At 47.4% G+C, this 58,925-nt stretch overlaps 1 protein-coding gene across 2 annotated transcripts; it reads right to left on the reverse strand.

Annotated features, from left to right (window-relative positions):
- Positions 1-983: 983 nt before the first annotated feature.
- MAGI3 (membrane associated guanylate kinase, WW and PDZ domain containing 3) lies at positions 984-50,072 on the reverse strand (the record flags this gene model as incomplete). 2 transcript variants are annotated; one of them, XM_079546342.1, is made up of 21 exons in its annotated part: positions 984-2,038; positions 3,719-3,857; positions 5,722-5,865; positions 6,345-6,477; positions 6,579-6,681; positions 9,879-10,064; positions 10,751-10,936; positions 12,005-12,197; positions 14,714-14,805; positions 15,747-15,900; positions 17,242-17,273; positions 18,167-18,775; positions 19,491-19,679; positions 20,232-20,326; positions 21,119-21,176; positions 22,608-22,687; positions 23,552-23,726; positions 25,030-25,239; positions 25,984-26,103; positions 28,066-28,182; positions 49,751-50,072. In XM_079546342.1, the coding sequence occupies 21 exons, from the start codon at positions 50,070-50,072 to the stop codon at positions 984-986; spliced, it is 4,392 nt and encodes a 1,463-aa protein (XP_079402468.1). The 2 variants fall into 2 exon arrangements, with proteins under 2 accessions (XP_079402468.1, XP_079402469.1); XM_079546343.1 differs by lacking the exon at positions 984-2,038 and adding an exon at positions 2,539-2,588 and having other exon boundaries at positions 10,751-10,933.
- Positions 50,073-58,925: the final 8,853 nt, after the last annotated feature.

The raw sequence follows: 58,925 nt of genomic DNA on the forward strand, positions 1-58,925 counted from the left end.
ACACAGGCAGGAACTTCATGTAAGAAGTTAATGCGGTGGTTGGTTCTGTCCTATGGATCAATTCTGAGCTCTACAGAGGGAGAGCAAATCCAATTATCAAGCAGCAATAAATAATAAAAGATGAGACTTTTCAGTGTACAGCACCAGAATGAAGCTGAAAACAAACGCAGACTCCATGTTTGTGTTGACAATCCAAGGAGGACATCGTGCCACAGGTGAAGCAAAGGAATGATGCTATTCAACAGGAACCAGGACTTTCTCTTCCTGGACTGATGTTTGCCAGCAGTTACTGTAAGCATCCTCACGAATTGAGAGAAGAAAGCAATTTTGTTGTGTTCATAAAAAGCAAAATTACAAAACATCGATTATGTCAAATATAATTTTTATCTACATGGTTTTATATCAGGTATAAAAACTTTACGAAAAAGCTCAATTGAACAGCATCAGTGGCTCATTGCTGCTCTGGAATCGATAGAACCGACTCACCCATCTCCTTCCTCACTGAACCAGGAGGAAGATGAGCATCTCCTTATGTAAACATGCAACATGCTCTGGAGAAAACACCCATTTCCAACAAAACCTGGACTTTTCCGTGACTGGAATACACAAAAGAATCAGACTGACTGGATACAGTAGATAACTTGGCACAAGAACAAGAAGTGAGTCGTGATCACATTGGCAATATAGGCATTAAATAATTTTGTTCAGAAACTCACGATACGAGCTGAGGAAGCCACAGCAGTGCAACGTTGAGAGCAGCAGAACACCGCCTTCGAAAGGACGAGGGGCAGCAGCGCGGGGCAGCTCATGGCAGCGATCCGAACGGCCCTTCATGCAGCTTGGATCATTTCAGAACGAATCAAATGCTTTCCGGCCTCGAACCAGTTTTGGAAAAGTACGACAACTTTGTGAAAAGAAACAACGCTTCTGAATGATCGTTATTAGAAACTTGAGTAATTTGTTCTAATACGAAAAAGCATCGGTCAGACCCGTTTCTCAGCCTCACACACAGTTTTGGTGACTTTGCACGTGCTTGGAACCCTCCAAGGTCCCGGAGTTATTGGTGTTTTCCTGACTGGAGAACTGCTTTCAGATTTGGGAATTCCATCATCTTTGGTTTCATCAGGCAGCTCCACGTGTCCGTCTCCACGTTGGCTGTTCAGAACTTGGGTCTCCTGTGCTTCCAGCCTTCTCAGTTTCTCCACGGAGAGCAGCGGAATATCAGAAAGACTTGAAGTTTTGAATCTGCTGGAGCCTGGTTCTCCCGAGTTTGACTTCCTTGTTTTTCCATCTTCAGCTCTGCTTCTCCTGGAGTCGCTGAACGGAAATCTGCCCTCGTCCAGCGTCGCGTATTTTCTCTCTGAAAACCACAATTCCTTCTTTCCAGAAACCTTCTGCTTGGTGTCTTTCCTCAATACTCCTGTTTTACCATTTCCACCTCTCAGCTGCTCAGCAGTCATCTTATCATCAGCACTTCTGTCGTGATGCTCCTGCAGCCTGCCTCCCACTTCCGCGCATCCCTTACTGAGGTGCTTCTGAGGGCTGGCAGACATGCCTTGATCTCCACTGGAAAACTGCTTTCTGTTCATTCCTGTTCCTGTGGGTTTACGTGGGAGATTGCTGTGGGTTTTATCAGCATCACTCTTTCTAGGGCTGTGCAATCCTTTGAGATGGTGTCCTTCGGCTGCCCCGAACTTTTCTGGGCTCGCAGATCTGTCTCTTCTGGTCCCTAATTCCAAAGTACCTTTTGTGACTTCAAACCCAGTACTGGAGGGAAGATCCCATCTCTTCTTTGTTCTCTGGGGAGAAGACGGAGGCTTCATCTCAAACTGGCTTTCAGTTAAAGTGCTTATCTTTTCAGGCACAGTGTTCTTTGCTTGTTCCAGTTTCTCAGACAGCTGAACTTTCCTTAAAGCTTCTCCTGGTACTGGTAAATTACACACTTCAGATGGGGAAGCAGAATGTGAAGATGAGGATAACGGTGACTGTTCTTCATATATTACATTTGACAAAGATGGAATGTAACTATCCCAATCACCTGGAAGTGAACAGGGAGAGATTTCACTAAGTCATTAGCGAAGAAACAAGATCACTAAACATTCTATAAGCATTCACACTATTGGGGTGCCACGCTGTTATGTGAAATCTTCCACTTTACAAAGATCACGTAGTGCCTTAATTTAAAGTCTTATTTAGTCAGCGCTTCATATTTCACTGTTCTACAGCCTACAGCAATCATAAGGAAATGATTTTGGAAGAAGCTTCTGCTCAGAATGCTGGCGTGATCTCTGCAGGACTGACGTGGTCTCAGATCAGCACATTTTAGAGCCAGTGCAGCCAAATTGCAAAATTAGTTCCTGACCTACATTGTTAAAGGAAAATCAAACGAACTGAAACTTTTTTCTAAAAGAAAACTGAAAACAACGAGAAGTGAAGGTTATTCATAGCTTTGCACTTTAATAATAGAAAGAGATGAAACACAAGACATGCAGATTTACCAAGTCTTTAAGGAAAACCCAAGAAAAGCACTGAAAGCCCTTAATGCTGCTCAGGTTTCACGTAGGGACACAAACTGGAAGGAGCCAAACCTGAAGGAGGAAGAGAAAAAGCCCAGAACTACATACCAAAATCACAGAGTACAGCAAGCAAGATCTCAATCAGAAATGTATGATTAACAGCAGGACGAGAGGCAGCAAAACCTTACAGCTGCTGATCTTATCTACGTAGCTTGACCTTATCTCAGGCCCTGCTGTTGGCAGAGAGCTGGACCAGATGGCCTCTGGAGGTCCCTTCTGCCATTTCTATGATTCTGGGTCAGATTTAGGAAATTTCTATGAACAAGAGGGCCAGGAGTGGTTCCAGATAGCTGCTGTGCTGTCCTCTTGGTGCACAATAAACACTGTTTATCACTGCTGAAATGATACCAAGCACAAATGGCTGGTCGTAAGGAGAGAGCTGGAGGTGACCTCACAATGGCTCCTCTCTTCTTTGAAATCAACTTTAAATGCTGATTTTAAAGAGAACCAACAGAAGCTCATCTGAACACAGAGGACTCTGCTCAACTTTCACCATTAACGACAAAGTAATTCAGTGTGAAACACAAACTGAGCCAGACAGAAATCGAGCAGGATGGCACAGAGCAGATCTCGTAGTTCACAGATGGGCTGTTTCTGTGCCATGCACAAATGCACTCTGATTTCACCGTGACGTTCAGTTTGGAACATTAAGATGTTAAGAATCATCTTTGAGCTCTCTGTTGGAAAGAAATGAAGAAACTTCTGAGCAGATTTTATGCCTAGAGCAGACGCCAGTTGCTGCCTGTAAGTGACTGCACACAGCAAACTATTGGGTAGCTCAAGCTGTGGGTTTTAAAACTTTGAAAGGCTGAAGTCATGGTTAGTTACCATTACTGAAAAGCTCTGCATCAGAACAAGTGAGCTTACAATTTAGGAAATTTACCAGCAGAGTCTTGGTATCAGCATCAAGAGTTGAAGAATTAAAACGTGTACTCAGAGCAGAACACAGAGCGTGCTTTGCTTTAAAATACTGGTAGGGCCTAATCTTTCTGATCCATAATTTTAGTTTATATCCTAAATCAGACTCAAAATCATCAGTTCAGAATGAACTGGTATTGATTTCAGTGACCAAGCACGAGGTATCCTTATTAAGTAGACTGCACCCCACTGCCACAAGATGACACTGCACTGCACTGACGTACTGTGGTCTGGTATCAAGCCGGTCCCTGGTCTCAGCAGCAGCAGAACTTTGTTCCCTCCAGCCTGAATCAGCTCAATGGCTCGTGTGTGAGTGATTCCCTGGGTGGGTTCTCCATTAATTTCAACTATTTGGTCACCGACCTGATAAGAAAATAGCAGCCAGGTTAGTTTGTATGAATTGCAGCCGCTGTAAAATAAGTTTTTGTTTAGAAACAAACAAAAACACAGAGCCAGATGTGTCCGTGTTTCCTCTCGTGTTAAATCCACCCAGCAATAAACAACAGCATCCCAGGAGCGCCAGGCAATTCGGTACAGTACAGCATCGTGGTGGTTCAGAGTTCTGTGTGCACATCTACTGAGCAAGCTCGACAGAAGCTCTCAGCTTACTATAAACACAAATTCCATCCATGGGAAGACAGCACTTCCACGTTCCTCTGCAGATTTTCATTCCAGATCACCCTAAAGAGGAGCTTACTGATAAACCATGTAGCTTACCAATAAACCTGGCAATGTGCATCTGCCCACTCTGTAACAACACTCATTTCTCTATGCTTCATAAAGAGTGCAGAGCAAATGTCATATAAAGGAATGGATTTGTTTTTCCAAGTAGGAGAGCTCAGCATTACGTAGTTATCAGCAGTAAGGTCTCTGAGGCCAATGACAACTGCCTTGGGCACTGGGCAGCTACCTGCAAGGCATGCAGTTTGCAAACCGACAGAAGGGGACTCAAACAGAACCTCTTCTGCGTCATGAAACCTGTTTTGCAATTCGCAGCTCAGCCAATGGATGTCACCAGTGCCCGCATTTGGCAGCTTAAAGAGACTGCCTGGGCTTTGTCAAACAAATTGCCCGTGCCAAAGAAGGTCACCAGCTGGTTTCTCATCTGACAGGACAGGACGCTCCGCACCATGCTACGTGCCTTGCATCATGCTCAGCTGCCATTAACTGGGTGAGAAATTCCTCTTCTTTGTTTCAGAGTGCAGCCAGCGGAATGACAGCATTTCACAGCTGGGGAGGGACGAAGTGAGTGACAGGGAAACAGAACATTTTCACCCTGAGTTCTGGCTCTGAACCACTCCTCCCAGTGCCCGACCTGCAGAGGGGCACAACTGCACCGACCCTCAGCAGCCACAATCACAACTGGGCAACAGAAGCACTCACAGAGCTGGGCTGTGACCCTGCATGCTGCCACAACACGGAGCAGTGCTGCACGTAGCACAATTCACCTCAGGTCACACTGAAATGAATGAAGGTGATGATGTGAATGTGGGAAATGGTTCTTTTTCCAGCGCTGCCTTGCTGTGCCATTCCCTCCATCCCACCCAGCCATGCTGTGGCACAGATGATCTGTGTGAAGTGGAGCACAGTCAGAGCATGTCTGAAAACAGAGCCTGATTGCTGCTGCTGGACTCTCCAACCACAGCAACAGGAGGCTTACAGGTGAATGAGGCTGGAATTTAGAGAACTGTGCACGTTTGAGGACATTTATCACTATTAAGGATTCTTACTACAGTACTTGGGAGTGAATTAGTTACAAAGACATAAGAACTAGCTTATTAATCTTTGGAAAGAAATAGCCTTTTATCTTCAAACGCCACACAGAACCACAATAGCACAATATACACACAACAATTCTTTATGAATTCACTGACTTGATGAGTCTTCCTTCAGTTTTCTGCTCCCCCGTGCAATTTCTCGTCTGGGCTTCTCAAGTATCCTACATAGCCCTGGAACATTTATGTTACTACAACTCAAGCACATGGACAGACAGATGATTCATTCTAGATGGCCCAAGTTTTTCCGTTTATTTCCCCCTTCAAAAGCCCAGCACCACAGCATTTGCTAACACTGCACACTAAGAGCTGAAAGGACAGCTGCCCAGATGCTCCTCTGCCTGCTGGCATCCTGAACTCCTGGAATGAAGCTGTCTGTTACCACTGCAGGCTGCTGCAGTTTGTCAACAGGACAACTGTGCTAACAAATGGATGAGAGAAGACAAACTCACATGTACTCTCCCATCTTTGACAGCTGGTCCATCTTCAGCAAGCCGAAGGATGAATAAACCCATGTTGTATTCCTTTCCTCCTCGAAGACTGAACCCAAAGCCACGAGGGCCTCTTTCCAATTCTACTGGAAAACAGCCAGAATTCTGTGCAAAAAGTGAGAGCAGAATGGAGAGCTGAGGACCTGCAGGCAGGTTTGTATCTTCGCTTCTCTAGGAAAACATTTCATGCACTTCTTCACCTTGAGATGCGCGCAGCACAAATTAAACTGCATTAATCACAACTCATGTACAATTAGGTGTAAAGGTTTCCTTCTAAGTCTACGCATAAATAATATTTTTCCTTCTCAGTTTTAGACAGCCATAACATTTATTCAAGAAACTTTTCCAGGGGGTCAGAAGAAGCCTTCTTAAGGATTTTGTTTTTTCAGTTACGATAAGCAGATGAATACGAATAATTAGCAAAAACACCCCGTGAAATGCTGAAGTGCATTTTTCATAAGCAACGTTTCTACTCACGTCAGACAAGGAAATGCTTTGTTACTCTGATTTTGAATACTCTGTGACAACTTCACTGTAGCATCCTGATGACCCAGCATGTATTCTGCACGGCTCTGCCTGCTCACCTGCGCCTGCGAATGACGGCTGCCAACACCTGAAGCGCCGCCAGCCTCAGGTTGTGCCAAGTGCTTGTGCTCAGGCCATGAAAGCCTGTAACTATTTGAAACTTCTTTTCCAGCTTCACCTTCTGTAGCTCCCCTACAGAGAGGCAAAAGGAAGCCAATGTTACCCTCGCTTTTAGCGATTCCAAGCTTGTCTGGTTGTGCTCAGTTCCTTTTCCCAAGCCCAAGGCTCTGTACCTGTCTGTGCTGGCAGCACTGCTCTGTGCTGCTCCCAGAGGTCGGTGCTGAGGAGCTGGGCTCTGCTTGGCAGAGTTTGTTCCTGATGGAGGACCACGGTGTTCTAATAAATGCAAACAAAACCAGCAGTCAGAGAAAAGTCCTCGATGTAAAGCTAGGCACACACATCGAGAGCCCACAGCGACCAGGAGCACTGAGTCTGCTGCCTGGGACAAGATGGTCACTTTGGCACTGAAATTTTGGGGAAGACAATTGCAGCTTTCAGAGGATGAGCAGGAAGGCAATTTGTGTAACAGGCAATGTGCTGCTCGGAGCAATTCCACTTGCAGAGCGTCTCACACTGAGCTGAGCTCACAATACTTACAAAGTGAAGAGGATTTTGCTATCTTGAGTGCTGTAATCCAATGAACTGCCATTGGTTCCACAGAATAAATCACGAAAGAATTTCATTCTTACTTTGCTTTTTCCAGGAAAAAAAAAAAAAAAAAGTGATTTTTACTGAAGCAGACACAGACTGCTTTTAGACTGTCTGCAAGTTGATAAAGACCAGAAGGCATTACAGCCAATCACGTCCATAAAGCTGGTTCAGATATTCAATCTAACAGTATTTGTAAGCAATGAGGAATAAGGGACATTTGAGAACATTTCCCTTTTTAAAGGTAGGAGGAGAATGGAGATCCAGAGGGATGGTTATGATTAATGTAATCCTTAATTATAGAGGCAAAGTGACAACTCCTTCCAGGGGCAGAGAACAGGTCATGGAACGCTCTGGATCACTGCTGTGCATCAACAAGGATGTGAGTGTTCTGCCTTCTCCAGAAGCTAAGCAAAAACTGAAGTGTAAGGACACATTCATAACAAATCCTTTAAAATAATGTAAGATTATTTTCTCTTCCACAACGAGCAGTGATTGTACACTTTGCAGTAAATGAAAAAAACATGTTTCAGAATACAGAATGTCTGTGTCACTTAAAAGAGTAATGAACCATAGCCTATGTAAAAAGCTGCCTCCTAGCTAGAACCTTAAATGGCAAGTTGTGGCCCAAGATGAACTTCTATACTAAATTATAAACTAATCAACTCCTTTTCCTCATCATGTTTAAAAAAAAAGAATCCCAGACAGCCAAACTGCAGCTGCTCCGATGCTCTGTTAGGTGCACCTCGTTACTGCATTTCTGAGCTAAAAACAAACCAACCCAAATCCCAGCAAAATATACGAAGCACCCAAGCATTTTTCAGGAAAGGAAGGCATAATGTGTATTATTAGGCTGAATTTCTCAGTGATGCTGGACCCAGAAGTCGTTGGCAGGACTGCTTGGTGTTATTGCTGTGACGTGCCTTAAAGAGGCTTTTCTCTAGAGACAAAATGTCAACTTTTACTCCTGGTTTATACTCAGAATTTTAATTTAGAAGCACAGGCAAGAGCAATGCCATCTGTTTGTACAAATTCTCCAGTCCTTTTTCTGCGCTCCCTCTTGTGCTTCTTGCTAATACATGACAGAAGCTGACAGGCTCCTGCTTTTGTGAAAAATGTTAAAGAATGTCTTCTGGAGCATGAAGTGCAATTCGTTTATCCATGTAAAAAGCAAAGACCACACATCTGTGAAAGCCAGGAGGGAGAGAGAAGTGGTACATGGTAATATTTTCATTGCCAGTCTCAGAGGACAGCAGTAAAGATGATGCACTGAGGAACATTAAGCTCTACCAGGGGCTTCTGTTTTGTGATGCTGAACAGCCTCTGGCAAAATGGGTGCTTTTCTCTTTGCAGCTGCATGTTGTCTTTGTCCTTTGCTTTGTGAACAATCCCTGCAAAGCTCAGGCACCCCAATAGTGGGAAATGACTGAAGCTTCAACTGATTTACAAAGGAATTCTGCTGTGAGGTTATGCTGTGAGCTACCTGCAATTCTCCAAGTACATGAGTGAGAATTTTAGAACAGGGATTTATTCCCATTTCTGAGGAACAGCTTCTGCTTCTCTTTCACTGCTAGAAACTCCTTACACCTGAATTCTGACAGCTTCAGCTCCTCTAAGTTCACGTTTTCTGACCCGTCTTCTCAGTCTTATTTTATCTCCAAATCTGTAATTGAGCAAAGAGGAAAAGCTACGTTCTTATACAGCATCCAGGTGAGGTCCTGCATAAATAAGGGACAGAAAGGTTATGTTCAGAAAGTCCATTCTGAAGGCAGAGTTGACTGAGAGGCCAAGAGAAGCAGATCTGATGCAGCCAACTCAAACTTCACTTGCATTACAAACACTGCCCTGCACAGCTGCTTTGAGGTACGTGCCTTCAAACTGCAATGAATTAGATTTGGTGGAAATGAAAATCTTAATAGAAGAACAACAATTTGTACAAGTCTCTCTGCTTCAAGAATTAACAAGAAGGGAAATGAAGCCTCTGAAATTCTGCATTAGAATTTCTGCATTAGATAGCATGTTAAATATTTGCAATGAATGTGAAATTAGAGAATATTCAGTTGGAGAATATTCTTTATTTACATTCTGGCTTTAGGTATTTATTATTTAAAGGACCAGAAAAGCCAACTTTCTGGCAAAATAATGATAGCAAGTTTCATTAAACCCACAAGCAGCAAACCAGAAAAATGCAGCACTAAGCAGGATTGGTACACAGCTTTTCTCCCCCAATGACTGGATTTTACGTATTGATAGTGAACTGACTGTGCAGGAACAATACCTGCATGCAATATTGCATGGGAGCTTCCATTAAGAATATGGGCTATGGGATGGGACTTTGCAGCCACGAAGATTCATCTTGCTGCTGAGATGATACATTTGTGTGTGAAGAATTTGCTAGCAGCCTGGGAAGCCAGCAGGAATGAGGCTATTTCAGGGTGTTTTCTATTGCATCCTATGGATGCAGCACTACTTGATGTGAGTATTTCAACACGGCAGGAAGAACAGACTCAGAGTGCCTAAGTGGAAAGGATCTGGGCAGCACATCTTCCCTCCCAGCGCAGTCCTGCAGCCTGGCAGCCCCCCAGGAGGGACAGCTTCTCTTCAGTGGAAGAACACGGGGGATGGACAGGACACACTGCCAGCAGTCTCCCTCTCACATGAGAAACCATGAGAATCTGCCTTACCACAAATCACGTTGTTACTTGTTCTATCTCATTTTCCAACATAACCACCTCAACCCGCATTCAGTTCTTCTGGAAGAAATGGATCTCCTTCCCAGACACCCTAAAACACTCCCTCGCAAGCGAACTGACCTCGAAAGCTACAGACAACAGATGTGGCACACGTAGCAGCCACGTCCACCTCAGCAGGCCGCGCACCCTCACCTTCCTCAGCAACGACGGTCAGAGTCACCACGTGGCCGGCATCCTTGATCAGCTGCACGATGCTGTCGTGGGAGAGCTCCACGATGGACTGCCCGTTCACTGCTGAGATGCGGTCTCCCACCTTCAGCTTCCCGCACTGATCTGCTGGGCTCCCATCTATCACGCGCCCGATCTTGTGGGGAATCACTGCGGAGTCAGAACAGGCCCATCAGCTTTTCCAGAGCACGGTTAATATTCCTGTGAGACGAGCACTGAGCAGACCCAGAGCTCCCAGATCAGCCCAGAGTCGTTCCTGCTCCGAACGCTGGCGGTGCAGTGAAAAAGCTGTGGATGACAAAGGAGGCCTCACCCAGCAGAGCGAGTGCAGAGCAAGGGGGCTGCTGTACAGCTGTTATCCCAGCACTGCTCTCCCCAGCGAGCTTTTTTGAGGGGTCAGGGAGGTGAGGAACGTCGTGCACGTGTCAGGATTATCAGCTGACTTTTCAGAACCACGCCAGCAAAGCTGAAACACGCAGTCAGCAGCCACCCAAGATTAAAAAGCCATCAAGGACAGTTTTAATGAGCCCATGCAGAAGTTACTGTGAAGCAACAGACATTGATGCCTTCTAGCATTTACCATGAGTTTAAATTTTAATTACACTTCCCTTAATAGACTACTTTTAAAGTATTACATAAACCTAAGAGCCAACTGTGAAGAGAAAAGCACTGCAGGGTTGCAGACTCAATTGCTGATTGCTTGTTTTAGAATATCTCAGCTTCAGAACAACACAGTGGGTTCACATAAAGCTGTGGCATAGAGAACTTCTGCACAGCAGAAACTCCAGCACCAGTCAGGCCAGGCAGTGACCAAACCACCAGATTACAGCACTCACCGCCAGGAGGAGGTTTGTTTTTGGAGGTGAGAATGACAAAGCCAAATCCTTCATTCTCCTTCCGCTGCAGGCAGACATCATAGACCTCTGGGGACTGCTGGGTTGCAAACTCTGCCCGATTCAGGCGGGGAGAGCTGTTCTGCATCACAACAGCCTGCGAATCCTCCTCCTCTGCTTGTTTTTCTCCTTAAAAATAACAGACAACAAGTAAGGCAAAAACAATGCCACTGCTCTATCAGGTAAATACAACAAAGCTGTGTATCTCACTATCAGTTCCAGCAAGTGGAAACACTGCCTGCCTGGGAACGTAAGAAGCAAGCTAATAAACAATGTGATCTACAGAAAAAAGAAATCAGATACTGGATGAAGCAGACAGAGGCCCAGAGCCCTACACAGGTGTGCACGAATACGCAAGGCACTGCAGCCTGATTCCCCAAAGCAGAACAGACTTGGCAGCGTGCACAACAAAACTTTGTCAGAATGATGTGATGCCTTTTTTTTGTGGCTGAATACATCACGGTTTTTCTGCAAGCTACATGTACAAGATCTACAGCACAGATCCAGCTACAAAAGAGAATTATTGCAATCTTAAACGAGGAACAACTCTGAGACTTGGTTTTAAAATACTTTTTCCTTTTAGTAGTGCACACTCAGAATTAATGGGTGAGCAGAGCACTGCAGAAGCAGCACTGAGAGCTGATCAGAACAGGGCACCACCTCAGGATTCCTGAGCTCCTTTCCAGCTCTGTCATTCACATGATCAAGCAGCAATGAGTCAAGGATGAACACCTTCTGTACACTGCAGATCTGGACACCGATCCCAAAGTGCAGAATCACAAGATGCTGCACTGAATCATCTCTGCTCTGAACACATCTTCGCTGCACATAGATGTCAACGGTCGTCAGAATACAGCATGAAGTACAAACATGAGTTGTGCTATTACTCAATTTACATAGCACTAATGTCTGCTCTAACGAGCATTTGGAAAAGGGATGAAGAAAACACCACTGCTATCTTAATCTTCAGTCTTACCTGTGTGAGCAGTGCAAGCCAGCAAGCACCAAGGCATCAACTCCTAAGTTCTGCTTTTCTCCACTTGCTCAGAATTACAGCTGACACTCCTGAACCTCAGGCTGCTCAATTCTAGCACGGTAACTGATGTTTCAGAACAGCTTTAGCTGACCTGACTGCAACAACACACATGTTCCACGAGTCAGATCTATCCCTGCACAACACTCTGGACAGATACATACCACCAAAGAAAATCTTCCTCCGGACAGTGAGCAGCACCTGACCGTTCCGTGCAGCACTGGTCATTAAGTCCAGAACTTGTTTGTGTGACTTCCCCTTAACAGGGACTCCATCGATGCACATCAGTTCATCAGCAGCTCGAAGCCTGCCGTCCTTTTCTGCCGCTCCCAATGGGATTATGGCTCCAATGTAAATCTATCAGTAGGGCACAGTCAGCGGGTTAGAATGGCAGAACACAAAGCCATCAGCACACACAGGGGTTGGGACCCAGGTGAATCCAGGCAGATAAAAGCTTTTGGGAAAATACTTGAACAGATCACTTGATTTCTAGCATTTAAGCATTTCTAGCATCTAACATTTCTAGCAGAAGCACAGCCAGCGAGTGGACTCCTCACAGACTGACTGAACGGACACCAGCTGGGGCTCTACACATCAATAAATACAAAAAGTTCTGGGGGATTTTTAATCCTCATTTCACTACACAGCTTTTGGTGAGTAAATGCTGACTTCAAACAGCTGCGCTCCTCTTATCACATTTGTCTGTCGCCACCTCATAAAGTGTTACTAAACATAACAGATAAGAAAAACACAGTGTTTATACACTAGAATGACATTCAGGTTAAATGAAAGGTTAAGAATAATCACTGTCAGTAGTTGTCTGAGGTCAAGCAATGGAGAGCAGATCACCTGCACACAGCACTCGTGACATCAGCTTGACACCAACTGCTATGGTTGTTATGGAAACCAAACATGATAAATGCTATACAGTGCAACAGAAGTGTGACTGTTTGGTTTTGCTATAAAGAGAAGCTGCTCTTCCTTTTTGTTAAAGGTGCGTTAGAAAAAAAGCAGACCAGCACTGGATCACAGCTGTGCATGGAGAAAAAAACCCAACAAACTTATTCCTTCAACTACAATCAGAAAGCAGTCTCTGGTTATCTACTCCAAAGGTTTTTGCTCCTAACTTGACAGCTGAACATGCTATCAGTCTCACTACTACTTTCAGAGAAGAGCATTTTCCTTTCAGGCAATGGAGGAGATTCTCCCAAAGTGAGACAGAACAAGGCAGTCTGTCTCCAACCCTGCCATTCCTTGAGGACTGCCCCTCATCCAAGCCAAACTGTGCAACAGCTCTTCTGTAGGCTGAAGCCAGGAAACACTGCTACACTGACAGCTTAAAGCCTTACCTGCACCCTCATCAGTGACCAGGAGACAGCAAACCAGGCTCTCACCACCACACTTCTCCCTGTGCAAACACTGCAGCTGCATTTTGATGCCGCTCAGGAAGCAAAATAACACCTACATCCATCTGCAGGAGGAAGCCAGTCTAACAGCTTCAAAGCTTTAATGCAAATCCTAAAGCAGCATATTTTGTGTTTTTGAATATGAGAGGGAAAAACCCAAGGCAAAAACACAAGAGTAAACTGGAAAAACTGTGCTTGTATCCTCAAGATGAAAATCCACCAGAAACCACAGACTGACAAAACAGCATTTGATTCTGAAAACGTGCAGGGAGGGTGGAAGGGGAAGGGGATCCAACACCTCCCAGAGCTGCCTTGTCTCATCAGGCTGCAGTCAGAAGAACAGCCTGGCAGTTTCTGCAGGGTAAGCAGCTCCCTTCTGCTCATCTGCTCCCCAGGAAGCTCCAACATGTGCAGCAAAAACTGAACACTGCCAGTGCACGTGGTGCCAGCAGCATGGGATGCTGATGCTCAGCCCTATAAAGGCTTCCTGAGATGCAACAACTGTTACCAAAATGCACCACAATTACAGGCTTGACAGTAAATTCCTGCTGCCAAAGAAAGGCTCTGGGTAAAAAAGGAACAAGAGCCTTGCAGATTAAAACTTGAAGCATTCAAGGTCAGGTTGGACAGGGCTCTGAGCAACCTCAGTGAGCTTTAGGTGTCCCTGTTTGTTAAAGAAGAGTTGGAATGGATTACCTTTAAAGGTCCCTTTCAACTCAAACGATTCTATGAAGAGCAAAGAGAAGAAAGGTAACCAACCATATTCTTCCCTTTGTTTGTCTCGAACAAGTCAGGCAGAACTGTTTCCCTGCAGCCTCCAGTTTAAGTCACCCAAGAGCCTGCAACCACTATAGCTCCTCAGTTGGAGCCCTGCACAGCCACCTGCTCCCAGGGATTGAGCTGCAGCCCTCAGGCCATGCTCAGCACCTCCATGGTTAAGTTCTTTACAGTGAGAGCAGTGAAGTGCTCAACAGGCTGCCCAGAGAGGCTGTGATGCCCCGTCCATCCCTGGAGGTGGTCAAGGCCAGGTTGGATGGGGCCCTGGGCAGCCTGGGCTGGTATGAAATGGGGAGGTTGGTGCCCTGCGTGTGGCAGGGGGTTGGAGCTTCGTGATCCTTGAGGTCCCTTCCAAGCCGGGCCATTCTGTGATCCTGTGATCAGGGAACACAATGTTCAGCTTTAAGCAGAACTGGATTACATCTCGCAGCTTTAACTGGATTACTCAAGAGCATTTCACTGACTGAAGACGAAATGATTCTCCTTTCTTAGGAGCCTGAGCTGAACCACTTCTTCTTAAAGCCAGAATCAATCTGGTAATCTGAATCGATCCTCGACCTTTAAAAGTCAGTTTTTCCATCACTGAATTCCCTCCCTAGAAGCAGAGAGAAATGAGGAGGACAGAGCAGTAGCCATCCCAACAGCAGCACAGTGAGATAACAGTAAGCAGCTGTAAGAAGTGTCACCTACAGGCTGATCCGGTCCGTCCCCTCCAAGCACGCGGAATCCGAAGCCCGACTCTTGTTTTCGTAGGAAAACATCCAAATCCCTCGTGTTTGGAGCTGAGACAAAACATTGCAGAACACGTGATGAGCTACCTTTGGTTATTGGAAGGTTGTTCCTTTGTTGTGCATTCTGGTTCTTTTTATAGACAGAACACAGTAACCGGAAATACAGCAAACAATTCTAACAGTTAATGAAGTTCTTCTTCCAAAATGAATTAAAAAACAAACAAATAATATAGAAAAAAGATTAAAAAGGAAAGGACAGGTTGATGAGTGCCAAAGGAAAAATCACAGCTGCATTCGTACAGTGTGCCAGGATGAAATTCACTCTGCAGCACAACTCAGGACCATCTATAAATGCTGAAATGGTTTGAGTCACTGAGCATCCTGAGCTGGAAGGGATCACCAAGTCCAGCTCTGCACTTTGCTTTGGTCCTTTGGTCTGATGTTACTCTTTGCTCAGCTTATTTATGAACAGCATTTAAAAAGAATTGTCTGCATAGTTGTTTTGTATGTGAGTGGGCCCATTGAAATAAGCCTATCTGTAACAAAGCTCAGAACACAAAAGGTTTTTGGAGAAAACACCTCAAGGATTTACTCATTATTTTGTGGAATTCCCTTGAATAAAGATTGCTAAAATAAACCACATCCCCTAGATGATCAGGGGGAGCAGGAAGTCACATCTGCTTTGCCTGGCCCATGGAGTGACCAATTTGTTCAGAAATTCCTGGAGAGCAAATACAATGTTAGAACATCATACCACTTGTATGACTGATTACATTATTGACACGACAGTTGAAACACACAGCTTATGCACATATCTACCTTGAACGGGCTCTACAGTTTTCTGATTTGTGTGAATTATGCACTTTTGAAACGTTTGTATCCATACAGGGTTAACAAACTCAGTGGGTGAAGTCACACTGCTTTTACCACAAGCATGCCAAGAAAAGGCTCTGTTATACTGAGCATTTCCCAGCTGGGGTTGATATACTCACGTTTGTCCTCATACATAGTCTTGGACTTCAAGTAGACTTCTGAAGGGTCCAGTTTAGGAGAGCCTGATCTTACAGCAGTGGGAGGGAAAGGCATAGGCTGTGGGATGGCATCGCTGAGCGCTTCCAAGCTCCCTGAACTCTCCTGCTTGTCCTTCTGGAACAGAATCCCACCCCACAAAGCCCACATTAAGCCAAAAGCCTGAAGGAGTTCATGCATGCAAAGATGATAAGCATTGCAGAGAGGTGAAATGAATTGGGAGTAAGTCAGCAGGCTTTGTATTCTTCTCTTCTCCTGTGACAACTGCAACACTGCCATTCCAAGAAGAAAGGCCACCAAATATCCTTGTGTTCTGCCATCTTAATTTCCAGTGAACAAAAAGTCTAAATAATTCTTCTGGGCCATAAACCCAACCTGGAAACCTGGAACGTGGTGCTCTGCACGTGTCTGTGCACGTTGAGTAACAGCACAATATTCTGAGCTGTGCCCTTTTAGGAGGGTAGAAGAAAACTCCCCCAAGCAGCTCAGAGCTTTCACACTTGCATGTCCATGAACACAAGAACTTGCCCTTTTTAACTGAACTCTTTTGCCACGTTGCTTAATGCCACTGAACATTGAGTGCTCCGTGGAAAAGCTGCTCTGCCCGTGTGTGGAACGCTGCTCCCGGAGCCCTGGGTATTTTTAGTATGGCTGCAGAGCGTGCTGACATAGGAGCCATGCAGGCACAGCCCACGTCCTCCAGCTGCACCAATCTGTGCAGCAATTTCTTTACTGCAGGCAGCTGCATGCTTGTGAGAAACCGAATCTGCACATCTCAGCGAGTGCTTTGCATCATCCCGCTGCTCTGATACAGCTTTCATACTTGAAGAGCAGGACAATGTTGGAAAAAGGAACTGCATTTACATCCTGCTGATGGGCTTCTTCCCAAAATGAAATAATTTGCTGGGTACAATACGTTTTTCAGCGTGCAGCTCTGCTCTTGGAGACGCTCTTGGTGGCTATCAGTGAGCCTATGTCATAAGAGAAGTGCTCATGACAAAAACATTTCACAATCTGAGGGTATTTTCACCAATCCTAATGATTCTTTGCTGAGACAAAATATATTACAGACACCCCAGTGGAGGGAACTTCCAGAAACCACGAGCATCAAACTAGAAATGTAAAACTGCAGTGCGTTAAGAAGGGAGCAGTAACCATTTTGTTATTTTATGTGAGGATCGAGGAACACTGAAGTATCTGACATTTCTTTTAGAAATCCTATTTCACTTTAATACAGATCATGCAAAAAAACAAAAATACATATATATACACTGTATTATTCTTGAAATTTCAGGAGTAAGAAATAAGAAATCCATTCTACCCAAACTCAAAATACTCAACGGGTTTTGTAGAAGAACTTCAGTTTTAAGTAGACCATGTTAAAAAGTCTTTTTGCCACCAAACCCCCTTCAGTATTTTTCCATCTGAAGCAAATTTAAATAGACTGTAAATACTCACCACTTTGCCAGTTTTAGTAGGTGAGGGTGGACCTGAAAAAAATACAATGCAGACAGCAATTTCAATTCTAGGTCATCCAAGCTTAAATAGCATTAAGGGAATATAATCAGTTCCTCCTGAGCTGAAAGTGATAACTGCTTATTCATTCTTTCTTTAAATTGCAAGGGATCGTTTAGTTGACCAAAGCCATCACTTAGGAGAAATCTCAGATCAGAGCTGCTGGCTGTACAGCAGCGAGTTTCTCCTTCTGCTGGATGCTGGTCAACCAGATCACACAGGAGTTCACTGCAGGAGGCTGTGAATTAGCCTGGTGGAATTTCACTTGCCACCAAAGAAATCTGTTCCCTTGGCTGATTAAGAAGCAGCAGCATTTGTACACAAAAAGTCTTGGAGATTTTTCCAAACACCCAAATGACTCCAAAGGCTACAATAAAACCTTAAGAGGACGCTAAAGCAGCCGTGTTGCTTTCTAATTCATTCAGCTCCATCTGGTATGCGGTTAACAACGAGGCCTGAATATGCAGATGTGAAAATGATCATTTTTTCCATTTCAGTGAAAGGTTCCATTTTACAGCTGATGATTCTTGCCACTCCTAATCACCTGTCCAGCACAGCTACAGTTACAGGAATACATTTGGCGATGTCCAGAAAACTCCATCAATCATACCCTTTGTGTTATACTAGAGACTACACTGTTGCTTTAGCACTCCCCAGACACTCAGAAGAGACAGTGTCTAAACACACTATAATAAGTTTTGTGTAAAAAAAAAACCCCTAGCAGCATGCCCTCATCCAAACGCTCAGGGTGATAAATTAAACTTAGAACGTCATGGCTGAGAGACAGAATGAAACTGCTAGCTAACTTATCACACTAAAAGAGGCCTTTTAAAAAGCACTCGTGACAGCCGTAAATTTACATATTTACCTCCTCTTAAGATGAGCAGGGGCACCTCTGCTCCTATTGGAAACTGCTTCAGTACCTCCACGACCTGCAGGTGCGTCAAGCTCTGCACGTTCTGATGGCAGATCTCCTTGATTACGTCCCCTTTCTGAAGTCCTTGGCACCACTGGCTGTCTAAAATCATTTTCACCTTCTGTCCTGTAGGACTGTCTGCAATGGCAAACCCAAAGCCTTTAGGACCTTTGACCAGTGGGATGGTGACCAGCTCTGGCTGAGAGCCTCCCGAAGATGCAACAGAGATCCTCTGCTCGTTTGTCTCCATGGAAGGGCCATTGAGACGGCCGTTGACCAACATTGGGCCTGCTTTTCCATTCTGGTCCAGCACAACTGCCCCGGCTATTAACTCCTGGCTGGTCAGACAAATGTCTCCTTTGGTCACAGGTGGTCCATTGATAATAGGTGTAGCAGTCACTATATCTACAACTGGGTCCTCATTGTCATCAGGAAGAGGATAGCCACGGCACAAAGTCATGTTCACATACTGGTTGACAGGAACTAGCTGAAACATCTGCACAACATCTGCATGGGTATGGCCAAGGACACAGTTTCCATTGATGTCTACAATGACATCACCTGTTCAAAAAGGAATTTAAACAGCATTAAAACCAGAAACAAAACTGCACACATCTTTCTAGCATTCTGAGGCTCAGAAGAAAAGGAAGAAATCACTGGACAAAATCATTGTGCGTTGTGTTCAATCTCTGTGCATTGCTCCATTGCTCCACTGTTCACAAAACAATAATGCTGGCTGTACCTCTTGACTACCTGTTTCCAAGAAGTGCAAAGGACTTTCTCTTTGCAATTACTCTGTGTCATCTCTGAAGACAGTATGCTAAATATATAAAGTTTAATCTCCAGCAGATTTTAAAAAATGCTACTATCCAGCCACAGGAGATGAAGCACGGCACACACACTGCTGCAAACAGATGTCTTCTGCTTTAATTCATACTTTAGAGCATCCTAAATTCAATCCAAGAATAAATCGGATTTTTGGGGGGGTTCCTACGTTTATTTTAGGATTGGCTGAACTTAAGCCAGGATTGCACCCACGCGTGTTTCATAGCCTTACCCTGTTGCCACACGTGGTTAAGCATGTATTTGCAAAATGAAGAGAAAGTGCATGTCAAATCCTGAAACCTTGTTTCATAACACATCGTGTTGATCAAGAAACTCTGCGTACACAATACAAATCCCCAGGAGTAAATCGTCCTCTCAATCTCACACATCAGCGGCTGCACTCTCCAAAAAGCATCAAAAGAAATGCAAGCTTAGAGAAATAACCATTTACCTGGTGCAATTCTCCCATCCTGGGCAGCAGGTCCATCTTTTAACACATTTTTCACCTGGAGAAACTCATCAGGCCTGTCCCCTCCAATAATTGTAAAGCCAAAACCCATCGTGCTTTTTTTCAGTGACGTCCGTATAAGTGCTCCTATGAGCTGGGATGGATCTCTAGTGAAGAGAGACTTCTCTGGCCCTGTGCATGACAAGATGCAGCATAATCAACCAACACAAAGCTGCTTTACGGCAGCCATTAGATCTCCAACTGACAGTGACCACAAGCACATGTGAAATAGACAATCGGAGAAAGAAGGAAGATATCTTAAAGTCTGGGTACCAAACTTACAGGTTTTCCAAACTGTATTACAGATTAAAATGGGACAAATTAAACCTCCCACCTCTAATTTCTGGTTTTACTCTCTTACCTCTGACATCAACGTCAGCAGCAAATAAAATTCAAGGAGTGGCTTTACCTGCACCTTCCAGCTGGCTCTCCTAACCCTCCACTTATTCCTAAGTTGCTTATGACAACCAGCTTGAGATTTACCAAAATGCTTTTAAAGCAGTGCCAGGGTCTCAATTTAATTTTAACATCAAAAAATCATTCCAAAAACCTTAGACTCTGAAGAGCAAAACCACAAGGGCCAGCAGAAAGGCCAATTTCTTCATCAATTCCCAACCTGATTATGTGCAATGCTTACTTACAGATAAAGATATGAGCGATAAAGAACACAATATTTGGTGATACCTGATTTTGAAGGGCCACCATCAGTCTGTCCCAGCTGTTTTTTTCTTTTGGCTTCCAATACTGGGTTTTCAAACTGAGTTTTCTGGTTAATATGACTGTAGACAAAAGGTAGATAAAGATATCAGAGGAAACCATCCTGCTCATTTCACAGAAAACACAGCCACAGAAGACAACCTACAAATACTATTGTCTGATCAGATTAAGACTTTGGAAAAACGAATGCCAAACTATCAGAGAATCAACATGGAATGTCTTTTTTTCCTTTCAACACCTTGATTTATTTGAAAAAACAACGTAATTTCACTTCTTGTGACCATTTGGTAGAGTTTATTTTCATAATTTCAGAATTCTTCTTCATTCCACTCTGCAAACTTCTATTAGATAAGAATGGAGAAAACTTGCTTTTTCTCCTGACACTAGCTGTGTTGTTTCAATCTCATTATCTGCAACTCTGCTGATCTTTTTAACGATGGTTAAAGAAAGGTTTAATTTTCCCTGACCTGAAGAAGACCAAAAAGAGCTTTTGCAGCAGTTTAGCAGTTACTTGTGATGCCCCTTTGGAGACAGCAATGAGAAATGTTACTCTTGCTCTTTCACAGTTATCACTCTTAAATCAAGTCACCCTATTTTTGCTATAGCTAAGGAAAATGACATCAGCTCGTTCCCATTTATTAATTACTCTCACTGCTACTTGCTTTCCTTCCCTAGAAGAAATTTACACCAGTATGTCAGCACAGTCATCTTATGGACCTTCAGTGCTTCTGAAATGTGCACACTGGCCTCTAGAACTTGTTTTTCCTCAGTACAACCTATGTACACTGCTAAGCAACTGCCTCACTACTTTCTGCTCAGTCTGTGACTATTTCAAATTAATAATTAGCACTTACTCAACGTAATATGTTCCATATTGTGGGTCTTCTATTTTTTCCCATCCATAAGGAAGTTCTGCAATCAGAAAGAACAAAATTCTCCACTACTTTGGAAAACTGTCTGCACATATCAACACTCAACAAAAAAAGGACAGATGGAAAACATGAATTAAATAGAAGTCACTTTTTTCCCTCTGTTTGTCTGAGACTTGTCCCTCTGATGAAAACACATTAGCTTACTCCAAGGAATCTGAAGCCCTGCTCCTCTCAATCTTTGTTCCGCTGGATCAGACTTCTATTCAACAAAACCACATCACTTCAAGACTGTAATAAACTTAAAGACAGATCCAAATTAACCTATTTGGGAAGGAAGAACATATGAAAGGGACTAAAAAATAAAAGTCTGGTGAGACAGTAGGCAGCAGCAGATAATTACTGACCAGAGGTGGCAGGCAGTTAAAACAGAGGTCCAATTACTCTAGCATTATTGTCCTAGTTACCTTGACCACACAAATTTAAATATTTGACACAACCAGGTAGCTAGACATTCTGAAGGATAAAATTTCTGTGTAATCTTGTTTGAGGCTGCCCTAAGTTTGAAGGTAACAGCAATTTTCCAAGCATATGACAGCATGTTACCACTTATTAGTATCAGCATCACACCACAGGATTTGACAAAAGACCCAGGGGGGCCATTCATTTAAACGTTGTTCATTTGGATACCCTGCATCTCTCTGTTTCAAGTGCTCTTTTTATCCTGTGGTGTGCTGCACGTATGTTTAACAAGCAGCAGTATGAGTCCATTGCTCCAGCTGGCTTCATTATGAATACATGATTGTTAGCCTGTGCAATATAAGGAGATGACAGGCCGTTCTGAATCTGCCTCAGCTTTTGTAACATGCATTTGCTGAAGACAGAGCTACTTGGTACTCCTTTTTTGGCTGACTAAATCACAGACTGCATAGGAAATGGATACAGGTATCGTCTGTGGGTCAGTCATGAACCTGACTTGCAAGTCTTGAAACAGCAGCATGAAGAGCTGTTACCTCTATTTACACATTCAAATATTATACCATAAAACATGCAATACACATTACTAGCAGTAGGTATTATGCTGTATCTTCATTCTGCATATATTCTAGTATTTATGGACCTTCTATCCCTGCCATATTCCACCCACATAAAAAATTCCAGTGTGATTTCTGCTGATACATCCAGCTTTCTCCTTAGCAATGGTACTTATTGGAACAACAGATATCATTCTCTTCTCAGGAATGCAGATACATCCATGATTCAGTCAGATTCCACGACTCCAGGAAAAATACATTAAGCTTTTTCCCAGCCTTATGTGGGCTCTCACTACCACTGAACTGCGGACGCTCAGCACTACGCCCTGCTTGCTCCAGAGGCACATGTATCAGCAAGAAGTTTCTGCCACAGCAGTAACGGATTTTATCCAGCCCTGATAAACTCAGCCACAGTAACAAACGAGCTCTAAATATCTCACCTCCATCTTCACAATCTTCAGGAGCCTTGGCTTTCTTACAGAGCCGTGGATCGAGCCATGTGGTTGTCTTGGTGTTGTGACTGCAGAGCAAAACAGCCCATTAAAAGAAGAGGCCTTCCTCAGACTGAAGAAATTTTGCTTTACCTTAAATATTTACTACCTCGGTCAAACCACAGCCTTTAGATAACCTAACCCCTGTTTACACCGCAGTCACACGGTCAAATGCTAAATAGAAAAGGCAACAATGATACTTAGAGGTGCCAGCACTCCTGAGGACAGATGTGAAACATGAGAGGCCTGCTCTCCCGTGCCCCAGAAAGCTCATGTGAAAACATCATCTGTTTCTACCTGAAAGCAGCAAATGCTTTTAGTCATATATTTAACATTCAGTTAGGCTCTTATTTCTTTTCACCTCAGAATTCATAAATGAGGCTATTTCACACGTGCACGTATGAACCTGCTTTGGCAGGGGGTTGGACTCGATGATCTCTGGAGGTCCCTTCCAACCCCTACAATTCTGTGATTCTGTGATTCTGTGAACTGCTTTTCTATCCTGAGGTTTAATCTGTGCAGCTCATCTTTTCAAGCAGGTATTCCCAGCCAAGGAACACGCTGAGAAGAAAGAACACACAAGTTCTCAGCTTTCAGAGAGATCTGTCATTGTGAAAGTTTATATGATGCTTCCCTTCCAACATCCACCCAGCCAGCATTTTGTGAGATACACAACACTGCAAACTGACCGTGCACACAGAGCCAAAACACCTTCCTGCACAATGACCATCAAATACGTAGCACAAATCTTTATCAGTAAGGAACAAAAGACAGGAAAGATATAAAATTCCATACAGAAACATAAAGAAAAAGGAGAGGTGTAAGAGCTTTAGGCAGCCCAGACTGCGGCTCTTCAGCTCAGATCTTTCCTGCTGGCACTGCTGGGTACTCACTCGATGAAGTAGATCATGCCAGTGTCAGTGTAGGCCATCTCCCAGTTCTTGGGCAGAGGTTCCAGGGTTTCATCCCTTGACATGTAATTTCTGAAGTCCATGGAGCTGCTTGTCTGGTTGTAACTGGGAACAGGTTTCATCCAGTCAGAAGAATCTGAGTGTTTTTCTTTGTTTTCTGCAGTTGTTCAGGGAAAGCATTACTATTTGTCAGATGCTTATGCTGTTTCTCACTAAGCACCACCCTCTTAATCTGGCTATGAGAGAATGTCAAACATGTCCCTGGATGTGATGAGCATTTTTCCACTTTTTTTTTTCTTTTTTTTTTTTCAGCTATGGACTTTGAAAAGCTGACATGAAAACACTGAACTCTGTTCTGCCCCTGCCAAAGAGAATTAACCTCATATTATTTGTCTGAGCCTAAGCTACAAAATCAGCACGGGCAGATACGCAAGCCGACTAATTTGTGTCCCTCCTCAAACAGAGAACAGTGTTTGTAATGCCACCAATAAATAAATAAACATATACAAGTCCTACTAATATTCTTCAAAGCACCAGCACTGAAATATAGAAAAGACCCAAACTGCCAATAAGACAAACACACCTCTCCTGCAAGCTACAAGAAGTAAAAGCTCCCCAAAAATCCCTGCTAACACTTCATTCAAGCCTCAGCTTGGCAGTTCAGAGGTGATGCCTGCTGTCCCCAGCCACACGATGATGCCCACAACTTTCACATCACCACCAGCCAGGCCACCGGGCGCTCTGTGCTGCGGCGTCGCCAACCCTGAAGCTAACAAGATTAGGTCAAGTCTGGTCAATATAAGCCTTTCTTAAACACTCACACACGGGATCAGCTGCAAATTCAATGTGACGGCTTCTCTCCAACATCAGTTCTTCCCCCTCGAGAGGAATAACCATGACAGCAAAACGAAAAGGGCTTGCTGCCAATCTCTGAAACATCCTACTGGACACTGGTCCGGTCTCAATGCACTGTGCTTTACTCCTCTCCACAAACACTCCCTCGGGTTATCCTGCAGTTCCTTTCAGCAGAATAATCTGAACGTTTTACAGTACGAGCTGGTGCTGCCCCTCAGACTGATTGTTTCACTAAAACCTCCTGGATTTGGTAATCTGACCAAAATGAAACGATTAAATTTACAGGGCATGAATTACACTCTGCAAAGGGATTCTGTTCTATGGATAAATTTTTCCTTCCCAATCAAGTAACTGGCTGCTGCCCAGCACTACATGTTCTCTACTGAGCAGTGCATTTTATGATGCAATTGCACATCTGGCTGGGAGAACAGCTGTTTCTTTTTAAAATGTAATTTCAAAGGAGAGCAAAAACACCCGCCTGAATAGAAAACTGCTCTCAAACTTCACTAAAACTAAGGAAGCAGTTCAAGCAAGCATGAATACTATTTGTATACTTCTTATTCATTCATAAAATACTTCAGGGAATTTCTCCCCTTGTAACCAACCTATCCCTCCGCTGCCATTAACCGCTTCCTTTTCCTCCTCTTCCTCATCTTCAGGGAGAGAACTGTCCATCCTCTGCATTTTGCTGACCGATGTGGTTCTTTTCCTCTGTGATTCAGTATCAAAATCATTGTCAAAGAGAACTTGATCCACCGGATCAGGCTGAAAGGGGCTGGGCTCTGCTGGAGGCTTTGGAGTACCGTAAAAATTACCTGCCAACGAGACAGAAATCAGGATAATGAAAGCACTGATGCTTGCCCAACCACTAGCAGGATTATATTGCAGATATTTACGTACAAAAAGCAATGTAAGACGTCTGCATTTCTTCTGCTGAAAGTGCCAAAAAGTAAATCATTCTACAGCACGAGGCAACAAAGAACAAACATTACTTGAAGCACAACTGCAGGCAGGGGATGCTGTAACAGACATCTGAAGGTTGTGCAACTCCTCTCTTCACCCACTTGCTTCAAATAAAGGTGGGTTTGGGGTCCACTCGCTCCACTCCCACATTAAGGTCCCTCACATCCCTGTGAAGTTCTCTCTGCCTGCTATCTAACCCCTTAAATCACAACAGAAGGCTACCACGATAGCAGTTCCAGGTCTCCAGCTAACTGCTTCCTTGTGGTTCACTGCCTTCAATGAAATGTTTTTAACTGCAAACACTTTTTCCCTATTTTATCAGGATTTCCCTTGCCTCCCATTCCTTTAATGCATGCCTCTGAGAAGAACACCTCTGTTCCATAGAACTGGGAAAAGAAAGAAAAGAAAAAGACCAGTACTCCTCTCATAGGCACTCCAGCTCTAAGACAGGTACTGCAGTAGTGGAGAGGCAATATGAAACCATCAAGGCGAGTAGGAAAAGTGGCATCTCCTGGATACAGAGAGCTACAGAAACCAAGATACTGGATGTGAGCACTGGAAATGAATTCCCATTCCAATAAGCTTCACCCACATACCATCATACGTTCCACTTTCCAGCAACGCTCCACTTTCTTCCAGTGCTTTGAATTGCTCCACAGGAATGAAATTATAGTCTACGCCAGGGACTTCCCCATCTCTGGGAGCCCTCGTAGTGCCTGGAAAAAGAGAAAACACAACTGTAAGGTACTGAAATCCTGCCTTCTTACCAAATGCAGCCTGCTGTCAAAATAAGTGAAAACAAGATATTTTTGAGGCTTCATACAATGATGACCTCATTCTGCTATGCAAGCAAGTGAACAATAATGTGCAAAAACTAGGCCAAGAGATTGTGTAGGAATGATAAGTTATGGTGGAAGGAGGAAGAAAAAAGCAGAACGAGGCAGTAATTAGAAATTTTTCCTTAAGTTCAGCGAACCAAAAACTTACACTGTAGAAGCTGATGATTACATGGGCTAGGCAACAGCAGTCTGGGAATCTGGGAGACTGTTTAAGAGCTATGGTATTTTAATACAGCTGTATGGGTGTTTCATCTCCCCATCATTTCTTGAGCATCCGTATTAATTCAGTAATGAGGTCAACATGACTAAATATACTTGATCTTTGGGCCACAAAATCCATAAACAGGCAGAGGAATCGTATTTTAACCTTACAGTTCAGAGGGCAATTCATCTGCACTCCAAACACTGGCTTAGGTTAACTGCTTCAACATGATCAGTAAATTGCTGTATTACATACAGAAGTTCTGCAAGTTTCTGTGTCTATAAGTAAGGGCCACCTACTGTCATAACAGCTTAATTAAAGCTCCCCTGGAAAGGAATTTACTAATTCATTAAAATCCTATTAGGTTCAAAGCAGGAAAGGCATACATCAATTTTTTTAATTTTCTTTTTTTTTTGAGGGAGCAGCATTAACTCAGAAAGAGTTATCTCAGAGAGAGAGCAGCTAATAAATGAATGGCTTTTCACCATCATCAGCTTTCAAGGAACTCACAAACTCACAGACGTGTTCAAAATGGTAACGGCTGTAACGGAGAATGGAATCTCTGTAGTTACAAAACTGTTAGCTGACAAACTTTGAAGTTTTTAGTGCAATGAATACTCAAATTCAGACAGCAGTGAGTCTTTTTAAATGGCAGGACCTCTAAGACAAGGTGAAGGATGGTTTTGTGGTAATTAAGAAATGAAATGACAAAGAAGGGTGAAAAGCAAAGACGGGATGTTTGGCAGCTGTCCTAGCACCCTGTGCCTTACAAAATGCTCCCTGGGAACCCTCACCCGCAGCAGCAGCCATGTAGGTAACACACAGATAAAGGCAGCAGGCTCCCACCTGTGCTGGTTGGACTGTGATGCTAGCAGATGCACAGAGCAGAAGGGCTGGCACAGCTAAAAAGACCTGTGTCCATCCAGCTCCTCCAGCTAATCAAGTCTTGCTGTGACACTCAGTTTGTCCTTGCCCTGCTCCCTCCTCTTCTTCCTTGGTCACAGACCCCCCTCTGCCTCTTGCCACCATCTCCTCGTGCTTTCCTAACAGCATCACCCAGCAGGTTCATCACATCCTCCGTCACCCTATAGGCTGTGATGCCCCGTCCATCCCTGGAGGTGGTCAAGGCCAGGTTGGATGGGGTCCTGGGCAGCCTGGGCTGCTATGAAATGGGGAGCTTGGTGGCCCTGCTTACAGTAGGGTGGTTGGAGCTTTGTGATCCTTGAGGTCCCTTCCAATCCAAGCCATTCCATCACTTTATGTAACCTCCCAACTACACGTGTATGACATCCCACAGTCATGATGTGTTCACATGTTTGCTTGATTGTTCTGAGGAAGTTTATTTCCCAAGTGGGAAGTAACGTGGCTACTCTAACAACAACTTCCAATGAACTGAACACAGATACTCTTGAAATACTGAGCTCTGAACTCCAAAGTTTTTGCTGTGTTGTCAGTCCATACCAGGAGTTATTGTCATTGCAACTTCAGATATGAAACTGTTCTCATAAAGCTTTGAACAAAGCTCCTGCCAAAAGGTAGAACTGTGCACCACGTTAAGAGAGGAGACGTGTAAAGCTCTCAAATGAGGTGATGGTGGGCACAAACAGATCAAACGAGGCTAACCATTACATACTTACAAGGGATGGTTCTCAAGTAGAGATTGTCTCTGATCACTTGCTGGAGTTTATGGTCTATGGAGCCCTTCTGGAACTGAAGGCTCAAGTAGTGACGCAGATCTTTGTTGATGACTTTTCCTTAAAAACAAACAAACAAAAATATCTTTTGTCAACACCGAGCCAAAAAACAAAATGCCAACGATGGTATTTCACTGCTGGAAGTTCTGCAAAAAAAAAAAAGCAGCAGCAAGGCTTGGGTTGTTTTAAATTGAATAATCTCAATGGAAAACATACTGCTAAAGCCTAATTCTCACCTGGTGTAAACATGGCAAGGTGATTTTAAGCCTAACTGAGCAACAGCCCTCCAAACTCAGAACCTCCTAAGCAAGACAGTGAAATATTTTGAACTACAAAGTAATAAAATATGAAATCTTTATCCAAATTCAAACCCCACACAGATAGAAAGCTGCTTCAAAACACACACAGCAGTAATACCTTCCATTCAATTTACTGCCGCTGGTTAGATACCTGAATTCAATATTTTGTCACACACGAGCCTGCATTCTTGATGTAACAAAAAGAAAATATTTTCTTTTTAAAACACTGCATGATAGAAGAGGTTGCTTTTGTGGTGTTTTTTTCTTTACAATTATTCCTTTGCAATACTTCTGTCAGGTATCATTAGCAAATCTGCCACATCACTAGACAACCGTGGCCCCTTCAGCACACAAATAAGCGAGCTCTTGTATTACTGCCTCATCCTTCTGACAGAAGGGTACAAAACAATCTTTTGTACCCTGTCATCTTCCCAGAAAGCACATTAAATAGGGTTCAGTGACCCTGATAAATTTAAGTTACGTACTACAGCAGAACACTCAGGGCTTCAGGGAAAAAGACTTTTAGTTGTTGCCTCTTAAAACCAATGCAGGAGATGGTTGGACCGGTACAGCAGGACGGGAGCAAGAACTGTAATGTTCAATGCCTTGTTTGAAAGGAAGTCAGCAACAGGTTACAAAACGTAAGGAAACAGTTGTATGAGTGATTTTAACTGCGGCCTCTGAAGGGAGCTGAGACCTTGCTGCTGGAATGGGCACCAGGTCCACATCAGCCTTAACACAAAGCTCACCCGTACCCTAAAAACAAGGCAAGTGTTCCCATATGAGATGCCAGTCAGGGGGTGAGGAGACAAAGCCCCATCCACTGCTACTGACCCAAGCACTGCCACAAGGCACATCGTGTACTGTTTCTTGTGGGTTTATGCTTTTCCCTTCTCCAACATAACAGATCAGTGACTCTGTGTATCATCTACTGCTCCTGGCATCCTTGGGTTTGTTTGTTACATTTAAAAAGCGAAAACAAAAACCTGAACCTTTAACAACTTAACAACCTCAGGTGGAGCCTGGAGGAATCATTAAGGTTGGAAAAAGCCTCTGAGATCATCAAGTCCAACCATCAGCGCATCCCCATCGTGCCCATAACCACGTCCCTACTGCAGTGAGTTAGGTGATCTGTTCAGAAAAAGAAAATACTCTGTGTATGAAATGACACACACACAGCTAAGCTTATGGAGGTCTGCCCACGAGATGACCTAAACCAGAAACCAAAAGATGGCCCAGCACAAAGCAAGCCCACCCCACCCCCAGCCCACAGCAGGTGCAGCACGGGGAGCACCCAACTCCATCCCTGAACTCCAGGCTTCATTTCTCACCCTCATTTAGCGCTGAAGAAACAACATTCAGAGACAAAAGAAGGATTTTACAGCACGAAGATGACCCCAAAGTATAACCCTCGCTGTGTGCTGGGGGTAAAGCACTGATTACCCCACGTGGGTGGGGTGAGCAGCACAGTTCTCAGCCCCTCACCGCTTCCCAAGCGCAGAACTTCGCAGTGCTCCCATGGGTGAAGCACTCTCTGCTGTTATGACAGCAAACCCTGAGCTGAATTCCCTGCTTTGCCATCACGCGCTTTTCTTTATGAAGCTTTGGATTTGATTCCTGCAGCATAATGAGCAAAACATGTCACGGAAAATGAAAACAAATGGTGTAATCTCCACCAAGAAGAATATTTTCCATTTCTTACCGTAAATCTCTTCATTGTTTGCAGGCAAGATGGTTTCTCAACATTAAAAAATGTTTTACTACTAAAACGGCCCATCCATCTCCCTGTCAAAGCCCAACCCACAATGCTGCACTTGAGCAACACGAGCACATCTCTGCACAGATCGATAGAGGCAGATTTCCCCATGGCAGATGATTCTGGTTCTCAGCTATGCTCCGAGCTGCATGGAGGGAAGGCTTGGCAAGTGGGAAAAATCCCAAAGGGATGTGGACCTGCAGAGCCTTTATTCACTCATCTCCCCCTCTAAAATGTAAAAGCTTATGAAGCCTTCTCAATAAATATCAGCTCATTCCAAAGGAAGAAAAAAAGTACAACTAAAACTGCTAAGGATGGGCCAACGCTACGGGGTTAATCTTAACATTACCCTCGCAGATTGGACTGCATTCTCTGACCACGACCACAAAGCTGAAAGCACTGCCTGGGGAAAATGGGAGAAAGTCAAACAAAACACTTGGCAGACAAAAATGAGGGAAGGTCACAGCGAGTGGCGTGCATTAAAAAGCAGGAAACTGAAGGAAGAGCGAGGATGCTCCAGGCGGCCTCTAGGGCCCGTTTCTATGCAAGAGGCAGCTACCTCCTCCTGCAGGAGCCCAGCAGCACGCTGCGCACACAGCTCAGCCCAGCAGACCCCGGGAGCAATAAGAAAGCTAAATGCAGCGCTGCTGCGTGCCGTGCTGCTGAGCTGCCCTTACGGATGGCACACACAACAGAGGGACCAGTCGAGAGGAATAACGTCCTTTGTACCGTTCAGGTTCTCTAAGATGCACGGGCACAATCCTCTTGCTTTCATTTAAATTAACTACAAAGGAACTGGTTAAGTGCGGATCCGGGAGGAAAAGCACGCTAACAAAAAGGCTTCGGCAGCACTGCAAAGCATGGAGCTGATCCGAGGACAGACCTGGGGACAAACAGGGCAGCAGCCCTCTGCTTTCACCTCATAAACTGAGGGGTAAAGCTGTACCTGAGTATGAATGCTGAGCATACAGCCACAAACAGCTGCTTCCTGCTACAGTGTGACTAGAATTAACCCCAACAAGCCCACAGCTGAATTACCACTGCTGACAGAACAGTAGCACTGAAGCTTTGATACACAAATCACCGCCCAACCATAAGAGACAGCACTGCAACTCCACAGGTAGCTGCAGGTGATGCTGTGGGTGCAGGGGCTGTGTGACAGCCGTGCCCACAGGTGTGAACGCAGCCTGCAGTGCACAGCAGGCACTGCTCTGTGCTGGAGCTCAGCGACGTTTCCATGCCAACAGCTGCTGAGACAATGACCTCTATATGCTAAACAGCAGCGGCGGTGTTGGGAGGCATTTTTCTTTCCTCCTTTTTTAAAAAAAATACCTCGCTGTTAACAAGAAAAGCAACTTTTCCAAGCAGCAGTTCATTAAAAGCACATTAACTTCGCTAGCAAATGACAAAATCCATTGTTAGGGCACGCACCTTCACTGCAGCACCCAGCATGGAAACGTAATGCGAGGGAATGGATGTGAAGGGGGAATGGCTGCAGGTGTCAGAAGGAGCACTGAGGAGCGGCCGCACAGCCCAGCTGATGGATGGACACCAGGCCCAGCAGTCAAACACAGCTCGGCCACTGCCAGCAGGCCCAGGGGAGGGGAGAGGGCCATAAGGCACAGCCATGGGAAGAGGATCCTGCGCGAAACCCCCTGTCCTGTGATGCAGACCCACAGAGATCCTGAACTTGAGTAAACTGGCGCACAAACACTGCGCGCTGCTCCTCACCCTAAATCCCCTCAGCCCTTCCCCAGATTATCCTGTATGCCAGAGGCTCACAAGGGCTTTTTTTTTTTTTTTTTTTTTTTAAGCATTGAAGAACAAAAAAAAGCAGGGATTAGATCCTGCAGTGCAATTCTGGTTTGCAGTGGGAACGAAGCAGAGGGGACACTGAGGGGATTCCCCACACTGTGACACAGCCAAGCATACGGGGCTGTGCAGAACGCTCACACTGCAGCAGGAACCACGGCATAGGGCAAGGGAGAATATCTACCATTTAATTACATCTTGGTACCAGTACAAAAGCAACATTAACTGGTCTTTGACTTGACTAAAATGAAATGGTTTTGGAATGGGAATGGGAAATGGTTTGAAGTTGAGGGAGGGCATATTGAGGTTGGATGTCAGGGGGAAGTTCTTTGCTATGAGAGCAGTGAGGTGCTGGAACAGCTGCCCAGAGAGGCTGTGATGCCCCGTCCATCCCTGGAGGTGGTCAAGGCCAGGTTGGATGGGGCCCTGGGCAGCCTGGGCTGCTATGAAATGTGGAGGTTGGTGGCCTTGCATGTGACAGGGGTTGGAGCTTCATGATTCTTGAGGTCCCTTCCAACCTTGGCCATTCTGTGATTCTGTGACTAAGCAAAAGCCATTGAAAGCAGCGCCCAGCTGCACAAACCAGGTGTGCTGCTCCAGGAAACCAAAGCTATGCGCGCACAGCATTCACTCTGTAGCTCCTCAGCAACGACTCACAGGTGTAATTCAGCACGAGCTGCAGACCCTGACACTGCACTCACTGAGCACAGCCACTTCCTCATAAAAACACCAAGGAGAATCAGGTAAGCTTCTTAAAAGAGCAATCAGCTGCTGCATTATTTTCTAAAGGACAACAAGAGAGAAAATCACCGGGTTCAGCTCACAACACTTAGCAATTCCTATATGCTACCCATCAATTACATTCAGGTCACCACAGGATGCTCCCAGCACTGAGAGCAGAGCAGCACGTTAGGAATGTGACAGACGCAGCGTGCTGTTTGCCTTTCAGCAGGACTGAGCAGCAGTGGGCCCAGTGTGCTGCTTGGAAGGCTCACTGCACCCGCATCTCCTGTACAGCTGGGAGCATCCTGCCAGGACCCAGCCAGGCTGGCCGTGGTTCAGACAAGGTCCTGTAGGCCTCTGCTGCCCCACTGCTCACATATGGGCAGCAATCACAGGTTGGGTGGGGACATTTGCTGTCGATGAAACCCATCACAAGACATCAAGTTCCCCCTGCACACCGAGCAGAAGGCACAAGGTAAAGAACAAAACTTGATTTTCTGGAACAAAGGTGGGAGAAGAGCCAAATACATTAAAAGCATAATTTTGGATTTGAAATGCAAATGATATATTTCACTAAGACAAATGAAAAAAAAAAAAAAAAAAATCAAAAAAAAAAAAACACCCAGAAACCACATGAAACCAACACCTTAGATTTTTAAAGGTCGTGAAAAAGGAGCAAAACATGCTGCTCATCTGTTCTGGCTGTATTAGCAGACTCTTCACCTCCTCCCTCAGCACAGGGCTCTGTCGGAGATGCAGAATGAGAGCTGAGCCACACTGCCAAAAAGAGCAGGGCCCAGAATGCCGTGTGATGCGAGAGGACACCGCCCTGGGATGGAGAAGTGGAGGAGCACAGATGAAAGCAAGCCGGGCTGTTTGGGAACACAGACAGGCAACAAAGCAGGTACAGCAACTCAGAATCATGCTCTAAAGAGAAAATATTTTGAATATATATATTAAATTCCTCAGTAGGCGGCCATACAAAAGCTTTCAAACGCTCGTGCAAAATTTTGCTAAAGCCTCCTGGGATGCGAATTTCACTTTGCTGAACGTCTGCAGAGAATAAATGGTTTGACTGAAGACAAGGAGAGCACAGATCACTTTATAACTGAATCCTGAAGAGCTATGCAAATGGAAGCATTTACCAGACTGGTTTTACACATCCCCACCAAACGCCCCAAGGCTGGAGAGCAACAGGACAGGATGGACTGGCCAGGCTGGGATGCACCAGCACTGTGCAGAGGAAGGCAGCAAAACCTTCTGTGAGCTTCCAGCTACAACAGCGAATCTTGTTTCTTTGTGCTGTAAAGAAATAGGGGTGAAGAGCATCTGCTGGTGACCTGCTGAGAGAATGCGACTAGCGTCAATCTGCTTTCAAGAAAATTGAATTAAGGATCTTTCATGGAGCAATGGATGTGTCGTTAAAGATATTCTGCAAATCCACCATCGTGTACAGGGTATGTCGCACTGACCGAGCTGCCTTCACATGACAGATGCAGAACAACCCACAGAAGAATTTACATGGAGTCTTTTGTACAGAAGAAAAATCTCAAGACAGTTCAAAGTCACAGCAGCCCATTAAAGCAGACTCATTTACCACTTGAAAGCCGAGAAAATATTAAAGGGTTTACACTGAAAGGCTTATTTAATTGCAGTTTGTTACACTCTGTCCAATGAAATCTCGGTAATACATTTGTATTTACAGAAGTTGTGGTGGAGATAAGCCTTGCAGTCTTAACAAATCGTTCACCATAGCATTCAAAAAAATCAAATGTTTGGTTTACAGTACAGAAATAAATGAAAAACCGTTTCTCCGGATTGAAGCAAGGCTGCCACAAAGCTCTCTATTACCCTGGTAGTGCCTGAATCCAGCCAAGACCAAAGCTCCCCTTAACACAGCCCAGCTCAGCTGCACCATGCACAGAAAACACCAGTAGATGTGAGCTCTGGGCTTTTAATCCTAACACAGCTTAATTCTGAAACACACTGAGGGCTGGAAAGGACAAGAGATGAAGTGTGAGCAGCAGCAGCTGTGCCCTGTCCTTTGGTTCTTTTATTTTCGGTGGTGTGGAAACAGCAAAACGCGCTGCACCAGAAGCCTCCTGTCTGTGGGTATCCATGGCAAGGTTCCTCATCCACTACCAGAAAAAATGTTTTGTTCAGTGCAGAAGGAAGCAAGAAAACACTGGCAGAAAAGAGATGGCATTTACAGGATTCTTTCAGTGCCATTTGGTTAGCGTATGAAAATAACACTTGTTACCCAACTAACAATTCCCTCAGTTTGCAAACAGATGTGTCACAGTTGACAACGTTGGAAGCGAGGAAAGAGGACCCAGCACTGTGGAGCGAAAAGGTTTTTCCACAGAAAGATTCTGCTTCCATCTACCGAGTGCTGCCCAAAGACCCAAAGGGGCCAAGGGAGAGCTGGGCAGGCACCGACCTCAGCTTCACTTTGTTCTGTGTGATGCAGTGGTGGCACAGCCCGATCCGCCGCCTGCCTGCAGTCTTAAGGGTCTTCAAAAGGGAAATCCTGCGAGCAAAGAACTTGAAACTTTCAGATGGCAAGCTTCAAATATAATATTATCAGATATAATTACAGTAATACATTGCACGCACACAAAAATCCATTAACCATGGAAAGAGAGTCGGGAGAATTACAACTGGGTAGGGGTTTCTCTGATAATGCCAAGTATTTTAGCGTAGCTATTATTAAACAGGAGAATGGCAGAGCACAAAGAGCTGTACAGCTGTTTCTGATATAAGATCAGACACTGAAGGAGATACGAGTAGAACTCAAATGATTTAAAGTAATGAATGGGTTTCAAATAAAACGCAAACATAACCATTTCCTTCAACTGAACAGAGGGGAAGAGAAATGCAAAAGAACTTTCTGCAAGAGAACAGTTTGACCTTTTGCATAACATATGGTGACTTTCCTCTCTTTGATTCGGAATTTTCTTCAGGAAAAAGCACAGAAAAGATCAACAATGTTATGCATATTTATAAAGGTTTGCTATATTCTGAAGAAACATTTTGCTTCTCTGTTTTTCTCAAGATGCCTCCCCATACTTCATGGAGAGGTCCATTGTATCACACGTGGCTCACGGGAAAGATGGAGCACTTCACAACTTCCTGAAAGTACCACAGTTGACAAAAATTTACACAGTGACAGGCAAAGGGGAACGGTTTTAAGCTCAAGGAGGGAAGGTTTGGATCAGATGTCAGGGGGAAGTTCTTTACAGAGAGAGTGGTGAGGTGCTGGAACAGCTGCCCAGACAGGCTGTGATGCCCCGTCCATCCCTGGAGGTGTTCAAGGCCAGGTTGGATGGGGCCCTGGGCAGCCTGGGCTGATGCCAGATCTGGAGGCTGGTGGCCCTCCTTGTGGCGGGGGGTCGGAACTCAGTGATCCCCGGGGCCCTTTCCAACCCAATCCATTCTATGATCCTATGATTTTGCTTTCAGGTCCTACGGGGCAGTGCCTCCACGTTGAGAGCTACCGCTTTCCTCTGCTCCTGGCTCACAGAAAGCATTTTCTATTCTGACACCGTATGGTGGCTGTGGGAATAAGAGTCAGAGGAAGAGCTGTCGGCAGGAAGCCGCCCTCGAGGTCCTGCTCTTCATGCACCAGATGAAGCTGGAGCTGCAGCTCAGCAGGACAACCATCATTCCCTCTGCCTACTGCAAGTGCTGCCCGTTCCCCAGGCCCTCAGCACTGTCCTCATTTCTAGCAGCCCCCACAATATTCCATCTGCCACAATGGCACACAGCTACCAGCTCAAGTAAGTCGTGCTCACACTGATGACAAAGAACTCAAACTCCTCTGCCACTGCCAGACTCAGACAGAGAAAAGGACTCACATGGGTATCTAGAAAGCTCAGTGAACGCATCCTGGAGAGCTTGAAAGACCTCACCAAACAAAACTTAGATTTGTGAGATCAAACCTTGCCTCTGAAAGTGAAGCAGAAATGCAAAGCAGGAGAGCCAGCAAGTTTCTGACATCGTTGCAGGAGATGAAGGCCCATTAGCAGGACAGGACATAACATGATCTGCTGCTGCCGCGCAGTCACAGTGCACACTGCTCACGTGCATCCAAAGCGCACGCTACAGAAAGTTGAAGGATCAAAAATTGCCCAAAAAAACTAAAAAACTCAGAGTTGTTCTAAGAATAGCACGGACGGCTTTATTAAGGCTTCCTAATTAAGCGCTCCGTCTCTTGCTGAGTTTTAATCAGCGTGCAAACGAGCACACCTACGGGGCTGTCTGGTAGGAGCAGGGCTGTCGCTGCTGCTCTCGCTCTGCAGAGCTGCACACAGGCATCACAGCTATGAAATCAGAATCCCCCATAGCTGCTAAGGTTGTAGTAATACATAAAATGTTTAATCTGCTCGTAATTGAGCAGATACAGAGCTGGAACGCTGCAAAACAAAGGCAAGCAATCCAAACAATGAGGCAAATTTCTGCAGGGTAACTACGGCTTGTTCTTCCAAATTTATAGACAGTCTCCCATTCATTCCCTTACATTTCCAGTGTGGGGTCTTAGTACATTCACAGTAGAGAAAATTATTTATTGAGATTTGAAGCAAAGCAATTTGCTCCAGGAGGCACAATTAGCATACACAAATGAACAAAACTGCTCTAACATTAATGCTTCCCTACCGTAATCCGCAGCAAACGTGTCAATTCATAGTTACACTTCGCAAGCATTGCTTCAACAGCCCTCTCCAACAAAGGGTCCCAATCAGACAACTTGCACTGGTTTTGCCCTGGGTAAAAATGCTCTGCCCTGGTGCCTGTCCCAACGCAGTGTCACATTTCACATGCTGACATATGGATAACACACCATATCTTATTGCTTAAGCAGCGTGAAGCTCTATAGAATGACACATTTCAGTCACATCCCCAAAGAAAAATGTCCTTGCAGCTGCTCTGTGTTACACAAGCCATTTAATCTGTTTGGGACTTGGCATTACTTTCCCAGCAGAATGGTACGTGTTCACATGCCAAGACCTTTTTTTTTTTTTTTTGGAATGCGCTGATTAGAACTTATTCAAATACGACACGGGCTTATTTTTAGCCTACTTTTCGTAGGAAGCAAGACACACAATTACACTGCGCATAATTTCTAGGCCCACTAACCTATTTCGGGCTGGAGTTTGGCAGAGCAGCAGTTCGACAGTGACACTGTGCTCGTGCTCTCCTGAGACACGGGAAGCCCCGTCAGCAAGGAACCTCCTGGAACAGCACAGCTGGCAGCAGCAGCTCCACAAAGCTCTGCTCTGCCCAAGCCCAGCAGCCAAGCTCTGCTCTGGGACCCCACAGCTGTCCCCACATCCCCTCGCTTTGAGTATCACTGTTTTCCTAACAGCGCAGCTCATTCCCATGCGCTGGCTCACGTTGAAATGTAATCAGAGAGCTTTGTTGAGCAGACAGCTCTGTCCATATCAACTGGGGCTAGAGATTAGCTCTTTGACCACAAAAAACTATCCGTGAGCAGTTCAGCTTCACATGCTGGGATTAGACCGACCATGAAAAATGAAGAATTACCGTGAACTGCAGCCAAAATGAGGCATTTATTATCATCCCTGCTTCCTCTCCCTGCTGTTCCCATGTGCTCCTCGCCCATCAACAGCCATCGCGGAGCAGAGCCACGGACACAAACATTTTTAACAACTCAGGGATAGCAGTTACCTTACTTTCCATCTGCCAGGCTCTGGGCTTCTTCTTGTTTTAAACTTCACCCCCAATTTCAAGACATTTCCACCCAAGAGCACTCAGCACTGAGGCTTCGGTTGTTTCCTGGAGCTCTGGAAAGCCCAGCACCTCCGACACAGCGGTGACATTCCCCGAGGACATCTCCTGCTGCGCCAGAGAGGCAGTGCAGCAATAAATGCAGGCTCCAGCACTCACAGCAGCGCCTCACTGCGCTCCCAAGGACTCCCAGGGATTCAAAAACACCGACATTGTGTTCTAGGTCAGCACTCCTCTGCATCACATTAACAAACGTGCTGTGCCCACAGCCGTATTGACTGCAGGTACGTCCAAGTTTAACTGGTAAACAGCAGCATTGCCACCCCCCCAAAAGCTCCCTCTGCTCGATACGTACACTCAGCACAATCCTTCTGCCTCCAGATGTGCACAGCCATGGCTAATGCTGATGCTGCCTCATGCAATTTCACACTGCTCTCAATTTTGGGATGGAGAAAAGTGCTGCTTGGTCTGCCCTGCTCACTGGGCACGGGGTGATGGCAGAGCACAGGGCCCAAACTGCATGTCCCTGTATCCCCTTCTGCAGGAAAAGGGCTGGAAGGCAGCTCATGTTTCTCACACGTTGTCCAACACATCTATTAGCAAACCAAGCTGGGTAGAGAAAAGCTTTCATGCTGACATGTCAGCATTATGGTATAAACAGCAATGCAACTTTTACGTTGCCCAAGTCACATTAATTTTGTAAGAGTAACACAAGAAAATGACTTCCTCTCAAAACACAACCTACAGAACAGCACTTAGTGCCAATCATGACTGCCTTAAACCCTTACAGCATCCTGTAGGACTTGAAACTTTCACCTCTGCAAATGCACCCCATGTTCATCCCAGTTTTACAGTCAGCACATCCAAACCACAGGTGCCCTACAGTAACCTAAAAAAACCTCAAGAAAAGTACCTCAAGACCAACAGATGCCAGGAGGCAGGGCTGCTGCCTGCTCACCCCCAGCCAGGCCCAGCCCCACTGCTGGAGGGTGCAGGGCAGCCAGGCTTGGTGCTATGGGGTCAAACACAGCCCTTGGGATGTTTCAAAGCTTCTCATCAGCTCTTGCTTAGCAGAAAGCCCTCCACAGCACATCACAAAATACAGAGTGGTACTGGTATTTGGCATTCCCTAGAGCATTCTCTCCCGAAGTGAAGCTGTTGTGTATTTGCAATGCCACTCTAGAAGGCTGGGCAGTGAGGGCAGGCCGCTGCCAGCCATAGGCAGGTTGCTGCAGCCGCCTGCTCTGCCAGCTTCGGATGTCCTCAGGATCCAGGCAGGGAGCCCCGAGCTCAGCACAGAGCCTGGAATCCCACTGGGAGCTGTGCACAGCCCAGCTCTGACTGGCAAGGTGCACAGGATGCCCTGAGAAGCAATTACAGACCACCCCTTCTCAGCAGCCGACGTCATATTTTAGCAGATGAAGCTACTCTGAAGTAAAAAGCTTCATTAGGCTTTAATTGATTGATTATGTTTCCTGCCCTAACCAATTGTTCATAATTCATAGTTGTGCAAGCACAGAATTTGCAGCACGGAGCAGGGACTGCTGTAGTGATGCGGCAGCGTTACATCCCCAGGAGGATGCAGATGGTGAACACTTCCAATGGACTGAACACACTGGTACCACTCTGATGTATTCCATAAATAAAAGTGTTTGGGCCACGGGGGGCTCAGAGAAAACTGGGGTAAACTGTGGGGTTTGTATTAAAAGTGATTGGTAAATCAGCTGAATAACTCGCAGACTACACATAAACCATACACAAAGTAACAGAACTACACACAGCTCTGAGAACAAAGCCCAACTTTTTCCCTACAAGCACAACCGTTAGGGCACAATCAGATATTCTATTCCCTCCAGAGCTACACCAATAGCACCAGAAAAAAATTCACAGCAATTCAGTTGCACTGTGCCCATCCGAGCCCACCTTTCAGCTCTTGCTTTCCTTCCATATGAAGCATCTACTGAACACAGAGGTGTGTCAGCACCACTCACACCACTGCTTTCCTTGATTGATCGCCGTGCTGATACACAACCACGCTCAGCAAGCAGGATGTTACATCTCACTGCCAAAGGGTTAAGGGCTGCAAGTCAGCTCTGACCTTGGCATGACTTACCGAGCAGTCAGCTCCTCAGCAACACAGATGGCTGAAAGGACGCTGCCAATGTTTTAAAGCTCAGAAAGTGCTTTTAATGTTTTTTATTATTATTATTTCCCCATGCTGTGTTTACTGTTTTACATATGCCTCTGACTGCCAAGGAATTGTTAACTAATTACCAGGAGATTCATTTTGTTAGTGCACAGCTGGGTACTTGGTCATGCAACATCTGCTTCTCAGCATTTCTCCTCTCCTTATCTCACAGTTAGTGAGGAAGAGGTCTCAGCAGAGCACATGGAAACTGGAACTGGTAAATGAGTCTATTAACTGCTGGTAATTAATACGGGATCCTCTGGATTACTGATGAACCCACGTGTCCCACAGACACTCTGGCTATCTCCTCCTATCCCAGACCTCTGCAGGTTAGTTTTTACCTTCAGAACAAACTTTTTCCACTACTTGAAAACACATTATAAAGCAGAACCAGCTGAAGCAGAGAGGATAAACAAAGGCAGCAACTTCACAGTAAGAAAACTGCTGTTCTCATTTCTACTTTGTGCTTTCTACCATAAAAAGGAGCCTGAGCTGGGTGCAGCCTGAGCAGTCTGACAGTGCCGGGCTGCAGCCACCTCGCTCATCCCAGCCACACGCTGTCCCCTCATTGTCACAACGTTGACACAGCAGCAAAAATCACACACTGATTAAAATCCAAAGAAGAGAACAGAAAACAACTCCCTTGGCAGGCAGCCGCAGCGGCCGTGCGAAGGATGAGTTATCAGCCTGTCATCGACTTTCTCCAGGTGACTTCATCTTCATTACTGCCTCCACACGTTCTCCACAAGGTAGATGTCTGGAGCAGAGCAGCGATGTTCACGCAGGCCATGAAATCCCTTGGTACAGCCACACAGCCCCACAGTCCCAGCTCTGGGGTGCAGCTCTTGCAGGGCAGGCCTGCTCCGTGTCTGCTCACAGAGCTCCCCAACCCCGGGCTGACACAGGAATGGAGCTCTTCTCATAAGAAAGCACTTCAAATAACAAGACAGCTTTACAGGCAAAGCCAAATGTAATTCCTGTTCTCAATTCACAATCAATCAGAAGGCAGCTACATATACACACCCCAACAGGGAAACCAGAACTGACACACAGCCATTTTTCCCTCTATTTATTGCATCGTTGCCTTTCCTGTCATCCTCCCCCGACCATATTCATTCTGGAGCCATCTCTTTGAAATGCTTTACTACTGCCAGGGAGCAGCATTTCACAGAGCAGATATTTGGATACCCACAATAGACCTTTACCGAAGCGCTCCTTTATTCAGAGCCACCCTCAGTACCTCCACATTTACTTCCACCACTATTTGAAGGCAAATGAAGAAGCAGAGGTACAACCAGCCCATGGCAGGGGATGGGGCCGGGGGCTCCGGGTCTCTTCAACCCAACCACGCTGCAGTGCTGTGAAATACGGAGCAGCAGCAGATATCATCATGCTTGAGCAGGCACAGCTTTCCCTTCAGTTCCCTTAACATCCAACATCTCTGCAACCACCTGAACCAGAGAGAGCAATGGACCTCTTAACAATGTAGTTCAATTAAGAAAGAAAAAAAAACGAAAAGATGTATTTGCCAAGAGGCAACAAATTACAACTGCAGAACAACAACTGTATGCCCCTGAGGGTGATTCAACATAGCGGGAACTGATGTCAGTCCTTTCTCCTCTCCTGCATTAGGGAAAAAGCACGGATGGAAGTTCCTCAGGTACAAACCCTTGTACTACTCCTACACCACGACACTCCACATCACAGAGCAGAGTTTGATGACTGAATGGAGCAGCATCACATGCAATGCTGCGATGCTCACATTCCTTCCTGAGCAGAGCAGCTCCGTGTCTGCAGGAGCAGCAGCAGAACAGCAGCACCTTCCTCCTCCCCACACACACAGCTGTGTTGTCTTTTTTTCCTCCTAGAATCAGTGTTAAAACCAGAGCAGAGCTGCTGCATGGCCAAGCAGGGCTGGTTAAATTCCTGCAGTCACAGCCCAGTAGTATTCTCCAGGCTCTGGAAGGCTCTGATGCCAGCATTTGGGATGAGGAACCATATGAACAGCACTAACGTGTCTGCTATTCTTTTTTCAGAGGGATTCACAGCTCTGGTGGAGACAGCTGGCACAGCTCTGTTCTGGTGCCATCCTCACAGCATCTGCTCCACCAGCACGGGGATGGGAGAGGCTGAAGGCTCCTCAGCACAAACCTCAAGGCTCACATCTGTGATCACAGGTAGATTCCAGCCCTCCCAGGTTCTCATGCTGTTACATCCATTTACATCAGAAAGGTGAAGTTTTTGGGGGTTTATTCCTTAATTCCTCTTCCACTCAGTGTCAAGCAGTGTCTGCAGGTACTTCTGCACAGCCATTAGCAACTCAGTGCAAAAACATACAGCCATGCAACTGCCGGCTGTTCTGATGAGCGTTAAGTGCCTTGCCCTGATGAATTCATTTAAGTATCACTGGCATCTCCTAACGGGCATTAATTAAACTTTTCCAGCATCTCTACCTTCACTAGAGAAAAGTAATTACTCTCCGCTGCCCTACAGAGAGGGAAATAAAATCCTCAGGATTAGGTATTTTTACACCACATAAGTAGGGCAGCAGAGCTGCCACTCCGGCACAAGTTGTGCAGTTGTTCCACGGCACAGAACCTGCCGCCCCACGTCCTGGGGGCTGAGAAGCACACAGCTGGGCAGGGCTGGAACGACGGCAAACCGCAGCCGATCTGAAGCGCAATGCAGGCGATGGATGGTTCAAACCATCGCTGGGCAGCAGAGCAGCACTCCTTTTCACTTACTGGCACTTCCACTCGGCGGTGCCTGCGGCTACTGAGCTGTTTTCACAAACGCAGCCCTCCCTGCATCAAAGCATTTGCAATCTAATCTCGCTGCAAAGGAGATTAGTGAAATTACTGAGCAGTAATAGTTTCAGCAACAGAGGTAAAAATACTTCCCTGGCACTTTGGGTCAGCTGATTTCTGAGGAATTCTTTAGACCAATAACGGATGAAACAAGCCATTAAACATCATTCCCTGGGATTAATGGGGACTCTGCCTCCCTCTTACATAACGGGATTTTGAAATTCCTCCCAAGTACATGCATTAGGAGGAAATCATCTCTGCAAACCTAAAACTTTAGGGCTTAGTTATTTCCTGATAGTTCTGTGGGTTTAGAGGAAATAAACTGTACGTTAATCCTCTTGGATTTAATGAGCAGCACCAGCAAGCTCTGCCTTTAGCAAACCTTCGTTTGGACGAAGGTCACCGCCAATGAGGGCTGTAACCAAAGCAAAGTTGCATCTATGGACAATGAAATCCTAAAGGCAGGAGAAAGCCTAATTGCTTTGCACTTACTTTCATTTCAGCCAAACCTGTGTCACGATTATTTAAAAATCCACTGTCCTTAGCTTTCTATGTACAAGTAGGAAAATACCTCATCAGCATGCTGAGTTACACTGGGTTCAAATTACTGGTCAGCAGTTTTATGTTTTGTTCTTTAACAGTGTCAGGAAAAGCAGAACCAAGTGGCAGAGATACACACGCCCTGGGCTGGGCCGCAGCACGGAGCTGGCAGCCACAGCTGCACAAACACCAGGCATGTGCCAATGGGACCAAACAGCCCTCATTCCCACTTCAGTCATGTTTGTGTTGTGACATTCCCCTTGATCCTGCAGGAAAAAGGAAAATCCACGCTGAAGCAGGCACTTCTTTTTGTTATGGCCTATTTTAAGAGGGATTTTCCTGCTTGGCGCTCACTAAAGCCCTGCTCTCAACACCGCTCACCTCCGATGTGCTTCTTCTCATGTATTCAGAGAGTGCTGCAATCCTCCAGGACCTCCTGGATGGCAGTCCCAGCACTGCAGGCCAACCTGAATGCCCCTGCTGGCTCCTGCTATGGACACCCATGCGAGCAGCGCGTGGTTCACAGCTGCTGCAGGAGGCCCACAGTGCATCCTAATGGTACGTCAGCATCCCCCTGGCCCACTCCTGGTTCAGCCCAGTGAGGACCTCAGGTCAACACCTCTCACCCTGCCACAACCACCAGAATGCAATCCAAGCAGAACAGCCCCAGGCAGCTCCCACCACCACCCTCCCTCTTCACAGCCCACAGAACATTCAAAAGCTGACCAAACTCCCAAATGGTGAACGTGATGCAAAGCAGCGTGCCAGGGCTCTAATCACACGCTACCTCCTCTCCTGCATACCAAAGCTGTCCTAATAGAAGGGACACAATTTGAATCTCAAAGCATAATGAGCACCAAATTGCTCTCAGAATTTAACTGCAAAACAACCCCAGTCCAAGGGAAATGAAATTCCCCCCAGGTGCCTTATCAAAGATTCTCTGAAAAGGCATTGGGGGCATTTAAACCCATTGCTCCTTATTCCTACACTACACGCAGGCTGCACTTCAGAATATCCATGATTGTTTTTCAGAGCAACTTTTGGCAGATGACTGCACACAGCTCCTGACTTTGCATTTTAAAATGCAAAATAGCCTTCAGTGTTGTTCATCGCCCTGAGAGAGGCAGATGCTGAGCACCTCAAACCCCATCTGCTTACCAGAACATAAACAGCACTGGAACATACCAACCATTCCTTTGTATTTCCAGGACACAGCTCTACCCTCACATTTACACTACAAAGTGAGATGCCTAATGGCCAGACCTACAGGGTGTGGGTTGGAGGCTGGGCTGTGAGGAGAGGAGCGGCTCCTTCTTTTAAGTGACTTCAGTGTTTAGTCTATGATGCATCTTTAGATTGGAAACTTCTGAAAGTGTTTTTATGTAAACCCATCACGGCCTGCAGACAGCTATGGAGAGCTGTAAACCTGTGAGCCAAGAATGCAGGATGGAGTAAACATCACTCATCTCCCAGGTGCAACAGCATAAGTCGCTTTTAGAACAGACCAGTCGCTTTTCAGAAGAATGTTTTTCAGGCAGGGCTTCCTCCAGCCCAGCACTGGCACCCCAGGAACTCCTCCAGCAGATGTGTGTGGCTGTGGAGATCCCTCAAGTCGCTGCAGCTCCCACTTGGCTGGCAGAGCAAAAGCACTGTGAACAACACAGCACGAGAGGAGCGCTCCCAGGTCTTCACTGCAAGGAGGAAACAAGTTGGGGGACACACAGGAATCAAGCAGGAGAAAGGAGGGATGGCTGTGCCTTCCCCCATGCAATGCTCCTGCAGCATGCGCAGTCTCACTCTGCAAACATCGCTGGGCTCAGGCAGAGCTTCCCTTTGGTGACCTCTCACTTCCTGCTGCCGCTGGTTACCTGCCCCAGTCACCTCCTACCTGCACTGAGAGGAGGAGCAACAAGCTCCCATGGCTGCTCTTCAGTACAGCACGGCACATTCCTGCTCCTCTGTGCTGTAATTCCACCCTCCTCTGTCTCTCAGAGTAAAGGTTTTCCACCACGGCCAGATCCAAGTACACAGCACTGGGCAGACATTATTGCTGCTGTCGCTGCCGTGAGCCCCTGGGTTTCTGTTCTCCTATCAGGACAGCACTAGTTTAGATTGATAAGAAAGCAGCAAATGTTTCCAAACGCAGCAGGTTTAAAGAACGTTGAGTGAGCAGTAATTCCATACAACCACGCCAACCTCGCTGACCGCCTTCAACGCCTCTTGAAAGAATGCTTCATCACCACGCAGATGAAAATAACGTATCTCTACACAGCTCTCCCAGATTCCCACTTCTGGTATTTATATAGAACCCACGATCCATATTCATCAGACCCCAGCTGTTAGTCTGATTGTATTTATTACCAAAGTCAGTAATGAAACAGCACTGAAGTAGAACGCAGTCAAAATGCACACGGAAGCACACCACGGCCTGGCAGAGCTGGAATTCCAGTTTTACAGTTTTCATGCAGATAACTGAAGAGATACGGCAACCCTGAACCTAAAGAGATTAACTCCTTACTTACATATTACACACTGCTTTCCTGAGATGAATCAAGTTATGCAAACTGCTCCATTCAGCAGGGCAGAGCGGCACAGGACTGACAGCAAACGCAGCAGTGACTTTTCATTTGAGGACACTGCACACAACTCAAAGCAACCAGCAACCCCTGAACAACTACACTCCATTTTTTGTCTTGCCACAAAAGCACAGTGACGCACGTTTGCACAGAGGACCGTTCTGATGTTGTGTCACCTCAAAAGCTGCACCTGCATGGAACAGCCAAAGCCACGCCGCAGGGCACAGAGCAGCAGCGCAGGTCCAGCGCCCAGCAGCAACAGAGAAGGGAACTGGGGGGGATTCTGGATTCAAAGCAACTCAGTGCAATTCTGCAGACTTTCTCACCGTCGTTGTTCTCCCCTCCAGGATGAAGCAAGGAATGACTCTCAGATACGGCAGAAGAGCTTGTGCTTTTCTTCATCCACATCCAGAGCTCCCAGGAATAATGCTGCTTTAAAGAAGAAAACTGTTCTGGCTCAGGGAACAATACACAATTTAACTAACAGGTGTGGATGTGAGGAGATAGCTCTTAAGAGGAGGCATCCTGAAGAGCCAGAAGAATGCATTCAAAGGCCTTAAATCAGAGCAACAACCGAAACCTGAGGAGTTTTTCCAGCTCTCAATCTGAGTGCATGCTGCTCATTATATTTTTTAGACTTTCAGAATCATCAGCTGAAAAATAACTTCAAGCAGAAGCTAAAAAAAAAAAACAAAAACCAAAAACAAACAAAAAAAAAACTTTGAAAAAACACTAAGGAAGTTGAATCTTCCGAGACAACGAAACCCAGTCATTTTCTGCAACCAATGAGGCCCTGGTTACAGCAGCTGAGAGCTCAGACAGAACCAGAGAGCGATGTGTGGCTGAAGCCGCGGCCTCTAATGAAGATTCATGCTCATTCCCACTGAGCACAGCAGCTCCTGCCATCGCAGAGCAGAGCCAACCGACACTTCAAGGATTTTAAGCAAGTTAGTTCCAGGCTAGCAGGCAAACCAGGACTGTAAGAGCGGAAAAACAAAAAATCCTCTCTGTCGCAACCAACACACACATGCAGGTGTCTCAATCACAGCTGTCTGAGCAGAGAGGCTTTGCTTTCAGGACACCTGGAGCACCAAGTTAACCCACCCTACAAACCCTGTACCTATGGGGTGGCTCTGGGGCTGATGTCACCACCGTGCCCAGCTCAGGTGATTCCAGTCCAGCGCTGCCCGAGAGGCCCCAGCGAGCAGAGCACAGCACAGAGCAGCACCCTGAAGGGAACAAATTCAGACCGTTCAGCAGCACAGCGGTTGTTTAACTGGCCACATGAGGCCTCATTATCGTTTGAAGCTAACGCACCAAGAAAGAATAGAATAATTAGAGCTGGTGAAATCACAGCACTCATGGCTGCGAGATTTAAACAAAGGAGTGTGCGAAAAGGAATGGCAAGATGCTCTATGCCAAGAATAACATGTTCGTATAGAGAGGAATGGGAGGTTACAAATTGCACACACCTACGGCTGCTGACAGCCATCACGGTGCTTTGGGCACAGCACCAACCCACGGCCTCACTCTGTGGGGCAGAGAACACGGCCAGAGAGGGAAGGAACCATTCCTCCAGCAACAAAGTGGTCCATCGTTCCCGATCCGCACTTAACAGATGGTGTTCAATTTAGTATTCATATCATTCGAGTGTCTTACCAAACAAGACTAAACAGTATCTTGAAATTTCCATTTTCCATTTTCCGTGAGATTGCTAGAAGGATCACAGACAGATTTCACTGCTGCCAAGGAAAGCTGTCGCTGCCTTTTAATGAAGGATGCTCAGAGCAGCAGGCAGCCCGGCTCCCATCCGCTGCACACCTGCACTCAGCCCCACTCAGAACAGGCAGCTTGATCCCTGCACGGGATCTCAGAAGGATGCAGAACGGATGGGCTCAGAGCTCAGACACACGGAAAGCGTCACGCATCACCACCTCTGCAGCCCCGGCACTGCTGGGAGCACCAGGATGGGAGCAGAGGAGCCCCGCAGAGCTCTGCCTGCTGCCTCTGTGCTCCTCCATGCACCCCCAGCTCTGTGCGGTGTCAACAGCAACAGCCTGCTGCGAGCTGCTGCGTTTAAGGACAGCGAGTCTGACACAGAAGCTTGCTGCCAAAACCATCTGATGTGGTAAATAAGTTCACAATATGTTCTAGCACGGAAAAGCTGCTCCATCTCGAGCATGGATATGATTTGTTCCAAAAATTACATAAAATCAGCAGAAAAAAGCCAGTTGTACACACAAGACTCAGCCCAGTGCTCAGCAGCCCCATCCCACCACTCTGTGTGGGGCATCGTGGGACCCTCACCTGTCCTACAGCACCTTTCTGCTTGACATTGCATACGCTCATCCTAATATCTGTTCTGGCAGTTTTAATGGGAAGTTTGGGACATCTCTGCTATGGAAATCCCAGTGCAGGAACATCCCTGCTGCCCTCCAGAGCAAATACAATTCCATCTGATACTTCGAGTTCCATCTCCCATTAAATTCTCCTCTTTTAATTAAAGATTTATTACTGCCTTGTATTAATGAACTTATTCCTCAGTTTATTTACCCTTTCTGTTTTTCTGTTTTCTCCATTTCAATCAGACTTCCAGAGCTCTCCAGGATCCTCCCGTGGGTCACTTCTGTTCTGCTTTATGCAGGCGATACCCATCAGGGCACAGCAGATAACTCTTAATTAGCGGTCAAAAGAGGAAACTGCCTTCAGGTACACATTACCTACAACCAAACGGCGGCCCGGGGATCGCAAATAAGCACAGAACAAAGCGGACAGATAAGAAGCGCGGAGCTGCCAACCCCTGCGGCACCGTCGGTGCTCACACAGGGCACAGCGAGCTCACAGCCGACCATTACAACCCGGGGAGCGGGGAACCAACACAGCCTGGCACCGCCAGGCACACGGACCGATGGATTTATCGCATCCGCGCCCAGAACGAATCCAAACCTACGGCGAGACGAATCGAACGGACCGCGCTCCCGCTGCCCGCGCTGCCCGCCGCCGCGAAGGACGCACGGAGCGCCCGCACCGCGCTGCCCCGCCGGGCCCGGCGCCGGAGCCGCCGGAGCCACCGCCCCCGCCCGCCCCGCAGCCCCGCCCGCCCCGCTCCAACTCCGGTCCCGCCGCCCGAAGGCCGCCACGCCGGGCCCGCAGCGGACGGGCGCGGCCTGCGGGCTCACCTGGCCGCACGGTCTTGAGTCGCACGGGCTCCCTGAAGTGCCGGATGACGGCCAGCGTGTCGCGGTGCGTCAGGCCGCTCACCGGGGTGCCGTTCACTTCCAGCAGCACGTCCCCCGGCGCCGGCGCTTTGCCCGACAGCAGCGCGGGGCCCGGCGCGCCCTCGGCGCCCGTCGGCAGTCGGCCCGCCAGGTACGGGAACTCGCCGCGCTCGGCGCCGCCGTGCAGCAGCTCGGGGTCGGGGCCCGCCGGGCCGCCCCAGGACACCACGCACTCCTGCACCTTGCTCAGCCAGTGCCGCTTCTTCCGCAGCGTTTTGGACATGCCGCACCATGGGCGCGCCCGCGCCGCCTCCCGCACCGGCCGCTGCCGCCCGACTGCCGCCCGCCGCGGCGGCGCCGCCCGCCCCGCCCCCTACGCGCGCGCCTCGCCCCGCCCCCCCCCCCCCCCCCCTGCGCGCCCCCGGCCCTGCCGCGCTGGCCCCGCCCCCATTCAGCCGGGGCGGGGCTCGTGACGTGACGGCGGCGCGCGCGCTGTGCTCGGAGCGCGCGTGAGAGCCTTGGGGCGGTGCGCAGAGCGGCGGCTGCCGTTGCGGAGCAGCGATCCGGGGCGCTCGCAGCGCGCCGGCTTTGCTCCCAGCTCCGTGTCTCGGCTCGGCACTCGTCGGCACGGCCCGACGACTGAACTGCCACGAGTGCCGACCACGAGGGAGCCGCTCCGGCAGCGGTCATCACCGCTGTGAAGGGCAGAAATGAACCTTGGCGATGCGCTTTGATGGGCGTTTATTGTGCCCGCTCCTCTTCAGTCTGAATTCCCGCTGCATTCCTTGCGCGGTGCCCCATCCCGACGGAGCGGCCCCACTGAGAGGTGCTGCGGAGCCCGGCGGTGTTTGCAGCTGCAGCACAACGGGTGTTTATCTGTCTGTCTGTCTGTCTGTTTGTCTGTTTGTTTGCAGCGCTGCGCCCCGGCGCTCACCTCTGTTTGCACAACAGCGCGTTTGGAGGAATCGCGTTTCAACACGGAGCGCTCTGCAATGGTAAACAGCAACAAAGGCTTCGTTTCTGTGTAGCACAGAAACCGCTGAGAGCCTCCTGTGCTGCAGCAGAACTGCTCCAAACAAACCCCTCCTGCTGCTACACGCTGTCCCGTTCCTGCACAGCTCCGTCCCTTTGCAGGCCTGCTCCTCTGTGGCACGCAGCTAACAGCTGTCTGCCCACCTACCATAACTCACATCGCTGTTCCTTTGGGCCGTACTTTAATTATCCATCTGCTGCTCGTTACCTCTGGGCTGCAGGTGATTGGAGCTGGAGCTGTGCTGGGTGTCTCCCCCCCTCCTCTGCTTCCAGCACACGAGCTGTGAGCACGGAGCACTGCTGGGCATCAGGCATCAGTCCAACAACGAGACCCAAACTGGTGCAGCTCCGTGAGTGTGCCGTAATGTGTTTCACAGAATCATAGAACGGCCTGGGTTGAAAAGGACCACAACGTTCATCTCATTTCAACCCCCTGCTATGTGCAGGGTCACCAACCAGCAGACCAGGCTGCACAGAGCCACATCCAGCCTGGATTTCTTATACATAGAAGCAGTTAATTCCGTGCTAAATACAACAAGGATTTCACACTCACTTCAATCCACTTGTCCTTTGGGGCGATGTGATGCCATAGAGGCAGGGCTGAGCTCTGCCACATCACAGCTGAGAGAAGGAGCTGCTCTGAGACCGCAGCTGTGCAGGGATGCAGTGTTTGTTTATCACACTGTCAGAGTTCAAAAGCGATCAAAACAGCAAAAACATGTCAGACTGCTGTTTAATTAGAGCGTGAAGACACACTTTTGGTGGAGAGGACAGAAAGGGAATCATGGTGCTGTGTTTGGACTCTTTCAAAGTCATTCCTGTGCCCAATGCTTGCAATGCCACTGCTTGTGTTGCCAAGCTCTGAAAAAAGGCCAGAGAGCAAAGCCAGGTCTGAATGCAGAGCTGTGCCATCCTGGCTGAGCCCTGCTGGCTCCACCTGGAGCTGGGGCACCATCTCCAGTGTTTGGTCCATGCATCACCACAGTGCCAACAACAACAGCATTTGTGCATCATGATGTCTTTTTCTCTCTCCCTGCCCTCCCTGCCCCAAATAAAAAAACACCCTGAGGCACTGCAGATATTAAATTGGTGATCATTACGTTCAATAGGGACCGACTCTCACAAATAATCACATAAAGTTTACAAACAACAGGAGGTTGGGGATTCACCAAGTTTTGGTGAGATGTTGCAGCAAATTCATCCCAATCACATCCTCTGTGTGCCTTGATTTCCCAGCTGAAAACACAACGCTGCTGGACCTGGGGCTGCAGCCCCCAGCAGTAATTGTAACACAGAGGTGTGCAGAGCACAGCAATGTGCCCCCAAGCACTGTTCATCCACTCTGAAATAAAGAAGGCAACCACAGGGATTGCTCTACGTGTGCTGTGAGTGCAGCCGGTTGCTGCTGGAGCTTTGTGTACAGAAGAGCTAAAAAGATGAACTAAGAGGACTTGTCAGTGTGAATCAGGAGGCAGCCTATGCAAATCCCCCTCTGCTGCTCGCTCTGGGATGCACGCTGAATGTCTGCGATGCGATCAAGCACTGCTGCTGCCTATGGATGCAAAGCGCAGATAAAGACCCAGGGAGTGAACCGAGGGAGCCGTGCAGTCACACAGAATCACAGCTGAGCGTGGGTTTGAAGTCTGCATGTTGGATTTAGAGCCTAAAAGTAGTAATGGAGCATTTAAGTCTGGATCTTGAGCTTAGCGCCGTGCGGAACCATCAGGGAGGGATAAGCCTGTGGATGTGGTGAGGTGATGTGGGGCCAGGTGGGCACTGGGGGTGCTGCTGGGGGTCACCCCTGGGGATGTGCAACCACAGCTGGGATCAGCACACATCCCAGCTGATAGCCAGAGCTGAGCGGCGTCCCTGGGGAGATGTCCCCTCTTTGCCATACTGGTGAGCTGAGACCATATGCAAGCTCCAGGCTTTTACCCACTCATAGAGGTTGCAGAGAAATGCCTCAGATCAGCTGTGCTGACAGCCCCGCTGTCCCAGACAGGATGAGCAGCGCTGCTCCATTCCAGAGCAGAGCAGAGCTCTGCAGCCTTCAGCTCTGATGGCTCCCAGCCTGCTGGGCCAGGTGAGGGCAAAGCTCTGCTCCTTGCAGCACTCCCTCGTGTTGCGTTGCTAAGACTGCTGCAAGATCCAGAAGTGCCCTTTGTGCCAGGCAGTTTGGGCATTGGGAACCCAGCTGGGCTCCGGGCTGCTGCACCCACTTACAGGGAGGGCTTTGATTCCATGATTTCGCAGTCATCCTCAGGAATGGGATCACCTGTTGCAAATATCACCTCCTGAGAGCTTGCCTGAAACAAACTGAACTTCACAAGCTCTTGGCTTCATCAGTTCTGCCATTGCCCTCCGTTTTTGCACATCTCTGAGCACCACTCACTAAATCCCCTGCCTGAACCTTCCCCTGGTGTCAGCGCTCTGCCAGGAGCTGGGTGAGCAGCTGTAAGCACTTCAGCTCTGTCGGTGGTTTTACATCTGTAATGGGATCTGAAAGAGCTGAAGCCGCCTTGTCGAGTTTTACAGCCCCGCTCACAGGGATTTGGGAGAGCTGACATGGCCCCAAAACCCATCCCAGCCCCTGACACACGTAATCCCCAGCTCCTACCAGTCACTGTCTTCACCCCAACTGGAGCAGATGGGGCAGCAAGGAGCAGCAGCTCACAGAAAGCTGCAAAGTTCCCTGCAGAATGCATAAGGAAATCCAGGTTGCTGAGAGTGGACGCCCACTCCTGCACATCACTGCCTGCCAGCACCAGGCCCTGGTAGCCCTGCAGGCGTCTGAAGGCTGTGCTGCATCCTGCTGCTGTCTGTCACAGAGCAAACGATTGCCATTGCAGCAGCACAGCTGGGTGTAGCAGTGCTGTGCTGTGCTGTGCTCCCCAGGGCCCTCTGGTCACATTGCTCCCACTGCAGAGCAGACATGGGGAGAAGGGGGTGGGCTGTGGATCAAGGAGTGCTTCCATCTGCATGGACACTGCAGGAGGGCCATGATGCTCCCAGCAGCATCGCTCCAATCTACCTGCGCTGCTCTGCGCAGTGCTGTACCATTAATTCATCTCCTATCTTCCTAAGATCAGGAATTAAGCAGCAGCAATGCCATGCAAGAGTTTTTACAGACCGATGTAGGAAGGCTGTCCCCATTCTTCTCTTTTCATTGGAGTCTCAGCAGATCTGTCACAAAACCGCTATCAAAGGCAGCAAGATGAGTGCAGCATTACTGCATCACATACAGCAGTAATAACACAAAATAATTTTGATCAAAGTTTTAGAGAGCGTTTCTTTTTTTCTCCATAGCCTGGTGTTCATTACAGCCACGTGCAGTAAACGACCCGGTGTTAATTTATGTGTTAGCAGAAAAGGTGAAACACTGCAGTGTGACACAACAGCCCACACCTGGGGGGTCTGGGGGGGATGGAGCCGTGCAGGGGGGTCACAGTGAGCTCTGAATCCTCTCTGTTGTTTTGGACTCGATGATAACATCTCAAATTCTTGAGTCCCCATTCTGTTGTAGTTCAGTTTGGGGGTCATATGCTCAGCCCTTCTCCCCAGTACTGTGGGCTGGGACCTCGTCAGCGCTGCCAGGTTTTGCCATCACTGGAACAGCAAAGGGCTCCTTGGGAACAAATGGGACGCAGCAGCTCCGTGGCTTTGCAGGGCACAGAGCTGATGCTCAGTGCTGATCAGAGGGCGATCAGGACAGAAATTAAGCAGGCCATTAAGCAGCACTCCAGTGGATTAACGTTGCTCTGTCTCCTTACACTGCAGGATTTCAAAACTCCTTTGAAGTCTGCGCATTAGAAAATCACTTTCCAAGCCACATAACTTTGAGCTTTAGATGTTTCCTAACAATTCCGTGGCTGAGGAACAGCTGACTAATCCTTTAGGATTTAATGAGGTTAACTAACATGCACAGCTTTGTAGGGAGCTGTAGGTGGTGTGTGGTAGCAAACACGAGGAGTGGTGGCTCTGAGCTCTGCAATGAGCCGTGACGGCACCGCAGCATCAGCTCCCAACCTTCTGCCAAAGCTCTGCTTTCCTCCCAGAAGCACAGAAAGAGTTCTGACCTTCTTCAGTCACCTCAGTTCATAACAAATGGCTGTTTGCTTCCATCTCTTGCTGAATCACAGAATGGCCCGGGTTGGATCCTCAAGGATCACGAAGCTCCAACCCCCTGCCACACGCAGGGCCACCAACCTCCACATTTCATAACAGCCCAGGCTGCCCAGGGCCCCATCCAACCTGGCCTTGAACACCTCCAGGGATGGACGGGGCATCACAGCCTCTCTGGGCAGCTGTTCCAGCACCTCACCGCTCTCATAGGAAAGAACTTCCCCCTGACATCCAACCTCAATCTTCACTCCCTCAACTTCAAACCATTTCCTGGAGTCAATAGGCATTCTCGTTTCTGCTCCTCACTCAGCTCAGTTCCTGGCTGGGCAGCCCCCTTCCAGCACACAGTGTGTGTTGGCACTTCTGCCCCTGTGTGCATGAGAAGCGAGCGGTGCAGCCATTCAGTACCAGAAGATGCCAGAGTTGACACATCAGTTCATTAGGATGCAATTACGGAGTTCAGAACTTAGGCTACTCAATTATTCTTAGCAAGAAGACGCAATTAACTGCAGGTTCACATCCAACACCGCCTGGTGCCTTCAATCAGGCTCGGCGTGTTGGCTTGCACCAGCACAACTCGCAGTGCTTGGTGCAGGTGTGATGACAGCAGGTGGGGGTCCGGAGCACTGCAGCACCGCCCGGCCCATGGTGCGTTCAGTGGGACCTGCAGAGGAGTGGGCTGACATTGCAAGAGCCCCTCATGGCTTTTCTGAGTGAGCACACGTGTGTGAGATGCTAACTGGGAAGGACTGCCAAGCACTCCGGTAGGAAACGGCTCTCAGGCGAACCCTCCTCCTCGCTGTCACATCGCTGCCGCTCAGTTTCCATTGCAGCAGATGCTCCGTTGGTGTCGATTTCAAAGCTCGTTTTCTGACTTGCCGGCTCTGTGCGGCTGCTGCTCCACGTGGCCCAGCCCCATCAAAGCGGGGAGCGCACAGATGGGTGCTCATGGCTCAGGCTGAGCCCCTGCACCCTGTGAGCACCGACACCCCGGGTGCTGGAACTGGGTTGGGTGCTTCTGCGCTGCTGCCGCCTCGTGATTAAGCACCATAAATATTTATGATTTATTATTGCAGCTTTGGGAAAGATCTGTCTGTTACGGCTCACGGATCATAGTAGCACTAGTGGCAAATAGAAGCATAAAACTGCCTCGTGCTCGTTTGCAGCTCCCCCTCAGCTCACAGGAGCCTGCAGACAGAGGCAGGGGCTGCTCTGTGCAAGTGGTTTCTCTACCATTTCTTCCATTCATGAATTATTTCATGGGAAAATTTCTTTTAATAATAGGAATGGAAAACTCAGAGCACCAATTGATACCTTGGCCACTCTCGGGCTCTCGTGGTCCCTGAAAAAAAGAAAGCAATGGAGACAAAAGCCCTTACAGAGCAGCAGCCAGGTATGGGAGCTTACAGGGCCTGCACATGGAAAGAAGAAAGAAAGGAAGGAAGGAAACCTTCCAGGATTTGCTGGGTGCACAACGCTGTGGAGCAGTGGAGCAGTGCAAAGGACTCAGATGTGCACCGCTTGCAGATGGAGAACTGCAGCCCTCATCCTGCAGCAGCACCTCAGGACTCAGAGCTCTCTCTGCTGCTCCTTCACTGCCCAGGAGGGCTGTGCAGGGAGGGCTTCAGTGCCTTGCTTTGCTTCCTCAGGTCCTTGAAATATAGAAAGTAAAACACTGCAGGATGAACAAAAGAGAGGAGCAGGCGGTCACGCTGAGGACATTTGGAGGAATGTGCTGTTACATAAAGTGTGCAGAGGAAAGGTTGATAAATACCACTCCTTCCCCTGGGAGCCCGTGGCTTGCAGGAGCCATCAGTGCACCACGGGATAGCAGATCCTCCTCACTAATTCTCCGGGTCATAAGCAAATTAGAACAGCAAAGCCCATAGGCTCTCAGTCTCCATCGGGCACAGCAGCCTGCTCACCTGCTGGCTGCTGCTGTCACAGCAAGGTCGGGGCTGCAGGCTTCAAACTCCCAAACAAACACTGCTCTTAGCCAGCAAACCCTGCAAAGGGCTTTAGAAGGCTGCAGGATTCCAGGCTCTGTGTGGCCGCACCGCAAAGTGAGGCACGGGTTGCCAGCGAGCTTCAATTGCTTTTCTGCTGCAGCGATGCCCTCTGCTTTGGCTGCACACAGCTCTGCACAGCAGCAGTGGGGCAGCTCTGCACAGCAGTGCTGTCTGTGAATGACCCACAGCTGCACCTGCAAGGAACAAAGCGCCGTCAGCCCACAGCACAGCGCTGCAAATCCTGCCTTTAATCTCAGGTTCCAGTAACAACCTTCTCTGCATCCAATTACTTGTCTTAAAACTGACATCACGATATTAAATTCCTAAGAACTAAAGCGCTTTGAAAATATAACCTACTTTAAAGCAGACAAGATTTATGGACAAAGTATTTACTTTGCAATCCTCAACGCTACCAGAACTGCTGCCACCCATCCAGAAGCCTCCAGATGCCAGGCGGCGGCTGCTGGGCTTGTGGAGCTTCCCTGGCACTCAGTGATGCTCAGCCCTTCCCTTCTCCTGTGGCAGTGCCCTGTATGATGCACTGACTGCTGTGTGCTGCCCGCTGTGCTTGGGGCATCGCTGATAAGGAGCATCTCAGATGTGAGATGGGAAATCTCTCCCCTGGTGCAGGCAGAACGCCTCAGACCAGCAGGCAGACAGCGCTGCTCGTGGTTCACTTTTCTGCCTGGCCTCACCCCTAATCACATATTGCTGCGCTAACCGAAATGGAGAGGCATTAACTTTCACTCCTGAAGCAAGGTGCAATTAGTTGGGCATAAAAGAACACTGAAATGATGCTAATTACCCTCTGAAAGATGAACAGAATTGAGCCAGAGAAGCAGAAAATTACCTTTGTGGAATATCAGTTTTGGAGCTCGAACCAAAGCAAGGAGGGCCCACCGCTGTTGGGTGGATGCGGCTGGGCTGCACGCTGCCCCTTCCCCTCGTGGCACTGCTCTGCAAAGTGCCTGCAAGAAAAACACCCAACAGCAGCTCAGAGTGCAGCCCCGCAGGGACCCCAGCTCACCCTGCAGTGCTGCAATGCTGCTGCTGCTGTCCCAGCACTGCAATCGAGAACAAAGGCGAGCATCAGCAAGGACACCTCATCTCTCCTTTCCAGCTGGAAGCTCATGGATGTAGAGGCTGAACTGGAGGATCGAGATGGGGGGAACGGGAGCAGGGCATTGCCTGCCCGGCCCCAGGATGTGCTCAGAGCCCAACATGCACAGCATGGTTTGTAACAGCAGCCCACGAGCACCCTAACTGTCCCATGCTATTTCCTCCTGGAAACCATTCAGATTTGTAATTAGCCCTTAACTATTCCCCACCCATTTAGCAGCATTCAAGGAATCGAACCCATTTTCTCCCAGCCATCTGCAGGCTGCTCCATTCTGCCTTCCGGCGCTTTGCTGACCAGCGATCGCTTCCAATAACGGCACAAAATAAATCACTGACAAACTCCCCCCCCCCTCCCCCCCAGCCTGCACAGAAGCGACAGCTCTGCAGATGGGCAGAACCTGCACTGCCAGCTTCCTGGGGATGATGAAGCTCCCCAAAACACAGCACCCAGCCCACGACCAGGGCTGCCAACTGCTGGGGGCTGCTGCCAACAAAGGGCCCCATTCCTGAGCAGGGCAGGGCTGTGCCATCCCAAAGGAGCCCCTTCTGCACGTGTGCTTTGTGCGAGGGCTCCAATGCGGCTGAGCGCTGCTGGGAATGGGCTGAGCTGGCTACCAGACTGAGCAGCCTCCAGCTTCCCCTGCTGCTCTGAGTTCATACCTTCATGTTCCCACCAAAGCCTCTCCCTGATTTATGCTTCGGGGAGAAGCTCGTGGAATACGTTGTGGGAACCAAAAGCTTACGAAGGCAATTAGGAAAGCAGAGCAGAAGGCAATCTGCTCCCAGGTCCCGCTGCGCCTGCCCTCCCTGCTGCACAGGACCGGCTGTGCCTGCAGCACAGGGCTGCTTCTTCC

This window comes from Tetrao urogallus, assembly GCF_951394365.1.
Source record: "Tetrao urogallus genome assembly, chromosome: 24".
Lineage (NCBI taxonomy): Eukaryota > Metazoa > Chordata > Aves > Galliformes > Phasianidae > Tetrao > Tetrao urogallus.